General features: G+C 37.8%; 5 protein-coding genes and 1 long non-coding RNA gene across 7 annotated transcripts in view; 3 read left to right on the top strand and 3 right to left on the bottom strand.

Moving 5' to 3' along the window:
- Positions 1-9,396, top strand: part of LOC115421922 (uncharacterized) — a 23,677-nt gene extending 14,281 nt beyond the window's left edge. The window contains exon 4 of the long non-coding RNA XR_003935761.1: positions 9,240-9,396. This is a non-coding gene — a long non-coding RNA (uncharacterized LOC115421922). The remainder of the gene's footprint in view (positions 1-9,239) is intronic.
- LOC115421918 (haloacid dehalogenase-like hydrolase domain-containing 5) lies at positions 57-7,791 on the bottom strand. Its single transcript, XM_030137924.1, has 8 exons — positions 7,487-7,791; positions 5,285-5,488; positions 5,074-5,186; positions 4,346-4,439; positions 4,221-4,254; positions 3,960-4,134; positions 3,675-3,863; positions 57-1,521 (listed from the first exon to the last, which is right to left on the bottom strand). The coding sequence occupies exons 1-8, from the start codon at positions 7,604-7,606 to the stop codon at positions 1,122-1,124; spliced, it is 1,329 nt and encodes a 442-aa protein (XP_029993784.1). The 5' UTR covers positions 7,607-7,791; the 3' UTR covers positions 57-1,121.
- Positions 9,335-12,309, bottom strand: LOC115421920 (cellular nucleic acid-binding protein-like). Its single transcript, XM_030137926.1, has 6 exons — positions 12,182-12,309; positions 11,042-11,111; positions 10,209-10,332; positions 9,923-9,988; positions 9,566-9,764; positions 9,335-9,444 (listed from the first exon to the last, which is right to left on the bottom strand). The coding sequence occupies exons 3-6, from the start codon at positions 10,254-10,256 to the stop codon at positions 9,350-9,352; spliced, it is 408 nt and encodes a 135-aa protein (XP_029993786.1). The 5' UTR covers positions 10,257-10,332; positions 11,042-11,111; positions 12,182-12,309; the 3' UTR covers positions 9,335-9,349.
- Positions 12,310-15,728: 3,419 nt separating this feature from the next.
- Positions 15,729-26,095, top strand: LOC115421917 (RAF proto-oncogene serine/threonine-protein kinase-like). Its single transcript, XM_030137923.1, is given in 18 exon segments — positions 15,729-16,198; positions 17,964-18,089; positions 18,092-18,189; positions 18,398-18,510; positions 18,628-18,730; positions 18,810-18,967; positions 19,314-19,403; positions 20,561-20,714; positions 21,464-21,488; positions 22,449-22,558; positions 22,648-22,765; positions 22,898-22,982; positions 23,138-23,314; positions 23,405-23,451; positions 23,569-23,687; positions 23,804-23,935; positions 24,664-24,798; positions 24,878-26,095. Coding segments are annotated over 17 exon segments (1,905 nt in total). The 5' UTR covers positions 15,729-16,198; positions 17,964-17,989; the 3' UTR covers positions 25,019-26,095.
- Positions 26,096-32,513: 6,418 nt separating this feature from the next.
- On the bottom strand, positions 32,514-46,510 carry LOC115422790 (synapsin-2-like). The gene is made up of 11 exons (XM_030139333.1): positions 46,024-46,510; positions 40,245-40,302; positions 40,048-40,139; positions 39,768-39,924; positions 39,551-39,640; positions 39,379-39,441; positions 37,494-37,636; positions 37,326-37,400; positions 36,911-37,013; positions 36,228-36,374; positions 32,514-34,761 (listed from the first exon to the last, which is right to left on the bottom strand). The coding sequence occupies exons 1-11, from the start codon at positions 46,362-46,364 to the stop codon at positions 34,627-34,629; spliced, it is 1,404 nt and encodes a 467-aa protein (XP_029995193.1). The 5' UTR covers positions 46,365-46,510; the 3' UTR covers positions 32,514-34,626.
- Positions 46,511-52,305: 5,795 nt separating this feature from the next.
- Positions 52,306-58,553, top strand: LOC115422868 (transcription cofactor vestigial-like protein 4). 2 transcript variants are annotated; one of them, XM_030139472.1, is made up of 6 exons: positions 52,306-52,423; positions 53,014-53,167; positions 54,695-54,857; positions 55,453-55,660; positions 55,937-56,051; positions 56,295-58,553. In XM_030139472.1, the coding sequence occupies exons 2-6, from the start codon at positions 53,086-53,088 to the stop codon at positions 56,492-56,494; spliced, it is 768 nt and encodes a 255-aa protein (XP_029995332.1). In that variant the 5' UTR covers positions 52,306-52,423; positions 53,014-53,085; the 3' UTR covers positions 56,495-58,553. The 2 variants fall into 2 exon arrangements, with proteins under 2 accessions (XP_029995332.1, XP_029995331.1); XM_030139471.1 differs by having other exon boundaries at positions 52,335-52,509.
- The last annotated feature ends 13,271 nt before the right edge of the window (positions 58,554-71,824 follow it).

Genomic DNA, 71,824 nt, shown 5'->3' with positions numbered 1-71,824 from the left:
GATGAGAAACATTTTGGCTTCTATCTTTAAAAAAAAAACAAAAAAAAAAAAACACATGACAGGTTTAGCTTGATACCTTTAATTATATACCTACCTGGGGGAACAATATGTAATGACATATTCTAGGTACATGAGATGTTGAATCCAGTGTTTGTGTGCATGGCTGTGTGGATCTACAGGATTCTTTAATATGTGCTTTATCAGAGGCTGGGAGCCAATGATTCATGTCTGAAAACAAAGACTGATATCAGCTGTCAAAAATACACTGAAGATGTCTGTCTTTATAAATTACAGTGACCAAATGCCTTGGACATTTCTGATGAGATGTAACTTGTTTTTATCTAAAAAATAATTCACAAACACCCTCCAAAGCTTGTTCATCTTGTTCTTAATATTTACTTCTGGTAAAATATTTACACACTGAGTGATTTAACACAAATAGTCAAATATAAAGAGGCAACACCTTTTGATTGGCATTGTATTCATTTCTGAATAGCTATTAGCTTTTGTTTCTAAAATGTCTATAGTAAATTTTACAATTAAACGCTTGTTTTTGACAAAGATAAGTCTCTGATGGGGTTGATGCTCTCACAACAAGACAAAATGCAGACAGACAGACAGTACTAGGACAATATTGCACATCAAACAGCTGTCTTTACAGTACAAGTATTACGCTCATGTTCATGCATAGATTTTTCAGGATAAATGGGTAAACAAATGACAAAATGTCAGAATAAAAAGTCATTTTAAGAATCAAGGTCAAATGTTATCTGAATGTGCTTCATAAAAACACTTCTTATATTAAATATAGGATGATTTTAGGATTTGTAATAATCTAAAACATTACTATCATCTAAAAAAATACTTAGTAGGGTCAAATAAGGCAGTTTTTACACTTCGCATTAATGTACTTAAAAACTATCACAAAACAATAGAAAAGAGAGGTTGACTTTTACATGATAGTTAATGTTGAAGGTTTAAAATATGACCCAATATTTTATCAATGCCCTATTAGGTGGTTAAACAGTGTCCACAGTGTCAGGCTCCTACAGATTAATGCTTCGAGTGGTAACCGTCGCCACCGCTAATTCAGCCTCCGTGACCACATTAAATCTGTTGGCTTAAAACTGAGGCACAAACTTCTCCTGCTCAAAGATGACGTCAACAGCTTCTGCCACGTCCTTCACGATGTGGCCGGGCTCTACCAGCGCAGGGTCAAATCTGAAGTCCCGGTGCCCGTGGAACACAGTCTCTTTGATGCAGTGGTTGGCGTCAGTGGGCACCTCTGCGTTGGGGTTGTAGACGCCCGTGCAGACCAGGATAGACTTACAGGATGTAGCAGACGGCAGTGCGAGCTCGCTCTCCCACAGGTTGTCGGTCTCCTCATCTTGGGGGACAGCAGTGGTGGAACCCGTAGCGGCCGCCATCTTTGCAACAGCTTTTGGGTTTTTTCTTGCAACCCTCTCCTCCAGGTAGCGGTTGTATAGATTGGCACCATAGATGTCAGTCATAAGGTTATCCCTAGGGTCCACAGAATACACAGAGTTATTACAGAAGCACAAAACCAACATGGGCTTCATTGTACAGTGGTGGGGTTTTTGGGTATCCCATGCATTTGTGATATAGTCGTGGAAAAAATTATTAGACCACCTTTGTTTTCTTCAATTTCTTGTTCATTTTAATGCCTGGTACAACTAAAGGTACATTTGTTTGGACAAATATAATGATAACAACCAAAATAGTCCATAAGAGTTTAATTTCAGGGCTCATATCTAGCCATTTTCCATATTTTCTTGATAATAACCAAAATCACTTCAGTTCTTACATCAATATCTATGGCATTGTTCTGACAAAAACAATGCTTTTAGGCATTCCATGTTTTCTTTTCTGTATGTTTCAGTCACATGATACACACAGGAGTTAGTACTTGATTGCATAACCATCGTTTTTGATGACTTTTGATGGTCTAATAATTTTTTCCGCAACTGTATATTAATGCATTAAAGTCATTCTTAAGTCACTGAACTCTGCCAATTCTTGTCCCATTCTCAAAACCCACCCTTCTGCACGTGAAATGTTCCGTTGAGCTCAAAACTGAATGTTTCAGCAAGATAATGCCACTTGGAATGCATCCAGAGCATGACATGTTGAATTTGTCGAGAATTTAGTTTTGCTATTTTATCTGGTTGACAAACTAAAAACTCACTTGCATTTGTTTGTGTCTGATGCAGCTACACTTTTTTTTTTTTTTTCGCAAATATTTCATGATAATATCTGAAATTGTATGAAATATTAAGGGTGTCCGACAACTTTTTTCCACTACCGTAATGTTCAAGCATTTGTGTATTTTCTCCTACACTATACAACAGCGTTCTCACAACAAACTTTCCCATGATTTTACAAAGTCTAATGTTGCAATTTCCATGACTATTAATAACCCTTAAATATGTGAACAGACGTAGATTTTATCATTATATAAAATTAAACAGCAGCCTTTTTCATTGTCTGTCAGTTATTTGTATTACCTTCAAGTACTCACAAACTACTGAGCTAATAAAATACTTTCCAAGGATTGTAATAATAAAGATACAAAACTAAGAGAACATAAAAATAAAAAGCCATTCCTGTATCTAAACCCTCCACAAACCCTGACATTAACTTTGTGAATTTTCTCCCAGGCTTATGAGGACAGTTTGTGTTATATCAACTTTAAAATGTGCATTTATCATCCATTATTACATGATAAGATATAAATGTAATTTTACTGTGACAAAAGTAATATAATTGCTGGATGTAAAAGGGTGTGAATTCATCAGCCTTTTATTGAAGACATTCTGCATCTTAAATTTGAAAACTTTGCATTCCTAAAAATGAAATTGTGCAAATTTATCCAAAACTTGTGACAACTTTACATTATTTTATTACTATTCCAGACCTAAAAAAATAGATTTTAAGGACTTTAACAAGTTTTCCTAACCATGGAAACCTAATATGCTACTTGACACATCAAAGCATTGATACAAAAGTATAGATGACATTGAATAGCACTTATAAGTAAAAGTTTAAATGAAACATGTATGTTCAGAGAGGAAGGTGAAATGACTACTAACACACTTGTGAGCTATTATTTCACATTATTTAGCAACCTCAATGGCTTCCAGCTCCCCAGAACTCCCCCTTTTCATTACTTTGATGGCATCAGATTGAAAACCGTACTTTATTTTATTTTATTTTATTTTTTTTATTTAACCAGGAAAAAAGCTAATTGAGGTTAAAAAGAGTGCCCTGGCCAAGACAGCAGCAGCAGAAGTTACACAAAATAGAAATCACAGCCATACATCCACACTACAACATACATAAAACACAATAAAAGCCACTTCTAAAACCAAACATCAAACACTAAACTAAAAACATACTGTACATAGAAAACACCATCAATAATTTAAAAGGTACTAAAAGTATACAACAGTGTTCCTTAAAAGCCTCTCAAAGCAGAACCCGATTTAATCGATTAAAAAAACATCTACATCCCAATTTATCCTTTTCCCATTGATTTAGAATGACTCTGAATGTAGTAATAATAGTATGGTGGTGGAAAAGTGATGCTCTGAGACATTGTATTACATTTTCTACGAGGTACATCTGCGACACAGAGAGACAGGAGGGTGTCTTACCCTATAGCATAAAGAGACGTGACGGGAAGTTTCCATTGCTTTTGCACAGCCTGACATCTGATGAGGTACTCTGCAAAATGGTAGGTGAGCTCACTGGGTTTTCCCATTAGAGCCTCGTACTTCAGGTCCTCCCCTGTTATCTTCTTATAAATGTTTTCTAGGCACACGAGAAATGTCCCATGACCAAACCTAAGACAAGATGAAGAAACAGAAAACAATGAGACGTCAGTGTTCAGTCGCTCTGCGCTTCGGAGACTTTACCTTGGACTAAACTTTAAAGGCTACCGTGGAGATTGGGCCTCAGCCATCCACATGAGGTCCATGTTGCAGGCCAGCAGGGGCAAGTGAGGCATCTTTTGGGTTTGGTGAGCACTGCTGAGGTTTCCATTGGTCAACAAAATATCAATAATAAGCTGTAGGTTGGTCTCCCATCGAATTGGCTCCCCAAAAAGAATCACCACTGTGAGTAAAATTTAGAATATTAATACTAATCTCTGAAATCCTAATATCATCAAAAATCTGACACGTATAAAAACATGTATTTACCTTCAACCTTAGGGAGGTTTCTGACAAGATTGGACTGAAATGAAGAAAGCATTATTGAGCATTTCTGGCTGTACGTCACTAATGAACAACATCCTTATTTTTGACATCAGACTTCAGTGTCTCACCGGCAGTTTGGGTCTCCTGTTGTGGTCCACCATGTCCAGCAAAGGGAAGGATTCCCTCAACATATCAATGCTGACCACATTCTGAAAGCCGAGACTAAAAGCATGGTGTTAAGAGCAAATTATAAGCACCATTCAAGTCAGACCTTTTAATATATAACACAGAAAACACAAGTGGTGAGAGGCACAACAGACCCCGTCCCTTGCACATATTGTAGCTTATTTTGGCATTGATCCACTCTTTCATCCATATTCAATATTTGTTAAATATAAAAATGATGTATGTGCCACGTCTGAAGTAAACTGAAACAAAACTGATGGTTTTCTAGACATTTGAAATTTCACCCATTATAAGTAAATGGGAAAAGAATAAGATTAAAAAATTTATCAAAAATTTGAAAAACGAGCTATCACTTAGATATTTTGCAGAGTGATGTCTAAAATTAATCTCTATATCTCTGCAACATTTTAAGTAAATTGAGTTAAAAATTTACATTTTTATAGTGATTTGAATTTTTGCCCATTATAAGTAAATGGGGGGGGGGGGGTAAAAATTCATTAAAAATATGAATTTGACCTATCTTTCCCAAAATGTAATGACATGTATTCTGGGTCACTGGCAATCTATAAACCCAATTTGGTATGAATTCAACCAATAGTTTCACTGCTAAAGTGTTAACAAACAAACTTAATCAATAACATAGTAAAAACAAAGTGAAGTTTAAGGATACTTTTTAGCAATTTCCAGGACAGGCCCTTGTCCTGACACCAGCACACACTTGTCGTGGTACTTCTTAAGCATCCTTAGGGGACTGTGGGACATGATGACTTGTTCCTGTGTAATCTGGAAATACATAAAGTATTAAATAGTAAGTTTGCATCACGTCTATCTGAACCTACACAAAACAATCATGGAGCTCCGATGGCAGCTTGATAACTCACAGGGACTCCCAGGATGTGAGAGAGCTGGTCTGCTTTTGTTTGTCTGAGGCAGTTCCCTGCATTTGTGACGAAAACAACCGGCACCACAAATTGTCCCTGAGAGTCGACCAGCTTCTCAAACGCCTTTTTGGCAGCAGGGATTGGCATCTTTCCCCGGACAAGCACACCATCGATGTCAAACAACAGCCCAAAGCTCGGCTGTGCCTGGAGAGGGGACAGGTGAACAAAGGTTGGTATGTGGGTCAAAGGTTAAACTGAAGATTTTTGAGATGGAAAGACCAGACAAATGATCACAACAATGCGGGCTGAAAAAAGAAAGATCAGAATGAGGGGAATGTTGACTAACATGGGTACATTATAGAATTTAATGTGCTGATTTTGTGAACCTCAGTGCAGACATTTTGACATGAAATTTTATCACACCTGACATAAGGGGAGCTTGACTCGAAACACATTTTAAGCATGATGCATTTACTGTTTTTTGTTTTCTTTTGTCTGCAAAACATGAAGTTTAAGAAATACCTACAATCTCTTTGCATCCATGGAGGCGCAGATATTTTGACAAGAACTTTTATCACATCTGACATAGGGGGAGCTTGGCTCTAAACACATGTTATGCATGCATTTGCAGTTGTTTTTTTTTTTTGTTTTTTGTTTTCTTTTGTCTGCAAAACATAAAGTTTAAGAAATACCCCGCAATATCTATGCAGGCGCAGATATTTTTGACAAGTTTCATCTTATCGTCAGCTTCCTGATAAAACCTGCTAAGTGACATTTTTGGTTGGGAATAAAAACCTGCTATCTCCCCTATTACAGCTTCAAATTTCAGTCTCCTGTGAAAGTTGTTTACATTCCATCATAGGTACCACCATTAAAAGAACAGATTTTTTTATGTCATATTTCACAGTTTCCTGTTATATAAACCATTTTTTGTTTCTCCTGTAAAATTTGCCAAAAGTCACATAGCAGGTTTTATCAGGAAGCTGAGGATTTACTATTTTTTGTTTTCTTTTGTCTGCAAAACATAAAGTTTAAGAAACACCCTACAATCTCTTTGCATCCATGGAGGCTCAGATATTTTGGCAAGAACTTTTATCACATCTGTCATAGGGGGAGCTTGACTCTAAACACATGTTATGCATGCATTTGCTGTTTTTGTTTTCTTTTGTCTGCAAAACATGAAGTTTAAGAAATACCCCACAACATCTATGTAGGCGCAGATATTTTGACAAGTTTCATCATATCTGACATAGAGGTTTGACTCTAAACACGTTATACATACATTTGCTGTTTTTTGTTGTCTTTTGTCTGCAAAACATGAAGTTTAAGAAACATCTATGCAGGCCCAGATATTTTGACAACTTTCATCATATCTGACATAGGAGGAGCTTGACTCTAAACAGATGTTATGCATGCATTTACTGTTTTTTGTCTTCTTTTGTCTGTAATAAATGACCTTTAAAAAATAACCTACAATCTATATCGTCGGCTTCGTGATAAAACCTGCTATGTGACTTTTGGCAAATTTAACAGGAGAAACAAAAAACTGTTTATATAACAGGAAACTGTGAAATATGGCAAAAAATATATGTTCCTTTAATGTTGGTACTTATGATGGAATGTAAACAACTTTCACAAAAGACTGAAATTTGAAGCTATAATAGGGGAGATAGCAGGTTTTTAATCCCAACCAAAAATGTCACTTAGCAGGTTTACTCAGGAAGCCAACGATATGTAACCTTGCAAGATGTATGTGCAGAAAGACCCAACTGTGTGACTCCTGTATCTTTGTGTCATTGAACGCAGCACCCAGTACCCACAGTGGATCAATCGTGGGTGCCCTATGGTGACACAGCAGTACCTACGGCTAATGCATGGTTAGCATAATAGAAATATAACGATTATCCGGACAGATGCACTAAAGGTGTGTTTGTCTGTTTGGTCTTTGGCTGGGGGGTGCACACACACACAGTCTGGGACGCAGCAGAGCTTGTTTTTCTCGCGTGTATAAAGCAGTCAGCTACATCTGTTGTCTCTGATGTCACATCCACATCTGAGAAAGTTGCATGCAATCTGGTATGCAACGCAGTAGTCTAAACCGATTAGATATTTGTAGTAAAATCTTTCCCAAAAAAAATAGCCACATTGTCAACATTGTATTAGTTTGACGGAGCCAAGACGCAGCACCAGCTCGAACCGTACCTTGCTATTAGACTGAGTTCCGCAAAACCCGCACCGAGAACCGACAATCCCAGCTTTTCGTCTGGCTTGACGGTTACTCAGGGTGCACAGGCCCCGGTAAAACGGCAGGAGTCCCCTCATCTCCTTTATTATTCACCGGGTTTTTAAAAAAAGAGGAAAAAACACCCCGCATAAAGCATGGAAGGTGAGCCGGCTCGGTCCGGCTCCGGCCCCGCTGCTGCTGCTGCCTCCGCTCCGATCAGCTTTTTTGTTTTTTTTTTTCCTTCCTCTGATATTTTTCGCCTCTGATGTGACTGGGTGAGACGGAATGACGACATATGAGGAGGAGGAGGGTCCCGCTCTGCATCTCTGCCGGAAGGAGCCGTAAAGCTGCATCTGCAGTGAAACCCCCGCTGCCATTTTAGACACCGAGGTGGAGCTTCCAGCCCGTCCACGCACAACCCCCTTTGTGATCCACGCTGCAGAAATAACACGATCCGACTGATCACAAATAGCCCACATCTGCTTTTTCCCCTTTAAACGCTTTCGTTTCCCGTGCATATATACATAAAGTGTGATTTAAGTGCAGCAGGAACCTTAATATTGGTGCTTGTGAACCTCAAGTCTCCATTTTACATCCCGGCTTTTTCTTGGCTTGTTACATTTGCTGCAGGATTATCTGACCCCTTTAACTGGATCCAGTGAGATTCTTCATGCGTATTTTAATCAAACATCCTCTGTTGGGGATTGTGATTGCATTTACATTGCAAAGAAAGCACGGTCCACTTGACCTAGAGATCAGGCTGTTTATCTTGCAGATTATCTTGTGTCAGGATTCTCCAAAAGGCAACATACACACATGTAACTAAGCAGACATCACCAAGAGTTTCAATCAGTGTTCATGTGAAGGAATGTACATGATGCAAAACCATCTTAAAACAATGAAAACTTTGGTGCATAATAATGAAACATCAATAACTGCAATCAGACAAAAGTCCTCCCCGTGCTCCTCCAGCTTTATTGATAGTTTAAAATTACATTTCTATTTTCTAGGACTTCAGTTGCACTTTCCTTCCGACTTAAAAACTGAGTACAAGCAAATGGTATTTATACAGTAGTCTAAGTGATATTGTACAAAAATAACATTTTGATTTCTGTGAAAACATTTTTCATCCCCAAATAACTCCTAATTCTGCTGTTCTGACAACTGTTCTTGATGTTAAATTTTGCCAAGGTAAAAAAAATGAAAATCCAAAGCCATTTTAAAGGAAACATCTACCTTGGACTACCAAGTGATAAATTGTAAACAGATTTCTATAAAAGAACTTGTTTCTTTTAATACCTCCAAAATTTTATATCTTAGCAATATAACATGTAGTTTGTTATCGCCCGCTTAGCTGCATGTAGGGCTGAAATGCATCATGTTATGAACTGTTTCCATGTCATACTCCCTTGGCCAACTCATATATCCCACTAAAACAAACCAAAATAACCATACATGGAAGTTCAGGTTCCATTTACTCCCTTCTTCTATCTCATTTTACTGAGACTCACTTCCATAAGCTCAGAGGTCCTATAGATTCCCATATGTTTAGTCCCATTTATTCATCTCTGATCACCAGTGGCTTGGAAAGGGGGTTCTTTAAACAAAGCATTATACATAACACCGCTACCAACTAAAACATTTTTGTATTGAATGCAGAAAGATATTTTTCACCCCTTTCATTGTATTACATGTCGAGAGGCTCACTGGCCTGGACTAGCCTCCTGTTAGCCAACCTTTGGCCAGTGAAGAGGATTCAGAGAAAATAATACAACCAACCATCAATCTGAAAAAGGAGGGGCAACAGAGGGCACTGATTATGCGGTGGCTTCAATGGTGCACTATTTTGCCAGGTGGCCTGCCTTTCCGCAGTTGTAGCAGTTAGTTTCACTGGGCTTTACTGCAATGCACAGCAACATGACCAATCTCACCACACCTGGAGGAGACAAAAATCAGAGACAAAACACTGAGCACACTGTGTGGTTATATACATGCAGAGGAGCATAACAGTCACTGGAACCAGACAATCATCTCAAAGAACTAAAGACAACACTCACCTGTAACATTTCCCTTATCGCAAAGTTTCTGGATGTGACCGAACCCACCGCAGGAGTAGCACTTCTGCTCATTGGCATGGTCACAGTCGCGGGCCATATGTCCAGCTTTGCCGCAGGTGTAGCACAGCTGCTCCCGTCTCTTTCTTAGGCTCCTTGCAGTCCCGGGAAATGTGACCACTCCTGTGGCAGTTGTAGCACGCTGAAAAAACAAGAGATTTTTTTTTTAAGCATATTTGTAAAATGTAACTATAGTAAACATATTTAAGAATAAAGTCAAACTGTCTACTATCAAAATTCAAACATTGTACCTATTTATGTAATTTTGGAAAAATAATGAGAAGAACGAACAATGCCCACCATCCTCAGTTTGGTCACAGTCCCGTGCCATGTGTCCTTGGTCTCCGCACCGATAGCAGAACAGCTCTGTAATGGCACAGGTAGATTGGCGCACAAAGATGAAAAAACAATGCTTTAAATATGGTTTTTACTTTTAGCATTAAATGCCCCTCTTCTAAGCACGTTTCACAGTAATACTCTGCTTTACACATTTAACATTATGCAGTGCAGTAAATATGAAAAATTTTCAAACCCAGTCTTTTAACATAACCCTATACTGGGGATGGCCTTAATGATATATAAGTACCCTTGCCTCGTCCCCGACCCCTGCCGCGTCCACGTCCACCTCCAGCATTAGGACAGTGCTTGACCCAATGCCCAGAGCGGCCACATCCAAAGCACTCGCTGTTGCTGCTGCTCATCTCCATTACCTACATGCAAAAACAAATAATCAGTAAAACCAGTTACAAATAAAATTTATTTCATTGAGCTGTAAGATAACACCCATCTGCAGGTCTTCAGCTGCTGAAGACATTTTTTCACCTTACACTCAGCTTTCATCATCATCTTTGGAGTGCAGGTTTAAGCAAAGACTACTTGATTGATGATAAATTGGACTGCCAAAACTCAAATTATATAACCATGAAAGATGATCGAGAGCGTATGGAGGCCAGATTGTAAAAATTTGGATAGAGAAGATGTAGAACTTATTTTCTATGATGTTACACACCCAAAAAGCACAAGAAACCGTCTACACTTGTGGCAACAGCAACTGCACTGTCTGAGAGCAGCTGTTGTGCTGATGACGCCTTGTTTTTGCTGAAACCTCAGTGAACAAGATGTCATGAAGTTTCAGTCTCGCCAAAAATGGACTGTCAGTGGACATAAGCAAATAACATGATTGTGCAAGATTTAAAATCTGTACACATCTCATCTATTTGTTTAAAAAAAATATTTAAGCTTAGACTATGATCTATCACTTATTTTAAAAGCCAGACAACAGTATTGCACAAGTCAGCCTAGCAGAGACTACCAGAGGGGTCTAGTCTAATCTATGATTTAACAGGGATTCAAACAATTGAGCTGCGGAGTCTATAATAAATGACCATCAGACGAACAGTAGCTACATGGCTAACTTACAGAAATTCCTCAATGGAATCATGTTGTGATCACCATAGGTCAAACTTCTCCAAAGTGTTTGCTGACGGAGCTAAAGACATCAAGTCAGTAAGAATGAGTTAATGATTAATCAAACCCCTCACAATTTGTAACTGTACGGAAAAGACGGGATGTCACAGAAAACGACTCAGTAATATGTATTGTTTACTTTTTAAAATAATCGGTGATTGTAAAATGTAAAGTGTAGTGATGGTCATCTAAAATGCCCGACGGGCCTGAGACTAACGGCTTATATAATACTGTTTAACCGTGTTTACGTGGAGTAAGGATTTCATCGTAAGCCATGAATGTTTAGCTTTCACAATGTCTCCGACCAACAACTACAGCCAGCTGAGTTTTGATATAACCACGACAAATGCAGTTAAAGCTACACGCTGCTGACCACCACAATAATGGCAACGAAAGCATGTCGTGGTTTGTATGCTAACTTTGGAGGCTAGCTCCAGAGGGCAGTCACATCGCATCGTGTTGTATCAACATTTGCTCAAATAGCACACATACGACCGAAAGAATGTTTTAATAAGTTTAATCTTAAAACGTCTACAGACCACCAAGCGGCACAGCCAACGGGGGAAGCGAATCCGATCTGTTTTCAGTCCTGCATGTGAGAATCAAATGCCAAGGTTGAAGCTACGCTAACGTTGGCCTAGTCACGTTGATTTCTCTGCGTGCTCGCGAGACACAGCTGCTGGTGATTAGCACATGCTAGCTCACCACCTCACGATCGCGAACAAGAAGCACGGCTCAGTCGACGATCATGCTTTCTTCCCCTGTAAGAAGCTGTCGATCCGACGCTATATACGATACACTTGGAATTCCAATGCTTTCCGACTGGTATTTACGTGAATTTACCATAAAAACAAAATTTCCCGCGCAGGACGCACATACGAAAGCCGTTATTCGAGGCTAAGGTTAGCAGGCCAAACTACGAACCCTTTGCTCCATTACTAAGAACAAAACCAAACCAACACATTTCTAAACAGAAATCGACCGAACACCTAATTTTACATAATAATCGGTTTAAATACGTTATACTTTCAAAGTTTACAGATATACTCAATGCAAGGATTGAAATAGTTTTAATGCAGTTTTATTGCTTACCTCGCTGGCTACCTAGCTATGTCACTGTTTACGCCTCCTTCTTTGCGCTACATGCGGTGTGTGAGCAGGAGTTCCTGAATTGTCATTCACAGTATCCAGTAAAAACCATCACAGTCATTGGCCACATACTACCCGGACTACCAATGAAACACGACAATATCTGGACACCGCCTCTACGAACCATCCAATCAGGGATGTAGAGAGGTCCTCCTTACCCAAATTTACAAACATCAACCATCAAACGTCAAAAGTTTTTTTCCTTTTTTAAATTACACAGCTTTTACTACAACTAGAATTCTAAACAAACTGGACTTAACGCACCGGATGATGTAGTTTGCTTAATTATTCAGGATATTATGAATGGACGATGTGGAAATCTTAAAATACATCCATATGACAACAAAACAATCAGAGACACAAATAATAATATGAATCATAACAAAGCAAAGACTCTAAATCATTTGTAAAACCTAATACCTCAACCTGGTATTACTCATCATTTTAAAGGGCTACTTTAAAAAACTACTTTGGAAATAATAATTATAACTATTTATGTTGTGACTTGATATTTTTGATGAATTATTTTTGCATCGATGTTCTTCGTTTCCTATCGCTTGATACTGAGAAAACTTATTTATTGCAGCTTATTTCTCCTAAATGTCTAACACAAACATACTGTCTGACCATTGCCAAGAAAATTCTGATTTATGATGTATGTGTAGTTCTTAGTACTTTGTCCAGTGATTATTTTGGAAATTACTTGAAGAACATTTACAAAACTAGAAAAGCACTCAGAGAGCGCAGACCTCCGCCAAGGCAGATCAGTGCCCCCCATCACCACAAAAATTTAATCATTTGTTCCTTGTGCCAGTATCAACATTTCCCTGAAATTTTCATCCAAATCGTCCATAACTTTTTGAGTTATCTTGCACACGGACGACAGACAGACAAAACCAACACCGGCAAAAACATAACCTAATAAACACATCACAACTAAACAAATTTGTGCAAGCAGTATCAAGAGCTTATACATTTCCACTCTACTGATATGTGCTTTTCTAATTTTTGACAAGCCTTGTTCATCTAATGCAGTTTCTGACACATCTGCATTTTTACTTACTCCCCAAACCTTAACTAGAAATGAAATGTAATTCAGAAGGAACTTTAAATGTAGTGATTTTACCTATTATTTTTGAATAGAATTCTAACACATTTGCATTTCAAAAGCCTCAACCTTAATGAATTAAGACAGGGTGTTAACTCATTTTAGTTCAGGAGCCACATTAAGCCAAATTTGATCTAAAGTGGGCCGGGACTAGTGAAATAATAACATAATAATATATAAATAATGTCAATTCCAAACTTTCCTCTATGTTTCAGAGCGAAAAAAGTAAAATTATGTGATGAAAATGTTTACATCTATAAAGTACCCTTCCAGTGTGCATAACATGAACAAAATGAAATTTCTTCAGAAAACTAGTGCATTTTTAACAATATTATGTATCCATTTATCATTTACACATGTAAATTACAATTTACAGATCACAGTGGATCAACAAACATTTAATAACAGGCAGAATATTGGTAAACTTGCACTTCAGACTTTTCAAAATGGTCATTTTTGTTCAGGTTATTCACATTTTTGTGAAATGATAGTTTGTTTTAGTGTAAATACAGTAAAATGAAATGAAAATGTTTACATTTACAATGAGAAAAATTTGGAGTTTTGAGTGTTTATAGGTTATTATCATAGTATTTTACTGATCCAACCCACTTAAGATTAAATTGGTCTGTATGTGGAACCTGAACTAAAATGATTAATATCTTCAGAGTAATTTTTGCATTTCACAAATTCATCCAATGGGCCAGACTGGACCCTTTGGTGGGTTGGGTTTCGCCCCGGGCCGCATGTTTGAGACCTCTGAATTAAACCTTGAGCAATAAATGTTAAAGTTAACACTGAAATAATCTTGACTGGGACAAAGTGACAATATGCATAAAAATAATCTATTTTTAAAACAATTAGGTTCTGACACTTTACGTTCCAGATGGATGAGTTCACAAATTAGACATCATGCCACCTCTTCTTGTTCACAGATTCCAAATTTCATCATATTTGGGATACAAGATGACTGATAAAGACAGCTAAATGAGCCACACTGGCTGCAAGCATCTCAGCTAACGGCCTGAGTGCTCAGCCAGATCAATAAGTGGGAAAGATGCCTTCATCCCAGTCTTAAGGTGGCTTTTGCTGTAACAATTTGAGAAAGCAATTGCTGCTTCCTGAGATGTTATTTCTGGATTTGACAAGCTTTATCGTACTGTGGGGAAAATATTCTATCCTGCTGGGGATTATTTCTAATGTAATAGATGTTGATTATAATATTCCACACATACAGAAATACAGTGATATTACCACATGTGGTCAGGAGGCACCTTAAAAATGCTCAACAATGACAAAGCCCTTCCCTCATCCTCACAGGATACAGTATTTGTTTAGTTTTGTCATTTGTTAGATGGAACCATCTGTAAAGAAATGGGAGCCTAAACTATAGATAGAGAGAATTATACAGAAATGAGTTATTAATAGGACTGCAAGAGGGGTTTTGTTATTTAGATATCCAGCTAATATGTCCTCTGCTGCTTTATGGGAACACTGTATGCTGAACCTTTTAAATCATAATGCCTGGGATGTTGATGAAGCCGTTTTATTCGCAGACGGTGTCAACTTCAGCTTGGTATAGGACCTATGAGCCATCTGTAATTTGTGTACCTCAAGGGACCCAGTTTAGGATGCTTCAGAGATGAACACTTGGTGAGTGGAGAGTATACTCTTTCAGGGCTAGTTTAAAAAAAACAAAAACAAAACTGAATTATTGACTAATATCAGCTCTTCACAGTTTAATTTCTGCAATTATCAATGATGACCTAATTTAATAAGAATGGAGAAATATCCTCGTGTTTATTTTAATTAGACTTTCTTTGTTTTTCTTTAACTCAGGGTGTTTTTTTTTCTTTTTGTGGCATGCATTGCAACATACGGTGACTTTATTTTACTGTCTTTTAGACTTGAAAAACAAAGACTGTCTTGAAAAGGCAACAGAGAAAGGATCAGAATATATTACAAAGGTTACAACATTGCACTGTCTGCAAACCTCCAGATGATGGTGCACTTGAGGTTAATAATAGATTAGGCTACTCCTTTACTCCAAACCGGTAGTGGGAGGATATTTTTTCTTTTCAAAAGATACTTTTGCTACTAATTTGTGAACAAATGTGCATGTGAAAGATGAAGTTATTACTAATTCGTTAACATCAGCCTTTGCGAGCAATTTTCATCAAGTTGCATAGGATTTTCATTGTCAACAGTACAATGCAGCATAGTGTATAAGGTGTGTAAAATATAATTATATCGCCTATTATGGAGGGGGATTATTAAATACAAGTGTGGATACTTTTAATGACCTAAAACAACAGTAGGCCTATAACCAAGGGAAGGAGGTAGGGCTTAAGTTTGCGCAGTATGAGTGATGCTTGCAACTCTTGTTATGACTGTAAGGTCCTGTTTCAATCACTGGCGTCAGACGGACGCACGGCACAGACTCAAACCTTTCACCTTCTCCTATACAACGTAAATATTGATTGAAAACCGACGCATTACGCACGGGACGTATGGGAGTCTTAATTTGAAGGCGCTTTCACGGGACTTCAAGAAAATCCCTCGTCGTGTCACTTTGAGGGTCCGACGGATTTTTCTCGCTTTTACCGCGAGTGAGGGATTAAACTTTTCCTCTTATTATTTCAGGAGGCTTCTTCAAGAGACCCGCCTATGACCTTCACGTCTTACATTACCGTAAAATTTAACGGATACGAGGCGGTTTGATATAGCTTTTTTACGGGCTTTTACCGACTTCGACTTTTTCCTCTTTTCTTTGAATGCGTTGCAAATATGATGATGTCACCGACGCCACTTTTTCCTGAAGTTATGGCGGAGCACAACTTTTCTAACTTCTCTTGGTAAGCACACAGAAGCTAACACCGCTACACACTTCGACCACGGCTCAAACTACAACTACAACCGCCCGTTTCGACTCGTTTTTAACATGTGGGAATTGAATGGAGGCAGCTTTGCATGAAGTTTGGTTAACGTTATAGTTCGCGTCTGAGGGCCTACAGGCAATTTCATAGTAATAATCTGCCAGGCCTTATGAAAACACACGAACTGACCACTAGCTTCTGATGTTTGAGCGACTGGTGCATGAGTTCAAGTCGTGGTCTTCATTTACCAGTGTGTTTGGTAAATATTTAATTGAAACTCTTTTCAAAGTGGACTATGTAAGCTTCTCCTCCTAACTTTACCCAAATATGCTAACTTGCTGACATTGATTTCACCTACATTTACGACACACACTCTGTCCTGTGGATGTAAAATACGCCTGGCTGTGTTCTGTGAAATACATAGAAGTGAAGTGCACTTATTCTGGACTTCACATTCTTTTTTTCAATTATTTTTTATTTGTGGATGGATCATAACAATTGTTTTGGACACAATTCCTGCAGCTGCATGGTGGGAAGGGTGAAAGACCTACACTGTCCCAAGTTCCTGTATTTCTACAGTGACATACCAGTTTGTCTTCTGTGACAGCTAACCACTAACTGTGCTAAATCATCTCTTCAGTTAGCAGGTCTTTGTGTAAGACTCCAGAGTTAATTAGGAGTTGTTGTTTTTTTTTTTTTTTTTTTTTCTTTTGCAGGCTGAGATATACAGTCTGTGGAGTATAGGCACTGAAAATGATAATGATCAGTCCTAGCCTTTCAGTTTGTGCAAACCAAGCAGAAGAGGAAACATATTTGTGATGATTGGGCATCCAACTTGAGTTGTAGCAACTGAAATGTTGTCTTCAGCAACTGCCATACTTACAAATGAGGTTGCACTAACGTTATTTTATTTCTGCTATATTTTACCCTTCTCTTCTATTGCATTTAATTAGAGACAATGTGGAAAAAATGTGATACTTTGGTGTGTTGTCTGACTGTTCAGAAGAAAGAGGCTGTTGAAAGCATATACTGTAAATAACATGGCTGACCTCTGAGGTCGATTCTCCTGGTCTGAGTGGATTAGTTTGTCTATATTGCACTGCTGCTCCCTCCCAAATGGAAAGGAAATGATTTGCTAGATGTGACCTTTAGTGGCAAAAAAGTTTACGTGGTGCTGAAAACCATGACTGTGGTTTGATTAAAGTGTAAGGTTGAGTCTAAAAATGAAATGGATCAGGTTGGACATGTTTTTTTTTTTTGTTTTTTTTTTGTTTGTTTTTTTTACCCTAACTGCAACACTTGCAGTACACTACTTATCCTTTCACTGGTTGCACCATCATCTAAGAAGGCTAAACAAGTTAATGATGCCATAACCTAAATCTGTCTTTGTTCTGTTGCTCTGCTGCTTTTTTACTCCTGAGAAACACCAAATTTTGTTTTGACTGTCATAAATGTAAGCCAGCCATAGCTTCCTTCAAAGCTTTCAGGTTGCAAGTGTCATCGGCCAAATAATTTATTAATACAAGGTTAGAACATTCCTTTATTTTTACATAATAAAAAGCAGTTACACTTTGTCACCTGCTAAGATGGCCCCTTAAGCTTGGACGCCAACTCTGCACACCATCAACCTTACCAAGAACAAAGGGAGCAACTGTAGTATTAATTAAGGTGATAGTTGATGATGCATGCTTTTAAGTGTTTGGAATTTAATGCTGTTTTGTGTTTTTATTTTTTGTGTTTTCAGACCACTGAGAGCACTTGGCTTTGCTAATGGAGCACCTACAGGGAGCGTGGAAGTCCCTGAGTAACGGTTTTGGAATGAAGGACACTGCGTTTGAAGGCCCGTGCCTGTCACCAACCATGGTCCAGGCTTTCCCTGCCAGCGCCGCTCCTCGGATGACAGCAAGATGCCTGACTCCAAGACTAGCAGCACTATCCGTGTCTACCTCCCAAATCAACAACGCACTGTGGTGAGTTGATTTTCCTTTGCAGGTAGAAGATGCTTTAATGTCATTTGACAGGCTTTTTTCAAACTTATAAAATTGTTTCAGAAATACTACATTGTTTTACGTATAGCTGAAGAGTTACTGTCTTGCAGGCAAAGAGGGATTACCAGTCTAGTAACTTTTTTTTTTCATAGTTCTGTTTTTTTTTTTTTTTTTTAATTCCATCCTGCAGGTAAATGTGCGACCAGGTATGACTCTGCACAGTTGCCTGATTAAAGCCTTGAAGGTCAGAGGTCTGCAGCCTGAGTGCTGTGCAGTCTTCAGGCTGCATCCAGGGCAGAGAAGGTGAGCTCAGTACTGTGGTCAGGTTGGCTAGCAAGGAAAAAAGATTAGTTGTATTCTGCTGCCTTTTGCCTGCTCTGATATCCTGTTAATATCATGTTTTTCCCTTTTCTGATATAGTAAAAAATTACGAATGGATTGGAATACTGACTCCACCTCACTAATCGGTGAAGAATTGCTGGTGGAGGTTTTAGATCATGTTCCCTTGACAACACATAATTTTGTGAGTAGCTACTATATTTACCATATATTCAAATACTCACACAAGTGATGGGGCTAAAAGAATGTTCTTTTATTTACAGGTTCGGAAAACTTATCTGAAGCTAGCATTTTGTGATATTTGCCAGAAGTTTCTATTGAATGGTTTTCGTTGCCAAACCTGCGGCTACAAATTCCATGAGCATTGTAGCACCAAAGTGCCCACAATGTGTGTGGACTGGAGTAATATCAGGCAACTCCTGTAAGTATCTGCACAGACATAATCCTGTACATGTGTCAACATAAATCCATTCTTTTTATGAAAAGTAATCATTCTATTGAAGTTTAAATTAAATGCATCAGAATTCTTTAGTTGGGATAAAATGGCCATCTTTTAGTTGGGTTTGTTTTGCATACTTGTACTGGTGTTGGGTTTTGCATGCAGGTTGGAGGCCCAACGGTGCTCTGTTGAAGATGTGTATCAGTGATAGTCGAGAGATAAAAGCTTTTCCTGATGAGCATGTTGTCTTTTGCAGCCAGTTATAATGTGATTAAACATTCACTTGTGCTCAGGTATTGTTTAGTATGAGTGATTCACTCTGTTTTAGGTTGTGTCCAACACCTGGTGAGAGCGGTGCACCATCACTGCCCCCGATGACATTTCGGCGAATGAGAGAATCCTTAACACGGTTTCCGAGGTGAGGCGAAGTTTCTATCTTATTGTCTTCTGTTATCAATGCACAGTCTATTGGCAAGTTCACTTATGAGACCATTGTTACTATTTGTTGTTTGTCATGCGTTACTGCAACCTACTTGTAGTTATGTTCTAGTTTGTAAGAAACTGTAATCTTGATTGAAATAAATCCTGTTTTTAATTACACACTCAGCTTTATGGGGGCTTACGAGTCCAAGGGCTGATGTAACGAGAGGCGTGAAAAGGGCCTGTTGTTTCAGGAGCACTTCAAATAGTTAAAAAGCACTCTGAGCTGCCAAATTAGCTCTCACAAAGTATCAAGTTGTTCCACGCGGGGAAATCTCAAATACTCTTTGGAAACATAGTTTTGCATTTGCCAAAAGTGAGATTGTTCCCAAGGAGTCCACTCGTGGTCATAACTGTGATGTAATATGACCTGTGTTTATATACGTCACTCAGCGGGTGCTCTACTGTCCCCATTTTCACCAGCACTGCAATCCAGTACAGTTTGTAGTACTGCAAGAAGAAGTTACCGAGACATTTTTAAATTAATTTGTGGATGGTTGTTTTTCAGTGAACCTCAGCCACCTTTCACTGTTTTTCTAAATATGTTAACTAGATAGTTCTGGAAAAGATAGTAACTCAATCCTGACCAACATGTTGTTGTTCGGGTCATTTGTAGATTAACATATTTGGCTAGTGAGCTTTGAACTGTTCACATGAACCAGCACAGAGCTTGGCAAACATCAAGGGTAAAATACTTCTAGAGTGAGAAGTTAGCAACAAATGAGATAAGGGAGAAGCAATGATAACATTTACTAACAACTGTTTCTTGGAACCGCAGTTTTTCAGTTTTACTTTTTTAAAATTCACTGTTATCACTCTGTTGATTGTGCTTGTGTACTGGTCACTTGATCATAGAACATAAACAGATTAAGTCTAAATACAGAAGGTGGGGAAAAAAATGACAGAAATGAAACCAGAAAGCCCCTACATGAACAACCACCACGCCCATGTGGCATTTTAAAGAAGTTTCTAAATCTAGTGTTTGTTTTTCTCTTAAATGTCAGTCGTGTGTGTGTCATCATGAAGCAGCAATACAAGATATCAACAAACAATAGCTGCTTGGTGTAAATATTTGATCCTTGTTTGCCCTGACAGCTCAGCCCACCGATATTCCACACCCCATGCCTTCAATTACACCACGTCCTACCCGCCCACAGGAGGCGCTCTCTCCCAGAGGCAACGCTCAACCTCCACGCCTAATGTCCACATGGTTAGCACCACCCTGCCTGTAGACAGCAGCATGATGGAGGTATCTACACACCAAATGGGCCCCTTGGGTGCTCCTCTAATGTTCAGGCAGCCACTCCTAAAATATCTCTTGCCTGAGAGTGATCTTGCCCTCTTACGTACATCTCAAGCATTCCGACTGTTGTTGCCTTGCTTTTTTTTTTTTTTTAACCTCTTATCTACTTCTCTGTTAAGTAATCTGCCTGGACAGGGTTCAGCTTGTTTTGTGTAATTCCCCTCATGGCATCTTATTGTGGTGATTTTAAAATATGTGACATTTGACTTCCCCTTGTTCAGTTCTACTTTCTGCTTTTTAACCTCACTGTTATTACATAATCAACTCATCAGTTTTGCATGCTCTTTCAAGCAATGCCCTTTACTTTCTCATCATGTAGAAACTTGGGCATCCCCATTGTCATCTTTCCTTCCTCACTTTCCTTCACTGTCTCCCCTTTTTCCTCCTGTCCTCTCTGGCCTACTCTATTGTACCCTGCTGGGGAGTAGCTAGACTGCCTGAATGCCTCCTCCAGCTCCTGGTGCCATAGATTCTGGTTGAAGAGGAAAGTAGGTATTGTGCACTTCTCCCAGTCTTTTGTTGAGGCTTCATCCGAGAGTCCAGAAAAGGTTAGAAAGCACAGTATCTGTGTGCAGTCTTGACTGGCATGCCATGTAGACAGGCTTAAGTGAAGTAAAACCACAAGTGACAACACAGTATGTGGTTTACTGTTTGAGAAAACTGACAGAACTTTGCCTCTGTTTTTGTCTTGGCAGGATGCAATGCGTGATCATGACTCTGGTAAGTATCTTCTGTCAATTTCATTACCTTCATGTCATGTTGTTGTGTGTTATATTCCTTCAACTTCAGCACTTCTTTGATTGATGTCTACTTTGTCACCCTCTTCAAAATAATAAGTTCTCATCACTAGTTTTGCCATAACACTCATTATAAAACTGGGTGGTTATCCATCACCAAACAGGATATTGATTATTCATCAAAATATCACAAAGAAGTTCTACATATCTAGGATTTTCCTGACCATAACAAGGCTTAGGAGCAACTCCTACATGTTTTTGTGGTCAGCCTAAAGTTGAATGAAAGTAAAGAGGTATTAAGTTCTTTGGTTGCCTAATGAACAACCAAACAACTGCTATGATGGCTAACCTAAACAGATAAGTACTGAATAAAGCTACATTATCCCACAAAGCTACTTAGTTGACTGGACTGCAGCTAAACAAAGTCAGGATATGCTCATATGCAATGTCATTTTCTGTTAAAAATAACTGTTCAAAGGGTTTTTTCTGTCATTAAATGTTTCAACTTGTATTTCAATGTGTCTGTTGTTACTGTAACATATATTTCACTATATTTATGCTTCCTATATGTGTAATTTGAGGTAATCTAATATATTTTCATGAAATCTAAAGCACAGTCTGTGAGTTGAAAGAACAAAGTGTTGACATCTTTCTTTTCCTAAATATGGTATGGATAATGGTAAAAAAAAAAGTTAAAATTTCCACAAATGATGTCAAATTCCCATCCATCGCTCAGTCTGGAGAAATTCCTGATCCCTTTGTGATAACAGTTTGTACATAATCGAATACTATGCTATTTTACCATCAATTATTCTAAACCTTTTTCTTAACAGTCTTTTTGTCCTCTTACTCACTATTTAGTCCTTTCCTACATCATACATTTTGCACGGTAATGTTATTACTAATGATCTGATTATCACTCTCTCAATTTCTACTTTTGAAGCAGGGAGTTCCCCCAGCCAGAGTCCTACAGGCTGGTCCCAATCCAAAACCCCTGCTCCTGCCCAACGGGAGAGGGCTCCATCCCTTAACACTCAGGAGAAAAATAAAATTGTGAGTCTATTTACTTGTTATCTTTTCATGTAAAATTGTAATCCTGACAGCTCATGCTTAATATTACTTGTACCTTCTGGTTCATGTAGAGACCTCGGGACAAGCGGGACTCTAGTTACTACTGGGAGATTGAAGCCAGTGAGGTGTATCTGCACTCCCGCATCGGTTCAGGCTCTTTTGGAACCGTATACAAAGGGAAATGGCATGGTAGGAATGCTTTCACACAGGGCAGGGCATTTTCAAGTGTAACTGCTTTTTCATAACACACTGTAGACATAAAATGAGCTATCTGTCAGATGCATTGTGTTTCATTCATTATATGTAATTTTTTCTTTGCAGGTGATGTAGCAGTAAAGATATTAAAAGTGACAGATCCCACACCAGAGCAGTTCCAAGCATTCAGAAATGAGGTGGCTGTCCTACGGTGAGAACTGTTCATTTACTGTTGTGTATATTTTGTTTTAGTTGTTTTCCAGCTGTTTTTCCAGCTGTTGAATTCCTATTGAATCATCTTCATTACAAACTTTTATCTTATCTTTGTTTTTGTGATTTCCTCTTCCCCTCTGCATCTGGTCACAGGAAAACACGACATGTCAACATCCTGTTGTTCATGGGCTACATGACGAAGGACAACCTGGCCATTGTGACCCAGTGGTGTGAGGGCAGTAGTCTTTACAAACACATTCACGTCCTGGAGACAAATTTCAAGATGATCCAGCTGATAGACATTGCCAGGCAGACAGCACAGGGCATGGAGTGAGTCCTAGTCAGACTGATTTCTCAATATTTAAATATAATAATCACAAAAAGAAGACAGATGCTATCTAATCTGTGTCTTATTTTCAGCTATCTGCATGCAAAGAATATCATACACCGAGACATGAAGTCCAACAGTATCCTTTTTTATCACCTGTTTTAGTACTTGGTGTTAAAGTTTGCAGATAAAAGCACTTGACATACAGTTTTCATACCGGACAGTTTCTCACTGTGACTCCTTGACAACAGTTTAGACATCTTCTTGCACGAGGGTCTAACGGTGAAAATAGGAGACTTTGGTCTTGCTACCGTGAAGGCCAGGTGGAGTGGGTCACATCAGGTGGAGCAGCCTTCTGGATCCATTCTGTGGATGGTTAGTAACACAGTTTTAATTCAAGTACAGCAAGACTATGATTTGTGAAAGAATGATAAATCAGAAAGTTTGAAAGTGCCCTCACTTTTTCTTTATTTTTGTCTGCTTGCTCAAAGGCTCCTGAGGTTATTCGAATGCAGGATAACAATCCCTATAGCTTCCAGTCTGATGTCTATTCCTATGGAATTGTCCTCTATGAGCTCATGACAGGAGAGCTCCCATACTCCCAGATAGCAAACAGAGATCAGGTAAAGTCACATGTTTTATTGCATGTTGGGAGACAATAGTGTTACTGTGTACACACACATACCATTTAAAGCCTTTAACACTTTGAGAGCCCTCAGTCCTCACCTGGTCTGAGTGTATGAGACAAGGCCAGCAGGCAGTGGAAAGACACTGGGTTGCTTTCTGAAGGGGGTTGTTGAGCTGGCCATGGGCCCACTGAGGCGGGCGCCCTGGAGCCACTGGCCTAATTTTAGATTTAGTAACACAACCCTGTACGTGTGTGAGAAAAGGGGTGCATGGGTGTGCATCTGTGTGTGCCTGTGTTTTTAAAGTACCTTCACAGGCCACAAGACCAGGCGCAAACTGTGTATTCCCTCCTGGTTCAGTTGAGTTTACCGTGTGTAGATCCAAACTGAAGTTGTAGCGCAGCATATGCACTTAACTGTTCTGATCCAGTGTTGAACCCCTGTCCCCTTTGATGGAATGACTTTGTACTCAGCTGACCTGGCAAGCACATAGAGTACTCTTACATCCTTTATCTCAGCCACATCATGTACACATGCTTTCACAATAGCTTCAGTGTTTTAAATGTCTGTCACCTAATGCTAACTGGTCATATTTATGTAACACCTCTGAGGAGGAAGCTCATCACCTCTACTGTCACACTGCGTTCTGGATGAATAATTCACCTAAAGAATACTTTGGGTATTCCACAGAGTCTAATGTGCAGTGTGTAACTCTTTCCTTTCAGATCATCTTCATGGTGGGTAGGGGCTATTTGTCCCCAGACCTCAGTAAGCTCTACAAGAACTGCCCCAAAGCCATGAAAAGGCTGGTGGCTGACTGCATCAAGAAGTCCAAAGATGAGAGGCCGCTGTTCCCGCAGGTGAATACTCTCTAATCACACCCTTAAAACTGAATGAGAAGAAGTGCTTTTCTGAACTAATCTCTTTTGTTTTTGTCAGATCTTGTCTTCCATCGAACTTCTTCAGCATGCCCTCCCGAAGATAAACCGCAGTGCCTCAGAACCGTCCCTGCACCGAGCCTCTCACACTGAGGATATCAATACCTGTACTCTGACCTCCACCAGACTGCCTGTGTTTTAAAGGCTCACACTGTGCCGCCCCTCCTCTTCTCCTCACACAGCTCCTCCTCTATGAAATACCCAAAATAATCCAAATACTCAGTGCACCCAAAGTCGCTAAATATAGAAACCACCAGACACACATGCAAAGATACTTTTAAGAGCATGCTAATTACTGAATTGTGGGGAAAAGAGGAGAGAGGAAAGTGCAAGGAGAAAGCATCAGAGATTAACTATGGAAGGCAAGGAGAAGGATGGACCGGATCTACACCTGAAGAGGTTAGGATAAGATCCCCGTCATGCTTATTGCCACACTTGTTAGCATACAGAGGCTTCACGGTGGCAATGTATCTGGAGAAATTTGTAAATATATGCACGCACATCTACCTAAAGACAACGATAAATGGACTTTGAAGGAATCTCAAGAGAAAGACAGATGTGTTTCTCTTGATGTAGGCTCTAGGATGTGAAGCACACCCTTTTTTTTGTTTTTGTTTTTTCTTGTCTGTCTGGTCGTCCTGGTTTCTGTCCGGCCATCCTGCCTTAAGAGGAATCAAAGCCTGGACTAAGACCCTGCACAACTTCACCTCTTCTCGTTACCGAAAACGGAGCCGTTGGATGTAGTCCATTTAGTTGCACAGTAGTAGTTGATATTACATTGTCTTAAGCAAGAAAGGAGTAGATATGGGATAATGTCTGATAATGTTTTATTTTTGTCATCTTTCTTTTAATTGTGCTTTTTTTGGGGGGGGGGGCGTCATTTTGGAGATAATTAGCAAGACAGCAAGCATGAGTGAAGATGGAAAACTTTGAATTTGCACATTTTAGCAAAAGCAATGGTTATGTTTCAACAGTGTACACCGTTGTCATAGTAAAGTCATCTGTAGATACCCACACATTCTTATCTGTCCTTACTCTGGGTAGGTTATCATGAGCTGGACATTTAGAAGTTGTCTTAAGTATTTAAATGATTTGGAGACTAATTTGTATTTGTTTATCATGTCTCTTTCTGGAGGTTAAACGTTTTATTGTAAACTTGGTGAGAAAGTTCTCTATTCACTATTTTAATAAAATTAAGTTAAATTCTTTTGCCAAAGTAGATTGTATTGCTCAGCTGATTATTGTTACAAACACATTTTTCCTTCCTGAAGTAAATCAGCTCAGTTTCATCCTGTTTGCAGCAATTCAAGTAAGGGAGGCGGGCCTTTACATCAGATTAGACTGACTTCTCTTGTTTGCTAACACAGTAAAATCCCACACATGTGTAAGACTTTGTGGCAGGGTGTAATGTTTGTTGTAGCAGTGGCAACGTGGTGTAACCTCACAGGGGATTGGGTCCAGACACGCCACCAGGGGGTTCCACCATTGGCTGATGCCATCGTACACTGCACAGCCACTGGCAAGCTCAGTGGAACAACAATCCTTCAGCAAGGGAGGGACGTGGTGGAAAGGACAGTTATATTTTGTTTTAGTGTAAACACCCAACATCTCATTCCGGCTAGACAGAGTTACTTGACTTGCTTCACACTAAAGTGCACATTTATAGTAAATATGAGAAAGTGTGTTTATTTTGTGTAAGTTATGCCCCGTTGAAATGAGCCTGGGTTTGAAATGTGTCAGAAGACTTTTGGGTTCTTTATCTCATTTAAATCACACGTTTCAGAAAATCCTCCTGCAGCATAAAAATGCATTGGTGTCATCAAAAGTAGTGCATTACAATGAGAGCCAAGCCACTGGCTGACCACTAGCTGTCTATTTTTGCAACAGTTTTACTATATGTGTTTATCCATTCTATTTCTGCATTCTGACAAGCCACACAGGCTGGTTAAAATGAACCCAAAGGCCCTACTTTCCTGACCTACAACAGCACCATCTAGTGGCTGCAGCTTCATAATGAGTATCCGCTTGTACTGTATCAGGATTAATCTTCTACAGAAATGACAGTTCCTGCACTGCCCGTGTGGTTGAAAGGCTGATAAGATGAAAACACACTCTGATGCCTGTCTGACTGCAGCTGATCAGATAAATTTCACCTAACAATGCAGACTCTATGCTTTAGAGGAGTGAAAGTGTGACACATTTTTGTATCTTACTCAGCTAGAGCTTTTCGACATAATCTGCACAACCAGTAAGCCAGTGGTTCCCAGCCTTTTTTGGCTCATGACCTCATTTTAACGTCACAAATTTCTGGTGACTCTAGGCCAGGAGTGTCAAAACTCATTTTAGTTCAGGGGCCACATTTAGCCTAATATGATCTAAAGTGGGCCAGACCAATAAAATAATAGGTTAAGAACTGATAAATAATGACAACACCAAAGTTTCCTCTATGTTTTTGAGTGAAAAAAGTAAAATTCCGTAGTGAAAATGTTTACATCTATGAACTGTACTTGTACATAACATGAACAAATATGAACAACCTGAAAATTCTTAAGAAAAGTAAGTGTAATTTTAACAATATTACGCCTCAGTTTATCATTTATACATGTGCATCACAACTTGCAGATCACAGTGGATCTACAAATACACAAAATATTTAGTAACAGGCAGAATATTGTTAAAATTCTACATGCATCTCTTAAATTTCATATTGTTCATATTTGTTCAGGTTATTCACATTTTTTGTAAAAGGTTAGTCTGTAAATGTAAACATTTTTGTGTAATTTTACTTTTTTTACGCTAAAAAAAGACAAAAATTTGCGTTTATCATTATTTATAGGTTATAATGATTGTATTTTACTGGTCTGACCCACTTCAGATTGAACTGACCTAAAATGATTTTCACATCCTTGATTGTTAATATTTTCATTATAATTTTTGCATTTTACAAATTCATCCGAGGGGCCGGATAGGACCCTTTGATGGGCCGGTTTTGGCCCCTGGGCCGCATGTTTGACACCTGTGCTCTAGACATTCAAAACTGAGACTTTTTTTTTTCCTTGCTGAAATTAGTTTGTTTTTGATCATGTAATAGTTTGCTATACTATGTTGCAAATAAACATTAAATTTAGATGACATTTAGTCTATATAATGTATATTATTATGGACAGAGGCAGAAAAACTAGGTGTAGATTACTGCACAAAGTGAGAATTTTATTTTCCTTGGTCAGGATATGTACAGTCAGTCCAGCTTGTATTTACAAGGCTGCAAATTAATACTGAACAGAAAATAACTCAAACTGAATTATGAAAGAGCTGCAGCATCTTAAATTGGCCACAATGAACATTTGAAAAATAAACAGTACCACAGTGCTTCAGTTTCAGCTTCAGAGTTTGTCATGTCTTTTATGTATTGTGATTATCTCTCTCAACTCACCATATATTTTTTATTAGTAAGGTTTTTTGTTTTTTTTTATCAGTTACTAAAAATTTCAGGCAACCCCACATAGGGTCCCAACCCCAAGGTGGAAAAACACTCCAGTAAACCAATCTGAAATACAGGCCTTATAGCCAGCTTGATTTGACAGTAATAGCTTATAAATGCCATGAATGTTTTCTAATTGGTCTGTGTTGTATGATTTTTTTTGTAAGATATTGTGTCTTATAATGGCTTCTGTCAAAGTGAGGGTGAGAACCTTCAGTGTATAATTATGTAACTATAGTAAGACAAATATATTCTGTTGATGTCCAGCACCTCCAGCAGATGGCAACAACAAACCCCGTTATACCTACAGTACTCATCGTAACTACTTAATATTTTAGTTTTGCAAACATTATACATGTTGGTATTTATCTAAAACACACCTCCAGAGGGCTCACCATGCTATGTTCCAAAGGTCACAGTTGATCACACTTTATTTACACAGTTCATGCTACATTATGTTATGTTTTCTGTGGATTGTACAGCAGATGGTCAGTGTGGTTTGGCCCCGTAGGACACAAGTATAGTTCATGTTGTGCAGCAGCTTGGCAGACAGCTGGCAAGAGTCTAGACGGAAGCTCCTCAGCTGGAGCTTCAGAGTTCTTCAATGGCCTTTAGAGTCACGAGGATTGGTCAGCTTGCTTGGTTTGGAATGAATCATTTGGAAACCTTACAGCTACAAGGTGCATTTTCTTTGACAAAAATGCATGCTGATAAATTGATATGAAATTTGAATATTCTGAAGTCGAGAACACAACATAAACATGATAGAAAGCATTTTTCTGTGTTATTGACAGGATAAAGTAAAACTATAAATCAGATCTAATCTATTACACTTTTTTGTGATAGTGCAACAGCATCAGCCTTAAATATACCCGAAATAATGAGGCTGTTTCCTATACCTGACAGAAAAACAAAATCTGTGCAAACCTTGACAGTTTCCATCTCGGGTGAGAAGCGTCACAATCAATTATCACTCCTGTTGTGTGAAACTAAACTCTAATATGTTATCCATCAGGAATTAGAAACAAAGGGTGTCAGTACTAATATAACAGTGACAATATTAAAGTACAGGTAACAGTTTTCTAGGATTGATAGAAAAACAAAACAAAAAAAATCCATTACTTTTTTTTTTTTTTTTTTTTTAGTAAACTTCTACTTTGTTGTTTAAGTGTTTGTTAAATGCAACATTGCATTTTTGCCAGTTTTAAAGATACCTAAGATGTCATCACTTATTATTAGCTATAAGTGGTTTTACATTAATACAGTCACAAGTTCAAAAAAATATATCAGTATATTTCCAGTGAGTATAGAGATGGCTTTAAATTACAATTACGTTACAACTTGGCGCATATTATTTAACCTACATTATAATATGGTTGTTATTTCCTGTTTAGTAAATACATTTATTGAATTCACTCACACACAGAATCAAGAATTCAATAATCTTTTTAATTGTCATACCAGCACACATTTACACATGAGACGGTACGAAATTTAATACTTGAGGTCCCAGATTTAGCCTAATGAAATCTATATATATAAACAATATGTACATAAAAAAAAGACTTTTGTATATATTATTTAAAAAAAAAAAAAAAAAAAAAAAACACCTATGTATAAAAACACTTGTGCATGTGCAAAGGGGAGGAAGTCTGATTGGCCACTGGTCAAATTGCACTTAATATTGTGTAAAGTGTTCAGTGTGCAAGGGTGAGGACTATAAGGGTGGGGGGGGGGGGGGGGCACCATCTGAGTTCAATAGTTTAACAGCTTCTGGAAAAAAGCTGTTTCTCAGCTTGATCGGACCCATATATCTCAGACATTTACATTAAAAGCAAAGTGTCTTATCATGACAATAAACGTGTAAAGGACGTCCTCAAGTTGTTGATGCTGTCATTGTTCACTTTTTGTTCATTGAAGCTACAGAGGAAAAGATATTTATTTCCAACCCAAAGTATTAAGCAAGAATATGTGAATAAACAACATGACTCTATGTGCAGAGTGAACACCGTTATAGACTTTAATCAACTGATATAACTGAGGTTAATTATTCTTACCTCAGCTGTAGATGTCCTTTTGGTTTTTCCACAGTGGCTCACTTTTGCAGTAGAGGCTGATGTTGTTGTTTATGATTCACATTTGCCTGCAGTCACTGTCTCCAGCTGGACCAGGTACTCAGGATGAACATATACTGAGTCATAATGTTTCAGTGAAGTCGCTTAATTTGCATTCCTCCTGATGCATCTTGGTCTGGGAATGCTCCTCGGGGCTAGACTGTGTTTATGTCCTGTGTGGGAGGTTTGAGGATCAGATTAGCAGCAGGACTCTGTAAATGTACTCTTTGGGGATCCATTGACCCCCTAATATTATATTATACAACTTTGCTAAGGAGGCAGTGTAATAAATGATGGCTTCAAAGGTGACATTAACATTTTTATATCTCACAAATGACTGGTTTATTGATGAATTAATCATTAACTGCTTTAACCCATAAAGACGCAGTGCTACCTTAATGGCAGTTCCAAAATTAATTTTTCTCTCTATTTAACCTTTCCTAAGTGATTTTTTTTCGCCATTTATTGTAATACTGAACGTCCAAATGGGTCATATCTGATGACCGTGAAAAGATGACAAACTGCATTTTACACCGATTATTTACATGTATTGATGGGGTTAGTGGATCAACAGGTATTTAACTTTTTATATCAGTAAATGATATTGGTTGCCAGTGGATGTTTGGGTCTTTATGGGTTAATGTAAATTCAGTGAACCCACTGTGGCAAATAAAACAAATAGAAATCACAAAATAACAACAGAAAAAAAGCAGAGTGGTATGTTATCGCAACTTCTTGTTCATGCATGTGAGTCAGAGCAGTGTATATCTGATTAACCCATAAAGACCCAAACATCCACCATCTACCAAAACCATCTACTGATCTAAACTGTTAATACCTGTTGATCCATTAATCCAGTGGTTCCCAACCTTTTTTGGCTCGTGACCCCATGTAAACTTCACAAATTTCTGGCAACCCCAGACATTCAAAACTGAGCCTTTTTTTTTTTTTTTTGCTAAAATTAATTTGTTTTTGATCATGTAATAGTTTGCTGTACTATGTTGCAAATAAACATTAATTTTAGAAGACATTTAGGCTATATAATATATATTTTTATGTATGGAGGCAGAAAAAGCCAGGTGTAGATTACTGCACAAAGTGAGAATTTTTTTTTCCTTGGTCAGGACATGTACAGTCAGTCCAGCTTGGATTTACAAGGCTGACAATTAATACTGAACAAAAAAGAACTCAAACTATGAATTATGAAAGAGCTGCAGCATCTGAAACTGACCACAATGAACATTTGAAAGATAAACAGTACCACAGTGCTTCAGTTTTAGCTTCAGAGTTTGTAGTTTGTTTTTTTATGTATTATGATTGTCTCTGTCAGCTCACCATATATTTTTTATTAGTAAGTTTTTTTAATTTTATTTTTATCAATCACTAGAAATTTCAGATGACCCCATTTGAATTCCAGGTGACCCCACGTGGGGTCCCGACCCAAAGGTGGAAAAACACTGCATTAATCCTATCCATTCATGTAAATAATTGGCGTAAAATACAGTTATTCATCTTTTTATGGTCATCACATATGATCCGTTTGGACGTTCAGAGGCTCAGTAATTACTGTGGAAACACCGTCATCATCTACAACATTGATTCACCAGTAAAACCCATAGCGTTTGATAAGTGACAGTGGATGGAGACACTTAGTTTATATTCAGTTAATGACATATTTGCTGAAAAAGTCACTTCTTCTTCAATTTTGTCTGTTTTTGATGTAAAAACCAGTAACTTTATTCTTAGCTTTTATGAAGATCTACATGATTAGTAAGTTAAATGCTGAAAAATACTGGATTTCCACTGAAAAAATACAAAATAATAGGATAATATTACAACAAATGGTGATAAACCACTTAAGGACGATTAAATATAGAGAAAAATTCATTTGGGAACTGACACAAATGTCACACTGGGTCCTAATGGGTTAATGGCTAAATACTGGGATGCTATATCACTTCTCTGTATCTTGTGAAAAAATATATAAGTATAATTGTTTCAGGATTTCCCACAGTATAACACATGAAAACAGAAAGCAGATATGTATTGCAAAGTAAGCTTTATTGCCAGTGACATAGGGGAAATATCCATATTGGAATTTTTTCTGATATATTGTACTCTAATTTTGATTTATACAATCCAACAGCAGTTTTAACAGTACATGTATTGCCAGGTTACTATGGCCCTTAACAGTTACAGTCCTGCAGATCTCAACATATGCATGTACCGTGTCTGCACAATCTAAAAAAATCCAAAAAACCACATCCAGTTATGACTTGTCAGATAGTCAGCCACAATCACTGAACCATGACCATGCAGTTATTACAGACTGGGCACCACTGCACAATCTTCCCTTGGAAATCAATGTCATGGCATATTTCCTAGTGAACAGAACAACACACCCATTAAGCCTCAGGCATGGCTTTTACAAGGATACGCTCACAGATACAATGGCACTTTATACAACTTTGGGAAAAAAAAATTCACACAGAGCTTGCTGAACATATTTTATAGTATTACGTTGGAAAACAGTAGAGATTTTTTTTAAATTTTTTTTTTTTTACATCTGATTTGGTAGCTATTTAGCTGTTTCACCACTTAGTAATATGAAATGGCTTCCACAAAAGCCGTTGGAAAACAACCAAATGATTGTGACATTTGTTTAAAAAAAAAAAGTTTTAAAAGAATTCAATATGTAGATGACAACAGCTTTTGGAATTGAAGAGGTGGAAGATCTGATTTCAGAATAAATACATAGTTAATTAAAAAAAACAAAGATTTATATTGCACTTTCCATCAGGTCACAGGGAGTATAATAAGGTAAATATGTTAAATCTTTGAATGGCAGTAAATAGAGCACAGTAAAAACAAGTCCACAGTAAATCTCAGAGCACGTTCATCGTTGTCATGGCAACACCACAATGATAACGAATATCCAGTGCGAGGGCCATGGGGAGACTTTATAGCTTTCATTTCATGGCAGATCATACCCTACACCTTTTCATTACCGGCTGTACCGTCTGTTATCCACAAAACAAAACGCAAAAGGACAACAAACAGCTTCGGGAACAGCATCGGTTAACGGATGTGTGATATGCAACAGGCTTTTTTTTTGAAACTTGAGTATGGTACCGGAGCATTGTTCTCTGTTGAAATCACACATCTGTGACAAGCTGCAGGTGAACAGCCCTCTCACTGATATTTACATTGTGGGTTACTGGAGTGCAAACTCTGTGATTTAAAAAATTATTCTTTGGTTCAAAATTATACAAATATATTGAAGATGTGTGCAGACACAAAGTCCTTTATAATAAAATCTCCAACTAATTTTAATATTTATTATGTGTCTGTCTATTATTATCTCAATAAACTCTTTTCTAGTGTAATTTTTACTACAGATGAGAAAAATTAACTCTATGAATGTAACATAATGCACATCTAGGCTGTGTATGTATGTAGAGTATAACTATATGTTAATGAATACATGTATCCTGTAGAACTCATATAGTAATCCATTTCTTCATAATGCATGAACCACAAGGAACACATTTAGAGTAAATCAGCGATGTTACAAGAACATCCCACTTGATCAGACATTTATATCTGACCTGCACCTGCTTTTGTACCAATCATGCAAAACAAAAATAAATATCCATTAGTATAAGTATGAAAATAATCACCACTACAATCATACACACCCACATACTGTATACATATTGTTTTGAGATACACATACTTCAAACTGCACCATAATCCACAGTTTGAACAATATCTAAAGGTACACACTAAAATAGAAAACATAAAGGGGTCAAAGGGCAAATTAAAGATCCATAGCTGGGTCAAACGGATAGCACATAGCAGCACTGAACTCAGTGTAGGCACAATCTGCTTTTTACATCATCAACAACAGCCCCAAAGAAAATCCACAGCTACTGAAACATAGGTGACCTATACAAGCACACGAATCAACATGTAGACAGTACATTTTGACACTGCATAGAGTTAAAAACACAGTACAGGCCAGCGCTCAGCTGTACGGCGCTAACGTCACCCAGATCGGATTCTAGCTATCAGCATCCACACATGTCTGCTCTTGTGTTCAGCTAATGGTACATCACTGTTATCTCCACTTTCCATCCTCTTTTCCTGGATGACTCAGTTGGCCTGGACTGGTTTTGGACCCACTGCAACACCGTTACAGTCCAGAATGTACTGCAGACAACCTTGAGGTGGACGGCCAGTGCCGTTCTTAGTGGGTTCACCAACAGTCTCTCCTGTCACGCCACTTCCCTAGAAGGACAAAGAAATAATTTACTCACAACTCACAACAACTTTTCTAATACTTTTTTTCTTCAAACATAAAAAATGGATTATTTTCATATGAAACTTGTGTGCTGTTTGATAATGTCCTGACATACAGTACTGTGCAAATGCCCAAGGCCAACATAAGGTTTGTCGGTTTAGTCAAGTTATATTAACCACACATATCAAGTGGTAACACATTTCATATTCAACAGTCTCTGTCATGTAAACAGAGTAACATATATGTATGTATTATACATATTTGAGTAGGCATTTATAAGCACTTTAACATTATGTATAACAAAATTGGGGGAGATAAAATTTTTAGGTGAAAAATGTCAAATTACTGTTCGGTAACACGTGGACTTGAAATGGACATCAGTTTTTTTAAGCTTAATGCAAACATTCAAAACATGCGGTTCTCGACACAAATTGATATCAAGTAGGACAAAACCTTTTAGATATTATGTTCAACTATGCTGAAAATAAATTTTGCAGTAAAATATTGAAAAGCTTCTGTTTTATTGCCATGAGAATGTGGTAACACGTGGACAAGTTGCCATAGTAACATGTGGATGACTCTTTACCATTGTATGCATCAGCAAAAATGTTGACTTGTTTTTTAAAACAACAAGCCAGATACAATCACAATGATTTTTTTAATGGATTTAATCCTAACACAGTGTTATTTACAACTTATAGTGGTCCATACTGATATAGGTAAAGTACAAATAAAGAGTAATTTCTCAGTGACAACTCACAGTCTTTTTAAATGTGACCAGTGTATGAATTCACCAACTTCATCATTCAGAATTTTAATTTCTCAGAAATAGGCAGTCTTTTCATGTCTATTTGTTAATTTAATGCAGCCTAGCAGAAGGTTCGGAACCTCTCCTGTTCTGTGTAAGTGGTATTTTAAAAAGGATAACAGTTCCATAAAATAGAGATCTTCAGCTAAAAAATGAGCCCACTTGATACATGATGTGTGCTTCATGTTGACGCTCACTTTCGCTTGATTGTACCCTTATCCATTTGTCAGTCTCTGTATTAAGATAAAATATGGATATAAGGGAAGTTTGTACAGCAGTACAAATGAAATTTTCAGGGAAGAAACAGCTCCTTTAAGCCAAAGAGGTAGTATTTAGTGTGACCTCTTTTTGCACTTAACATCCTTTAAGTGCGTCTTTAAGTCTTTTGTTCAGGGGTTACACTTAATAGTAACTTTAACCTTTAGAACCCTTTTAATTCAGTTTCCATGTGTCTTTTGAGACTGTGCACATATTTCCTGTATTTTCTTGTTGTATCTGAAGAAAAAAGAATGAAAAATGAATGTATGCTCATTTTAACTCTGCAAAAACAACAAAGCTAAAGGTGGCTGATGACTTTTGCACAGCATTGTATAATGTATAAATGACATCCTATTGCCTTCTGATTCTTATGTTTGGGTTGCATACCTGTGATGGTTGTATGGTGGTGGGTCTCTGTGGAGCATTAGCCTCCTTCTCGGCCAACTGGTTCATTTTTGCAAACACCATGTCTGCAATGAGTTGTCTGTCCTCAGCCTGGTGCTCCCCTACTAAGGGCATGGCAGAGCCCACCACCTGCAACACACAGAATAGAAGATAAAGCACTTTCTGACATATACACATATATCTTTACTTTAGTTTTAACATAAAGTTGCGGAAAACGTTATTAGACCACCCTTGTTTTCTTCAATTTTTTGTTCATTTTAATGCCTGGTACAACTAAAGGTACATTTGTTTGGACAAATATGATGATAACAAAAATAGCTTGTAAGAGTTTAATTTCAGAGCTGATATCCAGTCATTTTCCATGTTTTCTTGATAATAACCAAAATCACTTCACTTCTTACATCAATAGCTATGGCATTGTACTGACAAAAACAGTGCTTTTATGCATTCCATGTTTTCTTTTCTGTCTGTTTTAGTCACATGATACACACAGGGGTTAGTACTTGCTTGCATAACTATTGTTTTTGATGATTTTTGATGGTCTGATAATTTTTTCCATAACTGTATTACTCCTTATAAGTCTCCTACATGAATTTACCTGATTAATATTAAATACTTTGGATTCAAATGCTTTGCTACTTGTTTTCAGACTGAATGTGTCCTACCTCTGTTATATAATCTTTTCCGTCTTTTCCGTGGATGGCTTTAACTGCACATATATCCAGACCGCCGAAAATCTCACAGCAGGTGTCAACCCACAGCTTGTACCTAAACATAGATATGACAGTCGTCTCAGTCAAAACCAGGATATTACTGCAATATATTAGTGTTTGACTAAATTAAAGCAGGACTTTTAAAAAAATATATACAGTACATACATATTACTGCCTTATATTGATATGTCTACTCTTCTGAGGTTTAATTTATGTTTGATGAATATGCGGATAGACTCGACAATCAATATTCAGCCTCAGCCTCTACACATGCAACCGCATTAATTAACCGCCATTTTTTTTTAAAGGACACTCAGCTCATTCCTGTGTCAACATGAGTCATTCATGTATATATTTCCACACCCACCTGTCTGTCATGGCCACCTGTTCAAGCATAGCTGAACCTGTATTGGTCTTCCAGTTTCCAGATATGGATGTTCTCCTACAATGGAAAATGATTAATTCTGTTATTGAGTAAAAAAGTAACTAGAGTTGTTTTCCTTTTGTTCATATATATATATATATAAATACATACATGTAGGCTTTGTAGTCATTGCCAATCTTCTGGATTCTGATGTCGTATTTGGAGTCGACGAGAGGTTCTGTGGTGGTGTACGTCTGAGTGAGAGCCACAACACTGGCTATGTCCTGGAATTTAGTGTGATTGTCCACTTTCACCTACACACATGATTGCAAACATGAGCACAATAACATAAAGTGATTTTAAAAGGTATTCAGGAATTAAGTGATTCACAACAATGGCTTCCATATGCACTACCTAGCAAAAAAAAAAAAAAGAAAAAAAGATAGATTTCCCACCTGGAATTAATAAAGCAAATACTGTAGGTGTGAGATAATTACTGCAGTGATTAATATGCTTCAGCTGCAACAACTTATGTAGTGAGTAGCTTCTAATCTCTTAAAGAAACAATTAATTTGCTGCGGAGTGTAAAGATGGGACAATGCCAAGATTCACTGGGCTCACTGGGCTTGTGAAAGAGTGGTTCAGGGAGCTATTATTTGAGATGAGAAATCATTTTCACACATAGAACACAACAGAACAGAACAGTACAGAACAGAACAGAACAGAACAGTACAGTACAGAACAGTACAGAACAGAACAGAACAGAACAGTACAATACAGAACAGAACAGAACAGAACAGAATAGAATAGAATAGAATAGAATAGAATAGAATAGAATAGACAAAAGGGCTACATGGATTCTTCCCACCCTGCCCATCACCTGGTTGACCTGCTGTCCTCTGGGTGGCGTTTTAGGTCAATTAAATCCCACCATAAATCCCACCATAGTGTGCAATAACCACACACCACTGCCACATGTATGTTTTACATTGTTTACCCAGTTACATTTGCATTTACACTATTTACTACCCTGTTATATTTGCACTGTTTACACTATAGCATGTATGTTTACATTGTTTACAATATTACATTTGTGCATTTTTATATCACTTTTATATTTTAACACCACACTTTCTTACAGTATATCTCCAATTTGAACATATTTCGATTGCACACTACTTTATATCTTATATTTTTCAATACATGTCTGTATTTTAATGTGTTGTTTTTTAGATGTCAGTGAACTCTCGCTGGTAGAGACCACCTGCAAATTTGTTGCACAACTGGTGTAATGACAATAAAGCCTATTCTATTCTATTCTATTCTATTCTATTCTATTCTATTCTATTCTATTCTATTCTATTCTATTCTATTCTATTCTGTTTATGAACAAACTGAACAATGAAAAATACAAACAAAAAACACTCGGACACACAGTTCATTATAGTAGTACAGAATAAAAGAACACAAACGATTAACATGTGTAATGAATAAATCCTTGATAAAAGCAATATGAATAATGCAATAAAAATAACAAGAATAATACCAACAATAAATGCATTAACAATAAAAACACAGGTAATAAAACCAGCAAGTAAATGAAGCAACAAATAATGACTATATAAAAAATTTTAATAATTCCTGTTATTCCGTAAGTGACACGAAAAAATGGGCCCGAGAATGGCAAAAAAAAAATAATTCTAATATCTAATTTAGATTATTGATTGGCCACTAGTGTCCAGACCTTAAACCCACTGAGAATCTGTGGGATGTGCTGGAGTTGACTTTACACAGTGGTCTGACTCTCCCACAATCAATAGAAGCCCTTGGCCAAAAACTAATGCAACTGTGGACAGAAATAAATGTTGTGACATTTATTCAGACACTGCATAAGCTTTACATGGTGCAAAGGGTGTGTGAATGTGAATGTGTCCTGTAATCAAAGCTAAAGGAGGTACAGTGAAATATGGTTGGTGAGACTTTATACATATATATCATGTAGAAAGATGCCAAAATAATAATTAAAAAAAAAAAAAAAAAAAAAAAATCATCATACCTTTCCAATACCAGAGTGAGCATGTCCAATCTTCACCACAACAGGGAATGATGGCATGCTTACCTAAAGAACACAGAATTGTTTTAGTCACTACACTTAATGTTGTTTTTGCTTCCATTATTTCTATGTTTTAGTCTCAGAAACAGTTTAAGTGTATGTGAATATTTCTCACCATCTCCTTATAGTTTGGGTAAAAGGTCTGCTCGATCAGAGGGAACTTGTCAGCACCCAGCTTCCTGTAGGTGTTGATAAGTTGGGCAAACTGCGAATATAAAGGTAGATAACACATATACATTATTTTATTTGGCAGTGAAAATAGCAGCATAAATCATTCCTCTTCTCCTCCTGCTCTGCTCCACAGTGGAGATATTTGAGACTAAAGCGTTTACCGCCCACGGCTTGTCACACAGGTTGTAAATGGACTCGAGTGAGTTGATGCTGGGGACTCCTCCGTACTGCAGACCGATGATCAGGTTGCGGAAATCTTCATTCTGGGTCATACTGAAGGCATGCTGACGTATGAGGACAAAGTCGGGCTTGAATGACCTAGAAAATGAAATAACAGCAGAGATATGACAAAAAATAATAATAGCTGATAGAAGTAACAATCTGATAACAACAGGAAGCTATTTTTCACTTAAATCATTGTCATTTTATCTGGTTTCTCACCTGACAACCTTAGTGCCGTTCCTCAGAACCTGCATGTTCACGTTGCATGTACCGTTTGCTTGAGCCACGACGTTGATCTCATTAAATTCAGCCTGAGGGGGTGGATAGTTAAAAGAGGCATATGAGGACAGTCTACTTGAGCTTCTTTATTCTGCTTTACATGAGTCCTTGGATTTTTGTGTCTTGTTGAAATATACCTGCTCCACTTTGATGTCATAATCCCCGTGCACTTTCTTTCCCTTGAATAATTTTGCCCTGAGTGAAACAGAAACAGAGATAATGCATTAACTTTGATTTAACAGAATAATTCCCTGAACCTGGACCACAGACAGTACACAAATATGGTACTAATTTCCTATTGATTACCTTTCTGAGAGTTAATGTAGCACTCGGGTCCAATAACTTCATAAGAACCTAGAATTTGAATACAGAGCTTCTTACTGAGCCCTCTGTACAGACACACAGAGCAGAAAAATGCTATTGTTGATGCTCTTCCAACTGCTGACACATACTTTTTCTAACATTTTGTCCTTACAATCTGGCGGCAGTGATGGAGACAAACCATTACAGCCCATTTACTGGCGCTATGATTTTTAAGGCAACACTTCTATGGCATTCAGTCAATTTCAACTCATTTGCTACATCCTGTCTCACCAGCAATGGCACCCAGTGGGTTAATAAAGAAAGATCCAATGAGGGAACATGTCTATTGAACACAGTGAATTTGCAGTTTCATACGCTGTACCTATATCCATCGACTCAGCATTTTTTTAATGAACAGTTGTCTGGCTTTCCTTGCTTGAATGAGAATAACACCTGCTCATCTTTTCACTAGTGTCTGGTCCATTTTTGGAGACATGATCTTGGGGATTAAAATGGATCAGTATCAATATATTGACAGCTAAACAATCTGCATAGTCATTTTAACAGCCAACAGTCTTAACCCTGTAAAGCCTGAACCATTAAATCATTGACAGAAAATTCCAGTTCTTTGAAACTGGAGCCTTTATTAGTCCTTCTGAACAACCAAAAAAAACTTTTTTCAAATATTAATTTCCATGTATGAGTTTCAATTTTGTGTCATATTTGCTACATTGGGTCTCAATGCTCAAATATTAGCATTTTTGAACAAACAAAAACATGATATAACACAAACATGTCTAACAAATTGGTAATTCCTTTTCAAAAGTGACAGAGCTCTGCCTCCTTCCTCATTAATGACAATCACGTAGTGTCACTGGAGAGGCCTCTGGTGAATGAATTCCTCCCCCCTTTTGGGTTATCTGTGTATTGCATGTATCTAATTGTACACATCAGGTTTTACAAGAAAAAAAATATCACACTGATCATGTAGAGCAGCGGTCACCAACCCTGGTCCTCGAGATCTACTATCCTGCATGTTTTAGACGTTTCCCTCCTCCAACACACCTGACAGTCGTTATCAGGCTTCTGCAGAGCTTGATAATAGGCTTATCATCTGAACCAGGTCTGTTGGAAGAGGGAAACATCTAAAACATGCAGGATAGTAGATCTCAAGGACCAGGGTTGGTCATCCCTGATGTAGAGGGCTTCAAAACTCATGTATCAAATATGACACATTAGGTGTTGTTTTTGTCCTATACTAAAGTAAATGGGCAACATTGACAATAAAACAGTCAATTCACCAACAACGACATAGAGAACTTTTCAATGTCCCACTTTTCAGTTCCACAGTTTCAAATGCAAAATAACATCAGTTTACAGCAATGCAACAGTGGTGAACTGACATGATGCAATATTTCAAAAACCTGTCAGAAAATAAGAAAACTTCTATATTTCAGAGTGTTTGATTCACTTCGGCAAAATTTTACAGACTTTCTCCCCGCATCTCGAGCAACTAATGCTGCCTCTTCATCGAGGAGATAAAAGCTGAATAATTCATTCCTAGTGTAATTTTAGCAGAGGGATCTATTTGGTTGTGAAGGAAAACAAACATTAAAATATGAATCATCGCTCTTACATCAGGGGAAATTAAAAGGCAGCCCTGTGGCTTTGTGAACACTGTTTTTCCAAAACCCTGAGGAAAGAAACGCAGACACGGGACATGAAAAAGACAAGCCTCTCATTTCATTCAAATTTGAATTCTTGTCTGCATTGGGCAATGGCAGTATTGTGTGTCGGGTGTATGCCTTATCATTCTGCGCACAGAGCACAGCCCAGCTCAGCATTACTGAGCATCACAGACTGGTTCAAAATAGAACTCCATCCTACAGTACTTTCACCTCCAGCTTTCACACACATCTATAAATATTCATTTGTATTTGGCAGACACCTCAAAGAATCAAGCACCTTTGCTGACATTCCATTGAGTTTACCTGTTCTCCTCTTATATATAAATATATATTGCATTTGTTATCAATACCTTTTCCATTACCCTTGGCTAAGGAATTGGCTTTAAAACACAATTTAGCCTCTGGGCACTGCACTGAAGATGGGGAGAAGAAACTGATAGGCCATGTTTACTTGGATCATTTATTTGTTACAATCAATATTGGTACTTTCCTCATGAATTATAAATGAGATTAGATACAAATAAGACATAAAAAAAGATGCTGCTCTTGTGTGATTTCCAGTCTAAAAAAGACAATGCAGTCAATTGAATAACCTCACTGATGGATGGTAGGTTGCAAGTGCCACAGATTTGCCAAATAATTCAGTAAAAGAAATTTTCATTCAGATGATTCACAACAGAGCACGGCGAGCAGAGCTGAATATTAATGTCCCATCATGTAGCCTGCTTAACATTCACTCTCACTTGTGGGTTGTATTTGAATAAGGTTAAGCTCACAGTATGTAACATTCACTTCCTCATCCAATTTAGAACAGTCCCTTATGCATTTATGTGGTTATGAACATTGAATGAATGAGTTAGAAGATTCTGTGTACTTTATACTGAACTACACTGTAGAATAAAAACATGGAGGCAGTAAATCTCAGTCACTAGTCTGATAAGTAAGACACTACCATCTGCTCCTCCTGTCATAAGAGCAATTTATAGTACAGCATCCTTGGAACAAAACAACAAAAATCTCTGGATGAGTGACAGCTTCATCAGACTAATAAAACCACTGGCATCATGACAAAATGTTTCTGTCACTATATATGAGCTGGATACTTGATCATAATTACCCAATTTTATAAATGCACATTTTAATACGCACCTTGAAATACTGTACTTCTGTTAAACAGAGCCTAATTCCTATTTAAACAATTACTAATATTTGAGCAGTATGTATAATGATCAAAACATGCAAATATATTTTTCATTTTACCTTCAAGTCTCCTTAATGTTATGAAATGCATGGATAGTCATAAAAAGACTGAACATATTTCCAGTATTTTAATCCTGACTGACTATTTGTACAATTCTTTTAATAACTAAACACTTATAATTCGTTGTTGTGTCTTCGCTTAAAATAGACAAAACAAATATCACTGTTTTTGCATTTTATATACACGTACTGAGACAGCACTGTGACCCTTAAATCGACTTAGTGTGTTACATAATACACATTTATCTAGTTCACCTGAGGAATAACTAATATGTTTTAATGCTGATGGCTAAGCCTTCTGCCAGACATAATTATTCGGGAGCATTTCTGATTGATTCCATTCTCCTTTCTTGGAGCCACTAAAACTCATCACGCTGGTTTTCATTTGTGGCAGTGAGTAGAAATAATCTTTGCCCCTCCTAAAATGAAATGTAGCACATAAGTAAGACCTTGGATTAAAGGTGATCCAGCATTACAAAAAACATTAGGTAATCAGCAAAAGACTTCTGAAAACAGAGACATTTTGTATTTGCATAGACTGCCAGCAGTTATATGTACATATGTTTTTCATACTGCTAGTTTATGAGTTGAATGTGAAGTAAGTACGAATCCAAAAACATCTGCTGCAGCTTTCCTCCAGGATTTTCTAATTATTATGCATTATTTAGCTTCCCCAAAATTTGAGCTCTGTGTTCCTGAATGCAACTCACAGAGGTCTATCTTATAAAACGAAACCTTAGTTGAACTGTAACAGTGACTTATTTTCAGTGGGTGAAAGTTCTAGGGAAAAAAAAAAAAAACAGCCACAAACCACTGGATAAACATGTCCACTCTCTCTACTCAGTGGTATGAGCATCCATGAAAAATAGATGCAGCACTCAGACAGAGGAAGCTCTGGCATATAGCACAGCCACTGATCTCCTGAGTGTCTGTGTACTAGATACATGAAGTGAAGCGATGGAGCAATGTCAGAACACGGAACCACTTGAATTTATTTCATATCAGATCTTGTTAAATACCAACACTTATAGAGTGTAGAACACCATCTCACTCCCGGCCAATCCTGTTCAACATTCTCCATTACAATGACCTTTGATAAATGACATGGTTTCAGTGCGGTGTAATATACAGCCACAACAGTGTCACTACAGATGAGACATGGATCCTTATTCTTCTGATTAAACAAGCGACTTCCTCCACTTGCAATAAATATGGAACAAGTGAACGCATGATGCTGGCATCCATCCCACTGAAGAGGGTTTGATCTCATTAAAATTGATCTAGACTTCGATTACATAAATGGCCAGCCCTGCTCGCATAAACAAGATAAGAGGACACTGCCAGGCCACCTGACTTAGACCAGCCTATACTGCTCATGTTTTATGTTGAATCCCTCCTCTGTTGATGTTTCCAAGATTCTTGTTTTGATGCATTTGAGATAAGTATGTGGATGTTCTGAATTTTCCCACTTCCACACCACAGGAAAACGTAAACTCTGCTAAGTCTGCCCTGTATCCAGTGTGAAAGATGCCTCTGTGGCATGCATTAGTAAGACACCACAGTGTTATGTTACAGTTGTCTGATTTCTATCTCTGGGTGGCAACTGATAATTGCCCATAAATAGTGAGTGTACAAAAGGAGGCAATGGTAATTACATAGATGGGTTCAGGGAATGTGTCAGGGATCTGCTGTGCGATCCAGCTGCACAGTTCTAGCTGTAAAACTGCTGTGACAAATATGTTTTCTGTGTAAACAAAAATTGGTCACGATGAGATAAAATTTGCATATCAACAAGATCAGTCCAAATCTATAGAGATTAAAACACTTTGATTCCTCACAACCCCAGACAAACAAAGATGCTTACTATAAGCCACCTCTAAGTAACATCCCTCAGGAAACTGTCTGTCAACATAATGGCAATTAGCTTAAGCCTAGTCTTAACACTGACAACATGATGGCTCTCTCCATCAGCCGTCTGTGGAATACAACCATGTAGGTAAATGCTCAGTTTTTGTTTACCTGCTCTTATGCATCACATGTACAATCTGCATCATGGGCTGCAGCTACTTACATTAATCCTTCTCTATGTTAGTGCAGGGCATGTCATGTGATCCTGTGATAAAGCAGCGAGGGGAAACCCCATTGATAGGGAGCACTGCAGCAGACTGCTTTCAGAAGAATGATGTGCATATTCATCTATGCAAAATGTGCAAAACATATATTTTACAGATGGTAAAACACTACAGAACACAAAAGTCTGATCTTATTAGTGCTGATTTCTGATGTAAATTTCATGGTATTTTTCTTTCAGAATACCACACTTTGTACTGCATCACTATATATGACTTTGACTAAAATACATCATTTCAGGAAACAAGAAAACTCTCTCAGGACTGAATAGAAGATCATACAAATCCTCCATTTTGGAGTCTTGTCATTAATTCTGGGGATCAGTTAAGGAAGTATTCTGCAAAATGACAATGGACTTAATACAGACTGAACATTTATTGTTTATGTGATTTTTAGCCCTTTCATTGATACTATATTTGCATTGGATTTGAGGGAAACATTAGTTACAAAGACAGTGCAAACAAAAACACACAGCCTCTGAATGTATCATGGTAGATTCTATTTTTGAATAACCATAAAGAATATGCTGCCTTACCACTCTTGCTGTGGTTCATCAATAACCAGGAGAATCTTGAACTTCTTAGGTGTCGTGACTTGGGTCTGCTCCACTAGCCCTGCTGAAGCAGCTGTCTGCTTAACAACATTGGTGATGGAGCTAAAGAAGCCTGATCCAGTGGACTGGGAGGTCTGGGGTTTCCTTTCTGGAGCAGGGGAAGTTGCAGGAGGTGTAGGCCCAGCTGTAGGAGATTTGGCAGGTGTGGTGGAAGCAGGTGGAGGAGGCTGAGCAGGGTCAGGCCTCTGGAGGTCCGTCATGTAGCCATTGGGCAGGTTGGAGATGAACGTGCTGTCCGAGAGACGCCGGCGCAAATAATTCATGGCTGCAAATGAGAGAAAGAGAGCTAATCAACAAGCACTAGGTGTGGAAAAGGAGTCTGCAGAGGAGTCCCTGTCCTCAGTGTACAGCTGATAATGGCTGAGCTCTCAATGCAAACTCAGAGCGAATGTATTCCCTCCCAGTTCAGCAGAGCATCCTCAGAGCTCCCCCTCACTGGCAGTGACGCTACACACCGCCTCAGCCAATCAGCTCACGGTATGTTTTCCTCAACCGTTGCAAACGATGCTCTGCCTCTGCCTCTCCTTCCTCCTCTCGTCCTCTCCTCTCACCACTCTCACTGCCTTTTCTACCCCTCCCCCATTTTCTACTGCCTTACAGGCGTAATGCCTGTTTGAACCACACCATGGAAAAGAAGAGGGGTTTCCAGCTTAAGTGCAAGGGGGTATACCAAGTACTACATCACGATTACCAAACTCCTGCTTCCTTGTTTGCTCATTTTTCTTTGCACTGCATTTTGTGTGTCTGGGATGCAGCCATGAAATCTAAAATGGCTGTTAGGACTAGTGGGCAATGTTGAACAGGAGGAGAAGCATCAGCAGCTTGAGAGTCCCCTGAGACATGCACTAAACCTTCCTTCTCAAGTAAACCACTGAGTTCTGTAAATGTAGTAAAATCAGATGAAAGAAAAGACCCAGGAAAGTAAAATTTGATCCTTTTTTTTTTTTTTTTTTTTACAATAAATAATTGCCTTGATTGGAAACAGTATGATGCAACAGTTTTTTTTCCAGATATATGATTTATTTATTTATTTAATGGCATGTCCTTTGCTGTGTACAGCATTTCTTTGTTTTTTTTTTCTAAAGTAAAGCTGTGAAACTCTCATCCCTTACAGAGGACAAAAATTCATTTCTGGGTCTTAGTTAAGCTGGTCTGAGGTTATAGATAGTTATAACTAAAAAATGAACTATGTGAAGCTACCTTCTCATTCTTATATGTAAAAAAAAAACTACATACCACATTTTAGATAATAGGTCTCCTAATTAACAACAACAACAATATCATTTTTCAATGATCTTCAAAGATGAGAAAGAAAAAAACATTAAAATTGCCGCTGCAACTCCTAACAAAGTCAGCTCTAAAGCACAATACAGCCTCCTTTACAGTCTATCTAGAGTCTACAGAAAAAGAATGCAGAAATAAGTACATTATAGACCACAGAGGTTACAGATTTTGAACAGGGTCAGAAAACAAATCAATAAATCAATAATGTGACGCTCAGAGGTCACCATAAATATAGTCGAGGGGCTAGCTACGCAATTTGTTACGCACATACTTCAGGGCTGACACAATGAATTCATGTATATATATTATTATGAGTGACATTTTCTCCTAAATACAGAACAGTACAAGAAGTATTGATACTTGGTGTGTTTTAACATACTCTACCTTTGAAACTTGCAGGACAGGCTAAGTGATATTTTTGTACATTCAGCTGGGTGTTATGAGATTAATATTGTACACACAGATATGGTCCAGTGTAGATAAAAAAATAATCTATGCTAATAAAAATATTGAAAATATCAAATTTCACCAAATACACTGAAACATAATGCACAATTAATACTAGTGGATGCTGCAAATTCTTCTTAATAATTTGTTAAATGCTTTAACTCTGCAGATCAATGTGCTTGTTGTCTAAAAGTCCAAGTATGTTTTACCATTGAGCACTAAAGATCTTAAATCTGAACTTTTTTTTTTTTTTTTGCACAGATAAGCTTTCCATTGTTTTTTCTGTATTTGTGTTTATGGTGAATACAAGCTGCACTTATATGTACGAATCCATTTTTAATTTATAGGTCTACTCTGTAATACACACACTAACAGGGAGAAAGCTTAAGCCTTCCCATCAAAACATCAACTAAAATTATTTCAAAGTATACCTTATTCTTTTTCACATATTTTGAGACTAAAATGGTCTGAAAATGACATATTGGCTTTGGTGTTCTTGGCTCTGCAGCGTGGACTGAATCTTCTACTAGTAGGATGCCACCAGGTGGTGAAACTGGTTCAATGAACAAATAAACCAACATACACCTGGCTGCCCATCGCTGTAGTCCTGCTGTGATCATATGTTTTTGCTCTAATCTGGATGTTTAAATTAGACTGTACATGAGAGTGACCTTTTGTATTAAATGTCTGCACTGGAAACATAATTCTAGAACTGAAATGATTAATCAATTAATTGACAAATGCATTTTAAAAAATTATTTAATAACATTTTTCCTGAATCAAAGCATTGTTTCCTTCATTCATTTCATACGAATGCTTATTATAATACATATGACGATATGAAGATCGCCACAAAGTTGTATATTAGTTGGATGCAAATTTGTTGAAGACTGCAGTGCACATACTGTTTGTAGATGTCATCAAAAAAAGATTAGACCAACAAAAGTTATCAAAAACAATGGTTATGCAATTAAGCACTAACTCCTGTGTGTATCATGTGACTAAAACAGACAGAAAAGAAAACATGGAATGCCTAAAAGCACTGTTTTTGGCAGTACAATGTCATAGCTATTGATGTAAGAATTTGAAGGATTTTGATTATTATCAAAAAAAACATGGAAAATGGTTAAATATCAGCTCTGAAATTAAACTCTTATGAGCTATTTTTGTTGTTGTCATTATATTTGTCCAAACAAATGTACCTTTAGTTGTAACAGGCGCTAAAATGAACAAGAAATTGAAGAAAACAAAGGTAGTCTAATATTTTTTTCTGTGACTGTATATAGTTATTCTTATATATATTTTGTATATTTCTATATATTTATAGATGTTTTTATGTACACTTTCATACTGTTATTATTGTTGTTATTTCTTATATATTCTTTTACTTTAATACTTTTTGTGCTTGTCATTTCAGCTGGTTCTGGAATAAAGGGCAAGTTGTTTGCCATTTTCAGTCATGTCTTTTTCACATTTATGCATTTTTTTTTTTTTTTGCCTATTCAAATAAATGTTTAATCAAATCAAACTGAAGAAAATAACTGATAGATTAATCGATTACAAAACTAATTGATAGCTGCAGCTCTAGATAATTCATTATTCTACAGTGTTGTGTGTACATTACTAACATGCTCATCTTCTACAATGTATAGCTCTGTTGTAACCTATCATTTTTCTACCATCGCGTAACGGCAACATTTACTGTTTTAATTTCAACAGCAGATATAGACAAATATGTACAGCTCAGTAAAATTTCCAATCTCTCACCATCAGCACTGTTTCTTAACAGAGGTCCTGTGGTTTTGTGTTGGCTAAAGCACTGGTTCTAAACCCAGGAAAAACAAAATGTGTATCTCATATGTACAAAAATAAACAATGAAATACCATAATGACTAGATTTTCACTTGCACCACCTTAAAGTCTCTTCTTGTTTAATTTTTTACATCATTTTTGTCATAGTTTTTATTTTTACATAATGCTCTATCAAATTCCACCATAATATTCTTGTTACATCATTTACTTTCATTTTCTTTTGTGCTGTCTTTTATGTCTTGGTCTTTAAAATCATTTTCATCTTTTATGTGATATTTGTGTTGTTACATGTCTTACTTCTCATCTGCATGTCACATAGGTCAGCATTTATTTGTCCTTTCAAAGAGTTATCTGCTAATTCAGAAAATGAATTCACATATCATATTGTTGTTATGAATAAATGTACCTCAACAAAAAGCCTGGCAATCCATTTTTCCTGACAATAAGTTTATGGAAAGCAGGGCTGAAGCATTATGAAAATGTTTTATAATTATGCTTTAACATTTAAGAGAATATTACTTTTGTGGCTTTAATGATGCAACACCTATAACTGTGACTATCAGATCAGAATAAAACTTTACTGTATTTTCTGTCTTAAATGACTTGTCTTGTTTTTACTCCTCTCTTTTGCCTTTAGCTTTGCTTGGATATACAGTTGTATGATTCTTCAGTAGACTGTAATACATAAAGCAGTCCCTCCAGGATTTCGCAGGATTTTTTTTTATTGTTGTGTCCTAAAATGTCTGATTTTGCAGCAGCTTTTCCAAAAAATTGCGGTGAAAGTTGCGATGATTTAAGGCTTCTTTTATTAAAGTCACAGGAACATGGGCATTTGCAAATTACCTAGAACAATATTTTTTTGAGTTTTTAGCCTTAAAAAGCACCAGGAAGCCATGATTTTAAACAAAACAGGCTTTTTTTCATTCATTCATTTATTTGTTTTGAGCAGCCAATGAGAGCAGAGCGTCACAGAACACCAGCCAATGAGAGCTTAGCGTCACGGAACGCCAGCCAATCAGAGCGTAGCGTCACAGAACACCAGCCAATCAGAGTGCAGCATCACAGAACACCAGCCAATGAGAGCGCAGCATCACGGAACACCAGCCAATGAGAGCACAGCATCACGGAACGTCAGCCAATGAGAGCGCAGCGTCACGGAACGCCAGCCAATGAGAGCGCAGCGTCACGGAACGTCAGCCAATGAGAGCACAGCGTCATGGAACGTCAGCCAATAAGAGCGCAGCATCAAGGAACGCCAGCCAATGAAAACGCACTGTCACAGAACGCCAGCCAATGAGAACGCAGCATCACGGAACGCCAGCCAATGAGAGCGCAGCATCACAGAACATCAGCCAATGAGAGCGCACCGTCACAGAATGCCAGCCAATGAGAGCGCAGCATCACAGAACATCAGCCAATGAGAGCGCAGCGTCACAGAACGCCAGCCAGTCAGAGCAGAGCATCACAGAACGTCGGCCAATTAGAGCGCAGCGTCACAGAATGCCAGCCAATGACAGCGCAGCGTCACTTAACGCCAGCCAATGAGAGCGCAGCATCACAGAACGCCAGCCAATCAGAGCAGAGCGTCACAGAATGTCAGCCAATGAGAGCGCACCATCACAGAACGTCAGCCAATGAGAGCGCAGCATCATGGAATGTCAGCCAGTGAGAGCAGAGCGTCACAGAACGTCAGCCAATGAGAGCGCAGTGTCCCGGAACGCCAGCCAATGAGACCGCAGCGTCACAGAACGCCAGCCAATCAGAGTGGAGCATCACAGAACACCAGCCAATCAGAGCAGAGCGTCACAGAACGTCACCCAATGAGAGCGCAGCGTCACAGAACGCCAGCCAATGAGAGCACAGCGTTACAGAACGCCAGCCAATGAGGGTGCAGCATCACAGAATGCCAGCCAATCAGTGCATAGGGTCACACACACGCCTGATCCTTAGTTTTTCTCTTTCCTGATGTGCTGTTACACAGTTATAGCAAACGTTTTTTGTAATAAATAACTTATATACAAATGCAATGTAGAACAACATCCCTTTCATCCAAATACATGCGGTATGTTAAAGCATATTGGTCATGTTGTTATAAATGAGCTGCATAAATAAGTTTTGACTATGACTGTATGTCAGGGGTATCAAACACCTGTGGGCCACAGGTTACAATCTTCCATGCAGGATGAATTTGCGAAATGCAAAATTTTCACTGACAGTATCAACAGTCAAGGGTAACAAACTCATTTTAGTTCCAAACTCTAAAATTTTAACAATATTATCCTGTTGCAAAATGTTTTGTACTTTTGTAGATCCGAACTGTAATGCACATGAGGCATAATATTGTTAAAATTACACTTATTTTTTACTTCACTAATTTTAGGTTGTTCAGGTTATTCACATGTTTTGTAAAAGGATAGTCTGTAAATGTAGCTATTTTCATCATTAAAGTTGACTTTTTTGACACTAAAGTAAACATACACATTTGGAGCTGTCATTACTTAGATCTTTATGCTAATATTTTACTGGCCTGGCCTCTTGAGATAAAATTGGGTTGAATGTGGCCCTTGAACCAAACTTAAGTTCGACACAAGTTGACGCAGGTTTTGTTGCCTGACAGATCCACGGGAGCTTCAGTGTCCGCTTCGTCTCCACTAGGCCCACGCATCAGTCTTTTGTCTGCAGAGCAGTGCGTCGGATCGGTGCGCAGACGCAGAGCTTAGGCGAGTTGAGCTAACGCTAACTGTGATGTTATTCTGGCTCTAAGCTAATTTTGTCGGAGGTAAATTAACTTAAGATTGTTTCAGTGAAATTTCCTAGACTGTAGTTATTGTTGTTGGAAATAAATCCACGGAATCTAACCCGACTGTAAGTTCAATTGTTGTTGCGGTTCGGTTCACATTTTACTCAGTTTTATTACTTGATTTGTTACCTGGAAGTAAGCTAACTCGCGCTAACTACAAAGTTATTTGCTAAAGCTACACGTTAGCTGTCGCGGCTAACCTGAGCTTAGGTCATAGCGTCAAAAGTTAGCTAACGCGTTTTAGATATCCCGTGCTAATTTGACGGCTAATTATGACACGAGTAGTTAGTTTGCTTTATTGTTCCGTATTAATCCGTACTAATTAACCAGTTATGGTTCCTCGTATAGTATTACTAGCTAAACGAAGTTGGTGGAGCATTAGCTTAATGTAACCTAGCTTAAAGTAGCTAGCATTGCTAACATCAGCGTAGCGCTTACCGATGGTTTGAGCACTTAAACTGAAGTTGAACACAGGACATTTCCATCAAACTGCTGTACACAAAGAGACGGCGATGTTTTTATTTCGGCAAACCATTTAACTTTCTTCTGCTTTCTTCCATTTTTTTCAGGATCAAAGTTTGTGACTTCTTTGCTAGCATAACTTTGCTAACATCAATGTTAGCAATAAGCCCGTTCGTGTAATGCTAGTCACTAGAATGGACCTGTTGAACTCTCAGTTCCTGGACAAGATGAACAATAACATCGGGAGATTGCACTATGAAGGTTAGTTTTGAAGGTTATTATGGCTTTTAGACTTGTTGTAGTGTATCCACACTACATGTTTGTAAACGTTTCATACCAGCAGCATAATTAAGCAGAATACCCTTAGATGCACTAAAAGTGAATGTGAGTGAGAGCTGGGTGAGATTGATGCACTACTGTATTGAGAATGACACCTATCTAATGCAACAATACCGATACAATAACTTAGATCGTTAGTGTTTTATTCAACTATACATTATGTTAAAAAATCTTTCTACCTGTAGAAAATAGTTTGTGGACTCTAAACTAGTAGAGCAAACATTACCAACAGGATGCATCAGCTGACACTGTGTTAAGACTTTTTTCATCAGTGATATATTTTAGACTGGATTGATATATTAATTGTTTGATCATTAAAGGTCCTTGAGAGTCCCATATCAGTAATATGTTATAAATGAGCTAGATCAAGCGGTGACACTGGGACACATTTTATGTTCAATAAGCTATGTGTCGAAAACTAAAAGCTTATCACCATGTTTAATACATGTATGAATAGGTCTCAATAAGTACTGTCACATGATGCATGTTGCAATTTACATTAAAAAATTTGGGGGTAAAAATACAGAAATTACTCCTGGGTGACATGGGGACTCAAAATGAACTTTTTTTTTCTCACTTTTCGCAAATGTAGAAAAGATGCTGTTCTCGTATGAAATTGACACTAAATGAAACATAGGGCTTTAGCTATGATGTTAAACTGCTATTTGATCAGTATTGGATAAAAAAGTTTAAATGATAAGTTTTTATGAACACAAATATGTTGTGACACGGGGACAGCAGTTTGTCACTTTGTTCAGTTGTCATAAAGGACTTTGCGGGAACTAGAACACTACAAATATGCTAATAAACTTTTATTTAACATACATATTACAACTGAAGTGATATATACAACTAATATCAGAGGATATTTGACAATTAATTGGATTGTGAAAAACCTTTTTATGTTCTTGTATTTTTGAATAATTAGTTCCTACAGATTCAGACTTAAAATATCACTTATACATGCAAGAAAAAAATATTATTAAAGTTAATAATAGTGCATTTACATATATGTCAGAAGTATAACTTTACATAATCAGTTATATCTTTTTTTCCACTAGTGATACTGAATTTTGTGAACAGTTCCATAAAATAGTGTTCTTAAGCTAAAAAATGAGCCTATTTGAGAAATGACAGGTGAAACTTAAATTTTTGACACTGATGTTCACTTTTGCTTGATTTGACTCAAATGCTCCTTTTTCTCTTGTATTATTCTCTTTAAATTATGGTTAGTAATTTGTCATGTCCTCGCAAAAGTCGTTATTTGTAGCAGGAAATTGTAGTAAAATTATAATGGACTAAAAGCTAACCAATAAATCACAGGTTGGTAATTTGTTGTTGCTAACAGTTGTTCATGACGTGAGTAATTTGTTTGGTAATAATGCGGTGAAACTTGGGTTATTTCTGAACTTAAATGAATAACTTGCGCTGTGGAATCCTTTCTTCCAGATGAGTCCAGGACAGCCTCCCTGCCCACTGCTGTGTCCAATGTAACTGGGCCTCCATCGCACTGTCCAAGCAAACGGAAATATGGAGAAGAACAAATGGAAGAGCGAATCAGCTCCGATGAGGACCACATGACCAAAATGAGCAGGCTGTTTGCCACTCAATTGTAAGTGTCGATCAGCAGTGAATTAAGTTATATTTGTACCAGGCTATCAATAAATAAAATGAGATATCATTTTTTTATTTAGCTTTAGAAACATACCAAAATAAACCTGCTAGCCCAGCTACGGTAATGCTAATGGACTATGATGCAGATGAGTGTGTGACATATGTGAAAGGGGCAGATGGGCTGAAGGTGCCCCCTATCTTTACCAAAGATAGACTGTGTGTGTGAGACATGCACAACTTATTGTTTGTATTTTAAATCTGAAAAAGATTATCTAGTGTATAATTCTTTGATGCAAGTGAAGGGTCTGAAGACTATTCTTTTTCTCAGTTGGGACTGTTTGTTCCAGATGCCGTGTGCAGTGTTGCGACGGCAGAAAAATAAGTAAAAATGTACGTGTCACAGCTGTTGGTAATTTTTTGCACGACTGGGTCTGGAGGAGATGAGAAATTTCTCTTTCTTTCTTCAAAATAAAAAGTTTATAAACCCCAGTAGTACAGCACAGCAGTGTCATCTTCTGGAGAACATTGATAATCATGTATCTATGAACCTGTAGCTCATGGTTTTTGTATATTTATTTATGTTAATTCTAAAGGGGCCGGCCCTCTGTTGGAGAAAACCATAATGAACACTGGAGCTTCAATCACATTCCTGTCGATCACATCACTTCTTCCACTAATGGTCTCCATGGAAACCACCTGTATGCTTCCATCTCAGGCTACGCTGTAGATCAGCCTCTGGCCCTGACTAAAAGCAGTCTCGATGTCGGAGGCCGAGAGAGGTCTGTCATGGAACGTCAGCAGGTACATCACCTTAAAAGACCTTTAATAGCAGCTAAAAGCAACTTTCACCACCTTAACAAGCCTGCTAGCAAACATAACGTTGTCTCAGTAAGAGACGTTTACTATGGGGAGAGTTGATACAATCAAACTGTGCTGCAGCCTGGTGTGTGGAAGTATACCGCTGAATGTGTCATAGCAGTGCATGGCAACATTTGCATTTGCCAAAGGTTCACTAATTTTAGTCCTCATTCTTTTCATATGACCTCAAAATCTAAAACAATGCTATTTTATTTACAGAATCGTCCTTCTGTAATTACGTGTGCCCCAGCGAGCAATCGCAATTGTAACCTTTCACACTGCCACATGAATGGGTGCTCCCCGACCCCACTGGCAGATCAGAGGAAGGCCAACGGTGAGCTTTTAAGTGTTCTTTCTAACACTGTATATGTTTTTTAACTGATGGTCACAGCAAAAGACTGAATACCTAAATGTATGAAGCATTGGTTTTGTTAATTTCCTACATAAAATATAAAAATATACAAGAGACTGTGCATTAGGTTTGTAGAGTGGCTTTATGTCTGTGAATATGCATTGAATGTTATTTTGCATACTTTTAAATAACCATGTGTTTGGTCTCCTTTTTGTGTTATTGTAGCTAACACAGTTTGTGACCCTGTTATTGAGGAGCACTTCCGTCGCAGCCTGGGCAAAAACTACAAAAAGTCAGAGCCAGAGTCCAACTCTGTGTCCATCACAGGTTCAGTGGACGACCACTTTGCTAAAGCACTGGGAGACGCTTGGCTCCAGATCAAGGCGAAGGGCGGCGGTCACCGAACCCCAGAGGCAGATCCATAAAGCAGATCAACCTTGCAATCACTTTTAGTGATTTCATATGAGAGTGGAGATTGCACACTGTCATTTCTTGCCAAGCATCAATTTCCTTAACCCAAGAACAATCGAAGACATATGGTGCTCACACAGGCTGTTCACTCGTGAGCCTCAAGGTTCACAACCTGTCAGATTTGTATGTAAAAATTGACAAAGTCTGTTCATTCAAAAAGAGAAGAGAAAGGAAAAGAATCGTGGCAGTGTTGACTATGTTGGTTGTGAAAACTGTACAATCATAGATTTTATTTTGCTTTGATAATGAGATTGACAGAGTGATCAGTTACTGGGAGCTCAGGCTCTGTTTTACATGCCTTTCACATGCCTCAATAGCCAAAGAAATTCCCTGCCTTTTGCAACATACAAGCCATAGATCTAGTCTTTGCTCAGCGCTACCATTCATGGTTTTCATTTTAAAGTTACACTGCTTTGGAATCTCTATTACTTGAAAAGGACAGCCAGGTCTGATCTGCACTATTACATTTTTGACCATTGTAGATAGCAGGTTACCTGTTTCATTTGGAGGATGTGTGTTAAAGAGCGTCTTGTGTTTTGAATTTGTGATACTGCAATCCAGGCCCTGGTCCCCTGTTTTCGGAAAACACTCATTTCTAATCATTCTGAACTGGACTTAACCCACTATTAACTTAATTTCACCCACTCCCAACATCAAGGCTGATCGCGTAGTAGACTAATATCAACACTAGTAGATATCTCTCTCTAACTAGAAAGCATGTTTCAAATAGCTGGTTTCTATTACAAACCTTATTCTATACGATCTATTTACTCAGAATTTATTTTTTATCTGTAACATTTTAGAAATACTCACTGCTGGTACAGTTGTACTCAATATATTTTTTGTATCTGGTTTTCATTACTATACGTAGGTGTTTATCTTAGCATCCATCTACAAACACAGCCTCTGGCCAGGTTGTCTGAATGCAGCGACGTGGGCTGCGTTGCTTTGTTACTCTGTGGAGCTGTCGATGCCAGGGCTTAATACGTGACTGAATACAGCTCAATATTAACCTCTGTAGCAGTCTATTAGCTTTATTTATTCTTAACAGTAAGTAGTTTCACATTGACTCTGCAAAACATAGCGACAGAAGAAATCCTTGTTTCTTCTGAGAACAGCCGAGGGAATATCCATTGTGTGAACTGTAAAAGCAGTCGCATCCTTCTGAATTAAAACGAAACGATAAGGAATTTTTTTTTTTAACAAATTCACCAGAAAATGACATTCCAAATCGACTGCCTGACAGTTTTCAGCCACCTCCATTTTTGTTATGCAAAATCTGTTACACTTTTTTTCATGACTTCTTTAATCATGGTGATCTTAATCTGCAAAAATCTTCCTTAAGTGAGTTATTTTAAATTAATTTCTACTTATAGTAGTATTACCTGTTGGTCAACACTGATTGAGAGATGGTAACTCCAGATTGTTTTTTGTCTGTGAACCTACATTTGTATTTGTATTCTAAGTTGTTATTCACTATCTTGTGCTTATATTTTATTTTACTCATTTCAGACTATCATTGCGCCGCGCGGAATGATCATAGATATTTTTTTTTCTGTTAAGAATAGTGTACTCATGTATCATGGATGTTCATTATCTTCTAACCATGCTTTTTATCTTTCTAAAAGTTGATTATTTTCCCACAGTTGTAAGTTGATTTATTAAGTGCAGGAACACAACAGTCTTTTGGTGAAAGACTTTCTCGGTGCAGTGTCAGATAGACGTCTGTACTAACCGTTTAAAGAGTTTTTAGGTTTCTGTGTGTACCATAGCGGACTTTAGGGATTATCACGGGATCTGCTTGTTTGATACAAGTAGATTTTCAGTAATATGTTTGGGGTGTTAGACCATCGTTATTTAATTACTATATTTAGACTACCTGGATCTCAAAGACTGCAGAAAGTTCCACGTCATATAGAAAAGGAGAAACATTTGTTCACTTTTGTTATTTCTCTGGAAGAAAATGCCACTGTTTTGTACTTAATTTCTTCCAAATAAACAAAATGAATGCATTACTTTGTACATATGTTTTAATTGTTTTTACCTGTTAAATCTGCTGCTTTCATGCAGATTTGGGGGGCAAACAGGTTTTCTGATTCAAAGGCACAAAAAAAAACATCTTTTAGTCAACAGAGATGTCATTTATTATCAGAGTTCTAACATTTGCAGATGTGAAAAAGTCCTCTCTTAACCCTCAAGGACCCAAACAACCACTGGCAACCAAAACTATCTACTGACGTAAGATGCGTAATAGCTTCTGAACCACTAAACCTATCAGTATGTTGAAAAAATTAAGGTAAAATGCAGTTTGTCATGTTTTCATGCACTTAAAAAAAAACAGTAAAATTCCAGCAGCAGGGGTGCTGAAAAAATACTGTTAAATAACGGAAAATAACCATCTCATAAAAATACAGTAATTTTCCATAATTAAAATACAGTTTTTTGCCCTAACTTTACATGACATTTTGCATTTTTTTTTTTGGCTTTTTAATGTTTAACTAGAAGCACTCGGAGAGCGCAGACCTCCGCCAAGGCTGATCAGTGGCCCCCCCCGTGGGCCCCCCCACCCCCGATCACCACCAAAATTTAATCATTTCTTTCTTATCCCGTTTCCAACAAACCCTGAAAATTTCATCCAAATCTGTCCATAACTTTTTGAGTTATGTTGCACACTAACGGACAGACAAACAAACAAACAAACCCTGGCAAAAACATAACCTCCTTGGCGGAGGTAATAAAGAATATTTACCTGTATTAACACAATCAAATTACTTATAAATATGTATGTAAATAATTTTCAATGAGACTAAGTTGTACAATCCACTGATAAAAACTATATTTGGACAGTTTATCAGTGCTTATACATGTTATACATTCACAAAAATCTATTCAACATTTTTGTTGTGAAACCTCTCGTAATTACACAAGATACTTGTCAATTAACAAACAAGTCTTGTTAAACTTACAGAACAAATACTTCTTTTATGGTTAATTGTCAGTAATTTTATCTCGTATTATTATTATTATTATTATTATTATTTTTTTGAGTATTAAACTTTAACAGTTTAATCTCATAAATAGAAAAGAAATATTTGTGAAATTACGATACATTTGCAAATGTATTTTCACTGTATTTTTCTGTGAAAAAAAACAATTATTTTAAAAAATAGAATTTTTTTGGTTATTCACAGTTACAGTTTTTTCGTGTTATTTTACAGTTGACATGTAAAATCAGTCTAATTTTGTGATTTCATTGATATTTTCCTGTATCTTAAAAATGCAGGAAAAATCTGGAAAATAAACATTGAAAATTCTGTTAAATTACAGATTTTTTTTTACAGTGTGGTCATCAGATATCATCCATTTGGACATTCTGAGGCTCTGTAGTCAACGTGGAAACACAGTCAACTTCTGCAACATTGATTCACCAGTAAAACCAATGTAGTTTGACAGATGACAGTGCATGCAGACACTAGTGTTTACATTCTGTTATGTCTGCTGATAATCTGATCTGTTTTTGATATGATAACCCTCAACTTTAATCTGAACTCTTCTGATCATCTCCACGTTGAAAGAATTAAATACAGGAAAATATTTGACTTTCACTGAAAAATGAAAAATAATTTTATAGTAAATGGTGAGAAACTGCTCAAGAAATGTTAAATAGAGAGAATTTATCCATGTGAAAACTGCCACTTAAGTAGCACTGGGTCTTTATGGGTTAAAATCCCTTGAGTAAATCTAGTTGTTTCTTAACCCTTTATAGGTCACTCATAGAAATACTGTGGAATTCAAAATGTTAACTTTAGTGTGTTATTGGAGGACCTAAGAATGTATTTTGTGAAATTTTTCAATTTTTATTTTCATGTAGAAAATCAAGGTTAATCAAGTTACCGTTTTTGGATCCTTATTCATAAGTGGCAAAAAAAGAAGTATATATTAAAAATGTAATAAAAACACATGTACGGTGAAAAGAACATATATTTTAGAACATTAAAACATCACTTTTAGAACATTAGACTAACTTAAGTGCTGATCCAGACACCTGTCCACATCCACATTAACCCTTTAAACGTCATTCCTTACATTAGTACCATTACTTCATGGTACCTAACAAAGCAGGTACACTCACTGTTCATGCAGAGGTGGACCGTACAGACCCTGTAGACCTGCGATTGTTGCTTTGCTGTTCTCACTGTAATTGTTCCTGTCACTGTCTGGTAATGCATACGGAAATTACCAAAAATAGTCACTTGCCCGATAAATAATTAACTGAAGCCTGTTGCTCATCAGATACTTAAATATTACACTACAGAGATGATTGAGCTGTCTTAGAAGGAGAGTCTTCTGTCAAAGATAATAACAATAATAATAATAATAATAATAATAATAATAATAATAATAATAATAATAAAGAATACTCTGATTAGTGTACCACTTTTCACTTTTTCTGATTCTTTGGTCACATTGGACAGTCATCACCACAACAAAAAATTAACCCATAAGGACCCAGTGGGACATTTGTCGCAGTTCCAAAATGAATTTTTCTCTATATTTAACCATCCTTAAGTGATTTATCACCATTTATTGTAACATTATCTTCTGTATTTTGTGTTTTTTTCCGCATGAAAATCAGGTATTTTCCAGCATTTAATTTACTATTCATGTAGATGTTCATTTAAGCTCAGAGTAAAGTTGAGGATTATTATAATAATAGAGAAAACTGAAGAAAAAGTGACTTTTTTCATCAAAATCTATCATTAACTGAACATAAACCACGTGTCTCCATCCACTGTCATTGATTCAACTCCATGGGTTTTACTGGTGAATCAAGTTTCCAGTTTCCAGCACATATGTTAGTGTATATATGTACATAATACCTTTTTCTCTTTTTCACTTCTTAAGGCAACCACTTCTGTTTTTCTATATTCTTATTTTTATTTTTGATATCTGCTTCTTTTAACTGTTTGCACCAACAGAACCAAGACAAATTCCTTGCAATGGAAAAATTACTTGGCAATAAATCTGATTCTGATTCTGATGATGACAATGAAGATGACAGTGTTTCAATGTTCACTACGGAGAGTCTGAACATCCAAATGGGTCATATCTGATGACTATGAAAAGATGAAAAACTGTATCTGACACCAATTTTTTACATGGATCTATGGATCAACAGGGATTAAACAGTTTATATCAGTAGATGATTTTGGTAGATGGTGGATGTTTGGGTCTTTATGGGTTAAAATACCACCCTATCCATCTTATAAAAGGCATTGGACTGATCGTTTATACTGTAAAACCTTCAGTTTGAATGCACCTTCATAATCATACCGCTTCTGTTCACCTTCAAATACTTTGTGCACCGGCAGAAAAACATATTATCTAGTATCTAGTGCAAACTCATTTTCTTTCAGGGGCCACATTCAGCCCAATTTGATCTGAAGTGGGCCGGACCAGTAAAATAATAACATAATAGCATATAAATAATGACGACTCCAAATTTTTGTCTTTGTTTTAGTGTAAAGAAAAAAAAAATTAAATTATGAAAACTATAACTATAACTTTTATAAACTATCCAAACAAAAAAGATGTGAATAACCTGAAAAAACTGAAATTTCTTAAGAAAAGTAAGTGCAATTTTGACAATATTACACTTCAACTTATCATTTCTACATGTGCATTACGTATCGGATCTACAAAGACTCTAAACATTTAGTAACAGGGAGAAAATTGTTAAACTTGTGCTTAATTTTCTTTAGACATTTCAGGTTGTTCATATTTGTTCAGGTTATTCATGTTTTATTGTTACAGGATAGCTTATAAATGTGAATGTTTTCATAATTTAATGTTATTTTTTTTACTAAAACAAAGAAAAAAATGTGAAATTGTTAATTTGAGATTTTTTGCTTAATTCAAGATTTTTGGCTAAATTTAAGATTTTTTTTTGGCTTAATTCAAGATTTTTTTTTAACTTAACTGAAGTTTTTTTTTTTTTTTTTTGCTTAATTCAACATTTTTTCCTTAATTCAAGCTAATTTTATTTTTTTTTTTTTTGCTTAATTCAATTCAAGACTGTGGAATTTTTGACTTTGCAAAAACATCCCACGGGCCAGATTGGAACCTTTGGCATTTGGCCGCATGTTTGAGACCCCTGATCTAGTGTGACGTTTCAGTGTTTCTATGCTCAGTGTTGCATGGAACATATTGACATTCCAGCACAATGAGAAAAGTATTGATTTTGTTTAACTCCCCATCAGCTAAAAAACAAACTAATCACTTAAGACATGCAAACATAGGAGGTTTTTAATAGACATAAAGTAATCCTTCCACTCTTATCCCTGTAAGACATCTTTATCTGGTGGCTTGGCTCATCTTTGTCCCATGTGCAGTTATTTGGATGTTCCTGTGGTAAACATATTTTTCTAGTTAAAAATAAAAGCCTGTTGACAAGGTGGTCCCCAAACAGCTGTATATTTAATACTTTTCCATTTCTGTTTAACAGCTGCCTAACAGATTTTACGGCTAAGTCGTCATGTTCTCGACAGGCAGCTGGCCTCTTCCCCCGGCCTGTTTGGTTGATTTGGTGTCATGGCAACTAAAGACCGGATAATTGTTGCTGGAAAAATCTGTTACATTTAAAGTGGGAACAGGGGAAATCGCAAATGATGACTCAGTTCAGACTTAAGCGTTGACCTCAAAGTGAAAGTATCTCAGTGTGCAGATACTGGAAATGGGATAAAGGGCCTGATGGTTCTTGGGGAGAAGGATCATGCTGGTTTTTGATTCTCCACCAGATGGCGGTGTTATACCATGATACCAGCATCCCAAAATTCTTCAGTCCCTGGAGATCAGACAAAGACATAAGCGTCACCACTGTGGGAAGATTGATATAGATGCAGCTTTTCAACATTGTGCCTTTTTTTGGGGATGTGAAACCGTACATGGCAGGTGACTGTCTATACCACGCCGAGATCAGAATATGTATTAGATGTCACCCAATATGGCCCCAGTTTTTTTGTTATTTTAATTCAAAGATGTATTTATGTATTGGAAACACTATGTAGTATTAGCATATCCATAATTAAATCTTAGGATGAAATAAGAATCTAGAAGGACTGAATGGAAATGCTAATGCGAGTACCTCCACTTTGATTTCCCTAATTTGAATTTGCCGAGCACCATTCATAAGGCAGATCTTCAAACTACAAGAAAAAGGAAAAGATCTTTTTTTTTTTTTTGTTGTGGTTGCTGTTGTTGTTTCTCTCACCCCTCAGGCTCAAACTGCTCAAAAGCCCCTCCAACAGACCACTGCCTCCACGAGATTAGACCCAACCATTCACCAACTACAATGCTCCAGCTTCGGCAGCACCATGCCTTCCAAGGAAGCCTACTCTCATGGGATTATGGGAGAAAAGATCCACATTCTCCTGCTTGCGTGAAAAAACCCCAACTACAGATACATACGCAGGCACGAACATGAACGTAGATATCAAGACGCATTGGTGACCGACGTGAAAATAGTGTCTAAATCAAGATGACACATCAGGGTCAGGCCAAATTTGGCTTGGCCCCTTCAGTGTGTGAAGGCCACAAGGAGCATGACATCTGTGCTCGCAATGGAGGACTGGTCTCTCAGTGGCTGCCTCCTGTTATTGCTGTAATAGGATGGACTCTGCTGCTTTCAGACACGGTCAAGACACACATATGTTGAACATTGTCCTCTCCATTTTCCTCTCTCGGTTACGTAAATGGAGTGAACCAATGACAACCGCTAACACACTGCACTCTCGACACGGTATGGGGTTATAATTAATCCAATTGGATAAATGTATAATTTCACTACAGGCTAAATGGGAAAAGTGGCCTTTGCGGCATCACACATGTTAGCTCACATATTGCCTACATGTTAGCCTGTGCAAATAGCTGATAGAGATCTCATTCTTTCGTTTGCATAATTCCAAATTTGTTGTGCCTGAATAGAACGCGAGGCTGCACCCCTACTTCTACAGCATCCCCGAGTGCACAATGTCTGGGGAATTTGCATGATTGCCTGTAGATTATTTGAACATTATCTATTTCCCCCCTCCTCCTTTTTTTTTTTTTTTTTTCTTATTTCTGTGGCTCTCTGCTGTGAGGATGCACACACATCCTAGGGCAAAAGAATCTAAAATAGATCATACAAGCAACTGGAGTAGATGCACAGGCACAGGAAGCAGCTCACGGGCAGACTTGAGTCATGCTGGCAAGATCATGCACCCTGAGCTGACAGCCCAACACACCCGATTACCAAGCATGTCATTTCTAAAATGCAGCCGCAGCCTTACTATAGGTCGCAAACAAGGGGGGAAATATCGAGATCCGATGCCGATTTGCTCATAAATGACTGTTGAATGTTGTATGGATTAAAGCGCGAGGTTGGATGTACTTTAAGACTGACCTGATGAGCGTCTCTGGCTCAAGCAATTGTGGCTCATTCATTGTGTCATGTGGACTGCTGGCAATGGCATAACCTTTGTGGAGGGAAGGGAAGACAACACGGTCACTCTGGATCACAGTCTTCCAATGAACAGAAACAGACCCTGTCAGGCCATTTCAACATCAGTTTCCAGCTGCACACCACCACCAACTCACTCTACCAATCACTTTTTGTCTTTTCCTCATTTCCTCCCTCTATCAGTTGAGACAGAAGGATAAGGTCTTCTTGTGTGGCATGCACGTTACATTGATTTGGCAGGGTCCTAATAATACATTTCTCTTTTACGTCCCAGTGATGCTCAGTGCTGCTCACGCTGCCACGCTGCCCATCTTTGACCTGTTTTGTTGCACATATTCAGTCACCCCTTTTGGCCGTATGGTGTCTGACACCAAGTCAGCGATTTCCCACTGATACACTTGGCTTAAATTTCACATTGTTATATATTAATGATTGATTTGTAAATGATTGATTTAAAGGGCCATCTGCTGCACAGTTGCACGACTATGCCGCCGTCTTGTTTTTCCACCCAGATAATGAATAGCTTCCAATTAGGACATACAAATGAAAGACTAATACTTCTTGTTAGCCAGAGATCATATTTTATGGACATGATCAGAACTCCATATAATTACAAGCAGGAAGGATTCATATTAAGACAGGGGGTTTTGGGCACTGAACAGCAGATAAATGTTTGAACCATTACTAAGGGGCATTCTCATGTCTCATTATAACGCTTGTTAGGGCCTACATTACAGCTGCTTGACTGAACAGCCTTAATAAGGAAAGTGGTCTAACACCAATATGAGCAGTGATGTTTTTTCCTCTTACGTCCATCTACCACTGTCTTCCATGGCCCCATTCCCATTCTCCTTGTCTGTCTACCTCCTCCCCTTTGCCACAGCACCCCTCCATCACCACCACAACCACCACCAACACCACTCCCCCTGTGTGTTTGGCAGTCACACAGTCGGCCATGTGTGTGCTGAAGACGTTACATAATGCCCTCCTTTCACTGCACTCCAGATCAAAGAGAACAATCCAGCACAGAAAAATTGCTCCTTGCTGATTTTCTTCCCTTCCACCATCACATTGTTTTATCAGGCTTCAGTATACAGTAGACTGCATGATTATCTGCTCCAGCATTCCCCTTCATGTTGAAAACCAAACAGAGCAAAAAGGGGAATGATCAGAGGTTCACTGTGAGAAAAAAGCCAACCAGGTTAGACAAGACAGGCAAGACATGATAAAGAGGTTTCAGTTATGGAGATCTTACACATCACTTAATGTTCTTTTATTCATTTACTACTGTCATATTTATACTATAGTAAAAAAAAACCCAAAACATTAGGCAAGTGAAGGATTAATGAAAACAACTCAAAAAAAAAAAAAAAAAGTCTTACACTTGATCGTAACTTTAAAAATCTATCTATAAGGATCTACCTTCAAAAATAAAACTGTCGCAAAATATATGCAGTTATGATGAAATCATTATTATGGAAAGGTTTCCACCAGGCATTCTACAGAATTCTCTTTTAACTTCAATGTGTGAGCAAGCAGGGTAATTTTCACTATCACAAAGTTACCTAATGTGATTAAACATCAACCACACGTTACTTAGCTTTGATAGCAATTAGATTAAAATAGAAGAGCCCAAAGGGAAATATATCCTTTTTTTATTCAAATACAAAGATCTCCTTTAAGTAGAGGAAATAGTGGTACAGAGAAAGAAAGAGCAAGAGAGCATCAAATGCTGTCAGAGAGGCTGCATCCGTCCTCAGCCTTGTGAGGATTGAAATAATGAGTGTGTGCTGGAGGAACATTTACCTCCAATGCAAAATGTAGCAGCACATTTTGGGACCAAGGGGCACAAATGTCAGAGTGAGCAACCGAAAAAAAAAAAAGACTATAAGCCTTTAGTGTGCAATTTTTAGAAAAGAGATCCTCTCAAACAGACTCAAAAACTTACTCAGAGCTTTTATGCAGTGAAATAATAGTCTGGTAGGATAACAGAATTTATGTTTGGTGCATGTAAGTAAAGCATCCTCCATTGTCTCTGACTATCTACCCATGCCGACACTGAACCTCGGCAGATGTAGAAGTATTTGATTCCCTCCAAAGAGCTGGGATCAGCAGCAGTCCTTATCTCTATAAACCCCCCCAGTGATGGAGAGTGGTTCGCTGGTCCGTGGGAGCAGAGCGGTGGGGTTATCTCTGGTCCTCAGCCTGGGGGGAATGTGCAGGTGAACCAGTAATAAAAGTGTCTTTAGGACACTGCACATGCTTGCAGTGGTGCATAGCAGACTGTGAGCTGTGCGTCTGCAGCATCAAATGAAATGTGGGGGAATGGGAGAGGGCAAGGCTTCAGAGTGGGTTTGGTGCTCAAACTGTTATCACACCTGACAGTGTCTGGTTTGGGATCCAGTGGTGCACGCGGCATACGTAAGCGGCTGGTCATCTGTAAGGCAGAGTGATAGGGTGTGACGTGTCACACGCCACATTAGGCCCCGCCAGAGGATGTGTTTGACAGACCACAGGAACTTCACTCCTGTGCCTCCACTCATATTGTCAGACCTACTTGATAGTTCTAAGTCAACTTCAGGAGTCTTATTTATAGAATATCAATTTTAATTACATCTTTGATCAGAGCCAATTTTTAACAGGATATTAAGAAAAGGAAATAAAACCCATTGAGTCATAGGATGGTGACTCAACTCTTTTTTTTCCAGCTATACAGAAAGAACTTTAGGGTTTGAAACTATTTTTACTGGTTTTAAGTAATATTAATTCCAAAGGAAAGTTTGGGCTTTTTTACATTAAACTGTTTTAATTGGAAACAGCATAATGCAACAGTTTTTTCCAGATACATTTTCTCTCTCTCTTGTTTTTTTTTTAATTTAAACTCCTTTTTTTTTTTTGAATGAAGCTGTGGAACTCTTGTCCCCTACAGAAGGGTATGACAAATATGCATTGCTGGGTCTCAGGAAGTTAATATAAACATTAACCATATTAGCATCAACATAAAGATTCTACATGTAGAATGATTTTTGATGTGACACCCTCTTTACTGAACATACCATGCCAAACATAAATATAAAAAGCTAAAAAGTCAAATGTTTGACTGAATCCATATGATCTAACTCATTTAGCACGCAGATAATCTGGTGTATGTGTTTTATCACGTGCTTCTGAGTCACAAACTTAGAGGCAGTCTAAGAAAACTGTGAAGAACTTTGACTTATTAACAGGTTGGCGATTGAACTGCCAACCCTGTAGCTTGTAGACAGCCCACTCCACTTCCTGAGCCACAGCCCACTCAACATACACAGAATGAAATCTCTGTAACATACGCACAGACAAAAAATATGACATGAAATAAGTCTACAATCTGATGTGTGTCTCAACACCAGTGACTGCACACTGTGTCTGAATGACCTCTCTGACCCTGTTGTGTCTTGGGTTCGTCCAGTCTGCAGGCTGTTCTCGGGGTGTCTTACCTGTCACTGTTTAGGTCAGAGGAGGGAGAGAGCCCCGGGAGCAGGAAGGACAGATTGGGCAGATGCCGCTGTGGCCGTGCCTGGTCCAGCTCACTCATCAGTGAACACACTTCCCAAACCTCTCTGACAGATCAGAATAGAAAGCATGCACCACATCATAACTATGATTCACTGCTGCCCCAAGTCCAAGCATGCCCCAAAGGTCGTCAGTCCTCTTAATCATCGTGTGTGCATGTGTGTATGCAGTTTAAGGAAGAGAGTGAGACAGACATGGAATGAATGAGCTTGTTTGCATATGACAGTGCTCCTATAAAAGTTGCTTGTGTGTTTTCCATGTGTCAGAAAGAGTAAAGCGCATCTTAACAGGCTTTCAAAATGTCTCCCAGAGCACAGTGCTGTATGTGTCTTGTGTGTTTGTCTCAGTTTTCAGTTTGCATTTGAGTGAGGTCGGTATTTATGCATTTGGGTTGGCTTTAATATTGGTGTCTTATTCTGCACAGTCATAATGTGCAGTCAAGGGCATAACTACATGAGTGAAAATGTCATGCAACAGTAGGATAATACATGCAAAGCACGTGTGGAGGTCACTTGGTCACATTTGCATATGACTATGTGCCACAAATAATCAAATCAACATCTGTTTGCACGCAAAGACAGAGAAAGTCATTATCTGTGATACTCATCTACAATATATGTCATTTGTCATGTGTCATGCAATTGATAGCTGTGCATTTGACTGGAGTTTTGAGCGTTTCATTTATAATAAAGCTATTGTTATAGTGTAAAAATTGCAGCAACAATAATGAAAGGTCAAAACTTCTCTCCTCACCTGCTCCTCACCTTCCACCCTGCTGCCAGTTTCCAGCTGTAATAAACTGGAGAGACTCAGCTAACATCCTCAGGAGTGAACTGTTAAGTGTGCTGGCGTAATCTGACAGAACTTATTTAGAATGCAGGTCTTTACTAAAGCTGTGCCTGGAGCAGATGCCTAGTCCTGTCTTCACACTTAACAAGAGTAATTTTACACATTCACATCCACTAAATTCATGTGCGGATATGCACATAAGAACAAACATGCATATACAAGCACATGCATCTATATACATCTGTCCACAACTATATGCATGCATATTTACATGCACTCATACTGTATGTTGCACATGCACACAGGTGCTTGAAGGTGCAACACTGCCAGTCAGTATGGGTTAAGTTCTGGAGGATTAGCTGCAGAATAATGAAATTCAGTGGAACACAGAGTGTGATTTTTTTTTTTTTGTTGTTGTTGTCATTTCTGTGTAGACCGGGAAAACAAATAACTCCATTTGATGTAGGCACAGTTTTTCATTTGTCAGCTATTATGAAAGTCCCACAGCCTAAATTTCTTTATAAAAGTGGCACAGGGCCTGCAAGCCTTTGGGCTGGGAATCCACAAGGAGGAAGCCATTAGAGGAGCCTCAGTAGAGAACTAGCCCGTCTTCCCACTGGCTTCACATCAGGGCAAAAGATCGTCCAGAGCAGCAACATTGTGTGATGTCCAGGCAGAGTAACATGTCTTGCTCAAGTGCTGAATTTCTCCCCTTTGCAGATGATCAGCATGAGCTATTCAACTCTGTAGATTAGACAGCTCTGGAGGTAATTGTTTAATATTGGAATACTTAGATATTTTCAAATATTTCACATACATTTACAAATTCCTCCTTTTGCTATTTATGGAACAAGAGATATTGCTGTTTCTTTTCTAGGCATATCCTGCACCCAGATTCTTCTTCTTCTTTTTTTTTTTTTTTTCCACTGTTTCACTTCGCCTGTTCCTCAGCCTGATTTGCATTCAGTGTTTGACCCAGGCTGTAATCTACAATGACTCCCCCATAAGCCTCTGGCACATTGGGGAGATGTTATAAACTGTGACAAAAGACAAGAGGCACTAGAGCAAACTGAATGTAGCAAGGGACAGTCTGCTGATTAGCTAAAATTGTCCTCTTTATTGTGACTTTAGACTCACTCTCACTTACTAAGATTCATTTCGATCACATCTGCTTCTTCACAATATTCTTTGATTAAAAAAAGAAAATGTTTGGATCACACAGGAACAACTGTGCAAGTATTGTACATAAATAAAACAAGGAATTCTAACAATCAACACATTCATTTACACACCAGATAAAACAGGCAGATACATTTTTTTTTTCTGTATGATAATGTGGATTCATTGGATGAGAAATAAAGCAGGATAAGAGGTCAATGCAATGTAAATTAAAGCCTTTTAAGAGGGTCTGTATAATTTTCCATAAGAAGGGGATTTGTTCATTCAGACATATTCTTACATCTAATTTGATAAGAATTGTACCAGTGTAAACTCCCGAACAAAGGCTTCACAATCTGCTTTTTGCATCTGTATAGAAGTCATATAGCTTTGCTGCAGGCCTGAAATAACCACGATATTTGCTGTGTCACAAGAACACATAATGAAGAAGGAAAATCATTGGAAATCTAGTACCTCACATGCCCCAGTGTGCACCCATTAAAGAGAAATCTCACATAGCTGCACTGCATAAATCTGCTTGATATGTCGACAGCCATGCAAATTGTGTGCATATGAAATAAGGCAGTTTTGGTCTCCTAAAGGTGAACCAGAAAACAAGTTCATTTCAGCAAGGTTCATATTCAGATTGGAAAATGGAGCCCGATTAGCATATATGCAGAGAGGCTTTGCATGCTTGACATCCTCTCAGCCCCTTTGCTGGAAATAGCCATGCACACAACATCCTCTGATTACATTGATATGTAGATTCATGCATCTGCAAAGATTAGTTATTCATTAATGTATTTGCTTTGAATTCTCGGGTGACTGTACCTCAGACAGAAGTCTGGGGCAAACCGAATGCATCAGAGGAAAAAATGTCACAAATGATCCTACAAAATCCACGAAAAAAAAAAAAAAAAAAAAATGCAGGTTCAGTGACCCACAACAACACAGACCAAATAGGGCAATATGATTAAGAAAATCCTTTGGCACCGGGGTTAAAAACAGAGAACGTATAAACATAATTATCTGTCTTTTCATCTTCACACCAGAATTAGTTTTTCTTGCTCTATGTGGGCTATGAGGATTAATCATTGCAGCCTGTGTGAGTTTATAAGCTGTAGCGTTCTGTCATCCTTTCATAAAAGCATCATGGATCACCAGTTTGCCTCTTCAGTGTCCTCTCTTGCGGCCACACTGCGAGCACTTTTTAACTTTAAAAATAGGATTGCAAGAGGGAGTGCCAAGAAATGCTAAACACCAAACAATGTCCCCTTGCTCAGGCCTT

This window comes from Sphaeramia orbicularis, chromosome 7, assembly GCF_902148855.1.
Source record: "Sphaeramia orbicularis chromosome 7, fSphaOr1.1, whole genome shotgun sequence".
Classification (NCBI taxonomy): Eukaryota; Metazoa; Chordata; class Actinopteri; order Kurtiformes; family Apogonidae; genus Sphaeramia; species Sphaeramia orbicularis.
Note: the sequence above shows the minus strand (reverse complement) of the source record. Positions and strands in the feature narration are given on the sequence as shown.

Coding starts and splice junctions, on each gene's coding strand:
- LOC115422868 (XM_030139472.1), top strand. CDS start 53,086: ATGCTAGTCACTAGAATGGACCTGTTGAACTCTCAGTTCCTGGACAAG. Junction 53,168..54,694: donor CGGGAGATTGCACTATGAAG/GTTAGTTTTGAA, acceptor CCTTTCTTCCAG/ATGAGTCCAGGACAGCCTCC. Junction 54,858..55,452: donor AGGCTGTTTGCCACTCAATT/GTAAGTGTCGAT, acceptor TTAATTCTAAAG/GGGCCGGCCCTCTGTTGGAG.
- LOC115421920 (XM_030137926.1), bottom strand. CDS start 10,256: ATGCTGGAGGTGGACGTGGACGCGGCAGGGGTCGGGGACGAGGCAAGG. Junction 9,765..9,922: donor CTGTGACCAAACTGAGGATG/GTGGGCATTGTT, acceptor TTGTTTTTTCAG/CGTGCTACAACTGCCACAGG. Junction 9,445..9,565: donor CGATAAGGGAAATGTTACAG/GTGAGTGTTGTC, acceptor TGTCTCCTCCAG/GTGTGGTGAGATTGGTCATG.
- LOC115421918 (XM_030137924.1), bottom strand. CDS start 7,606: ATGAGGGGACTCCTGCCGTTTTACCGGGGCCTGTGCACCCTGAGTAAC. Junction 4,440..5,073: donor GTCCTGGAAATTGCTAAAAA/GTATCCTTAAAC, acceptor CCATGCTTTTAG/TCTCGGCTTTCAGAATGTGG. Junction 3,864..3,959: donor GCTGAGGCCCAATCTCCACG/GTAGCCTTTAAA, acceptor ATCTTGTCTTAG/GTTTGGTCATGGGACATTTC.
- LOC115422790 (XM_030139333.1), bottom strand. CDS start 46,364: ATGAATTATTTGCGCCGGCGTCTCTCGGACAGCACGTTCATCTCCAAC. Junction 37,401..37,493: donor AATGACTACAAAGCCTACAT/GTATGTATTTAT, acceptor TTTCCATTGTAG/GAGAACATCCATATCTGGAA. Junction 34,762..36,227: donor CCACCATACAACCATCACAG/GTATGCAACCCA, acceptor TTGTCCTTCTAG/GGAAGTGGCGTGACAGGAGA.